The sequence below is a fragment of the Jaculus jaculus genome, chromosome 1, assembly GCF_020740685.1.
Source record: "Jaculus jaculus isolate mJacJac1 chromosome 1, mJacJac1.mat.Y.cur, whole genome shotgun sequence".
Lineage (NCBI taxonomy): Eukaryota > Metazoa > Chordata > Mammalia > Rodentia > Dipodidae > Jaculus > Jaculus jaculus.
The window spans coordinates 181,791,953-181,864,041 of record NC_059102.1 but is presented as its reverse complement, the minus strand read 5'-3'; positions in this window follow the sequence as shown (position 1 = coordinate 181,864,041).

The window sequence follows — 72,089 nt, the reverse complement described above, 5'->3', positions numbered from 1 at the left end:
AAGGCTCTCTTCCTGACTTGGCGAGGTCTGCCTTCTCACTGTGCTCCCATGATGCAGTGGGAAGCCAGCTCTCTGGCTCTCACGGAGCCCTCCCTCCCTCCCGACCTCATGTAACTCTCATCAGCCCTCACAGACCTCACCTCTCTCAGATCACGCTAGGGCTCGGGCTCTCCATGTGACTGGGAGTGTCCATAGTAGCTGGTGAGGGTCACCATCAGATTGATTGATTGTTCAGCGGACTGCCTTGAGAAGACAGGGGCGGGGCAAGCAGAGCACAGGGCAGACGGCACTTGGCAGCCGGCGAGGGAGGACCAGAAAGGCCAGGGCAATACCCGGGCAGGTGAATCTAGACCAGGGAGAGAATATTTCGAGGAGGAGGGACCCTAAGTGCGGCTTCCCTCTGAGGTGTCCCTTGGTAAATGCCCATGGCTCATGGCACCCTGGGAAACCACCCTGGGTTTTCAGCTTTAGCTTCAGCTTTAGGTGAGGAACTGGAGGCCAGTGTAGTGACTTGTGCAGATAGCAGCACGTTTGGGGCGGACATGCCTTTTGGCACCATCATCCCCAGGTCCCTTGGAAGCTGTTCTTTTGGGTTCTGCTTGTGAGATGCCAAAAAAAAAAAAAAAAAAAAAAGATAGGTAGACAGTCGGAAGTGACTCCCGACCCCAAGTCAGTGGTTTGACTGCTGTAGAGGACACTTCCTCTGGGACACGAGAGTATCCATGCCTAAAAAGACATGCTGCTTCGGAGGTCCTGCTGGTTCTCCTTTGGGGGCTGCTGGCCAGAGTCCCCATGCCCACCCTGGATAAAAGCCCTGTGTTGCTGCAATTCTGGCCTCCATGAAGAGATTTCCACGAGGCAAACCACTAATGAGGCAGTCCCAATAAAGGCAGCCCTCCCCCAGACACCCTCCTGGTCTCAGCTTTGAAATCCCATCCAGCTCTAGTGAGGACTGTGGCCCTGGCTGGCTGGGAGCCCCCTCCCCACTATCCAGTCTAGGACCAACCCAGGGTGGGAGGCCCCTGCTTTGGCTGCCCCTTCCCGGCATCTAGATTTTGGTCTGGGCACATAGAAACTCACGTTCTTGGTGGGATTCGGCTGTTCAAAGGTCAGATCCCCCATGGTTAGGGCTGTCTTGCCACACTGCACAGCATTAAGCACATGCAGGCTGGCTGGTGGGGGTAGAGGGCAATGGGGTCCTGTCACCCCAGAAGGAACCAAGAAGAAGGGAAGTGATCATTCTAAGGGGTCTGGGCCTAGCAGGGGATGGAGGTGAAACCTCAGGAACTCCTCCTGGCCTTCCTGGTCCACCAGCCTTTTGGAGCTGCCAGATTGCTAGCTAGGCATGGTCTGAATTGGCACAAACGCCCCATCTCTGGGACACTAAGGGCTAACAGGGTGGGGTCTCCCTGGTGCACTTAAGCAAAAACAGCTACTGAAATTCTGCATGCACACTACAGCCTGGCAGCCTCTTGGTTCCTGAGGATCTGGGTCAGGAGAGGGTCAGAAGGAAAACAGGTAGGAAGGCCCTTGTGTCGCTGGGGAGCCTGTGTCGATGACTCATCACTTTCGTGGATGACACTGAAGAGCGCTCCTTGATTACCAGCCCTCTGGGAACCCATGTTCATATCACAGAGGAAGTACATCCCCTCATACCACCCAGCCCGTAGGGCAGAAGTCCGAAACTGAGGCACTGAGGTGTTCATGAAGAGCCTCGAGGAAGGTCCACTGTCTGTGCCCAGCTGGCCTGGTGCTCAGGCTGTCTGCCTTGCCTGAAGGGCCAGTGCTTGGCTGCCTCTCCCTGCTTCTCCATGAGTACCACTGATGACCATGTGTTCTAAGGAGCTCTGGTCTTCCTGTCTGCCATGCACTACATGAAGGCAAAGAAGGGTCCTTGTGAGAAAGAGGCAGAGGCCCCACTTCCCGGTCCTGCCGGTTCTGAAAGTGGCCCACTGCAGTGATGCTGGGGAATCCACTGATGTTGATGAAGACCCTGTACTGCCCTTGACTGTCTTGGCTCTCAGTGTGTTGAGCTCCCTGCCTTCTCCTGGGATCTGTTCTCAGGTCGGTTCACAAGGGGCTCTCTGTTTCTGATTAGCAGGATTGAAGCTTTTGTTTTGGGAGGTATTGATCCATAAAATTCAAGTTGACCTGAATGTGCCTGATTTCCCCAAGTGGAACCTGAGACAACCAAGGAGAGAGAAAAAGAGGGTGAAAGAAGGGGAGAGAGAGAAGAGAGATCATGGTGACTGAGGAGCACAGAGGACTATAGCCCAGGTTTCCTCCCCCTCTCCCCAGGCTACTTGAGAGATGAGGGACCAGCCAAGTCCACAATTGCCATCCACACCAGAGCATCTCCAAACATCCCAAACCTCCATTCCTGCGTGTTTAAAATGGGTCCGCAGTGACCCAGGGGAAGGCTTATACATGCTCACAGTGGACAGACACTCTACATGGACCTTTCCAAAAGGAAGCTGCACACCATGCGTCCAGGGCCTCTCGGGCAACTGTAGCAGCTCATGGTGTCTGCACTGTAGACTCTGCGTGTGCGTGTGCGTGTCTGCACTGGAGACTGTGTGTGTGTCTGCACTGGAGACTCAGTGTGTGTGTGTGTGTGTGTGTGTGTGTGTGTGTGTGTGTGTTCCGTGTTGCCACAGCAACAGCACCTTCCCTGCCTGTGGTTTGTTAGTATGTTTTGCATGAAGCATACCTACCATGCAGTGTCTTTGTTTCTTTAAAGCAAAGGGAGAATCGACAGATACTTCGTAATAATCTAAAGCAATCTAGGGCAAGACCCAGGATCTTTAGAACTTATACCTCCAACTTTTCTTCTTTGAACTCTTTCTAAATATTCACTGAAGCTATCATGAAAATGTTAACTCTGTCTCTCTCTCTCTCTCTCTCTGTGTGGTGTGTGTGTGTGTGTGTGTGTGTGTGTGTGTGTGTGTGTGTGTAGGGGCTCTCACTGGCCTGGAACTCACCAAGTAGGCTAAACTGACTGGCTAGTGAGTCCCAGGGAGATGCCTATGATTTCCCAGTTCTGAGATCAAAGTGTGCATTAATACTCCAACTTTTTTTTTTAACATGGGTACCAGGGATTGAACTCAAGTCCTCATGCTTACAAGGCCAGCACTTTGCCAATTAAGCCATCCTCCCAGCCCGCAAACGCTCACGTTCATTGTATCCTAGTGCTACATGATTTTGTCAGTACCCAATTCAAATTCATGACAGGCAGCCTGGAGCTCATAAGGCTGTCGCTCAACCATGCAGCAGAAGTTCAGCTGGTCCCAGCTGCTCGCTTTTAACTGACCCCTTCACTCCCAGCGTGTCCCCAGCCTGGCCGAGTCTATGCTGGTAACTCCCCAAGTCTCTCTTGTTTCCAACAGAGGAACTGAGGCACTTTCCCTGTTACCACAGTTTAAACATTACAGAACTCGCTGTGTCTCTATCCTTATTTAGCGGTTTTTCTTTCTATAAAGATGTCCATCACGCTGCGATGTAATATCTTGGAACGTATATTTTCACCTCGCGTTTCACGACAAGCATCGATGTTGCTGTGCTGCCGCTGGGGCTCACTGTTTGGACATCTGTATAGTCGTGCTCTCTGAACGCACCCTCATCCAGGGCAGTCGTTGTCTGTGGTCTTCGCACGCTTGATTAGTGCTACTGGGAGATGGTTTGAACCCAGGTCCAGTTGTGCAGGTGCCAAGAGGTTCTCTCTGGGACCCGAATATGAGTCCATGGGTTTTGGTTCCAAACTCCAGGACATGATGGCAGACTGAAGCAGAGGACTTACAAGTTCCCCGCCTCCACTGATCTAGCGAACATGGTCCTCCATTACTGTTCACTATTGCCAGACTTCCTTGTGTGAGTGTTGGGGGGGCTGCACGTATGGGAGTGTGCCTGCCACAGAGTACACGTGGGTGCCACAGGACAGCCCCAGGGTGTCCGGCTTTACCTTCCATCTTATTTGAGATGGATTCTTTCTCTCTCTTTTTTTTAAAATTATTTATTTATTTATTTGAGAGCGACAGACACAGAGAGAAAGACAGATAGAGGGAGAGGGAGAGAATGGGCGTGCCAGGGCTTCCAGCCTCTGCAAACAAGCTCCAGACGCGTGCGCCCCCTTGTATATCTGGCTAACGTGGGGCCTGGGGAACCGAGCCTCGAACCGGGGTCCTTAGGGTTCACAGGCAAGTGCTTAACTGCTAAGCCATCTTTCCAGCCCGGATTCTCTCTCTTATTTACACCAGAATATCTGGCTCCTGAACTTTGGGGTGTTCCTTAACTTTGCCTCCATTGCTATAGGCATGTTGGGATTACAGATGTGTGTGTCATTTGCATCTGGCTTTTCATGGATTCTGAGGATCTGAAGTCCAATGTTAGGCTTGTGCATTGTTGCAGTCAGGTTTGCATTGCTGGTAGAAATCACCAGACCAAGAGCAGCTTGTGGGGGTTTACAGATTTTACAGGGAAGCTCCATGATGGCAGGGGGAAATGATGGCATGAGCAAAATGTGGACATCACCTCCTAGCCCACATCAGGTGGACAGCAGGAACAGGAGAGTGTGTCAAACATTAGCATGGGGGAGCTGGTTATAACACCCATGAGCCCATCCCCAACAATACACTCTCTCCAGGAGGTGTTAATTCGCAGATCTCCATCAGCTGGGAGCCTAACATTCAGAACACCTAAGCTTATGGGAGACTCCTGAGTCAAACCACCACATGCATCAAGTTCTTTTATCCACTGAGCCATCTCCCCAGCACCTTGCCTAGACTTCATTTTTTATTTATTTATTTTTTTTTTGGTTTTGTTTTTCAGATAGGGTCTCACTCTATTCCATGCTGACCTGGAACACACTCTACAGCCCCAGGCTGGCCTTGAACTCATAGAGATCATTTTACCTCTGCCTCCCAAGTGTTGGGATTAAAGATGTGTGCCAGCACACCTGGCCTCAGCTTGTTTAAAACACATGAAGGGACTTCATGATTTGATTTCCCTTGGTCCTTCAAACACACCAGTGCTGTTCAGAATCTAGGGGAAAACTGCCTCCCATGGGGTCGTTGCTCCCTTTTAGTCTCTGCTCTGCCATCTCCTGTTCCTGGGGTATTGGAAAGCCTTCCTCCCTGCTCCCATAGGCCATGTTCTACTCCTCTCTTGCCTTTCTCTCTGGCCAATGCCAGGTCCATGCGAGCTGTGGCCACAGTGGCCTGTCCCTGCTCCCCAGATGGCTACAGTGCCCAGCTCCCAGGAGATGCTCAGCACACATCTGGTAAACGAATGCCTGAGTGGATAGGGTTGGCTTGCCCAGGATACTTCCCACAGCAAATCCCCTGGCCCCACTGCCGCCAGGAAAAGTAAAAACCTCATCTGGTTTCCAAACCTCTGCCTGCTGTTTTCACCAGCTCTAATTCACTGCAACCCCACCAGTGAAGGGCAGAGCATTTGGGATGCATAACAGAAAATGGACCCATGTGTAAGTTCTTTGGGGTGGGCTGTGCTGCTGGGCTGGCCTTTGGGCAGAGAAGATGAGAGCTGGCCACAGGAGAGGCTAGCTTGATGAGAGAAGGGCACTGAGCTGGAAGGGTGGTTACCTATGTGGTCATCTGTCTCCATATGAGAAATGTGGAGTGAGGAATGAAAAGGGTGAGGGGCCCTGCAGGTGTCCCAGAAGCCCTCCTTTCCAGTGAGAGCTTCAGAGGATGGAATGGACAGCCGTGGCCCCTGGCTTCTCCTAACTGGGAGGCTGTTGGGGGCTCTGGGCGAATGGGAAATTGGTTAGGACTCTGTGGACTTTTACTTAGACATGCTGTTGTACCATTTGTTTTGGCCTATCGACGATCAGATACAGGTGCAATGCAGAGATGATGGAAGCAGTAAGGTGGACAGGAAGGAAGATCATTAAGTCTCCCTCCACCCTCCGGAGTACCCTGGTTCCATGCCACCCCACCTATTTCCTGCCTAACTCTCCTTTCTGTTCCTGGATGAGAGGCTGGAAAAGTGGTTTAGAATCTGGGCTTTGGCACTGGGGATATGGCTCAGTGGGTCTCTTAAGCACGAGGGTCTGAGACAGCCCAATTCACCCTGAGTTCAACTCCCCAGCACCTACTAAAACAGCTTAGCATGGCGACGCACACCTGTAACCCCCGCCCTGTAGAGAACCTGGACTGAAGAGTCATTGGGACTCATTGGTCAGCTGATCTGCTCTGGGTTCAATGAGAGACTCCCTCTCAAGGAAACACACATGAGTGATGTTGGGGGACACCTGAAAGTCTCCTCTGGCTTCTACACATGGATAACACACACACACACAAACACATACACCACACTGACTACACACATTCCACCACCACACATACTGCACACACATAGACACCACACCACACCTACTACACACACACCACTACCATCACCACCATCACTCATCCTATACACATACACCATCACCACCATACATACTAACACACACACACACACCACCGCCACCATGACCACACATTCTATACACACAAACACACCACCAGGACACATATACTATAAACACACATGCAAACAATCAAACAAAAAGCATCTGGGTTTTGTAGCCAGGCAGTCACAATTTCAAACCCTATCGTCATTTTGTGGTGAGCCTCATAACCATGTGAAAGTTATGTTAAGAAGATAAAGTGTGGGGCCTGAGGAGATGGCTCAGTAGGGAAAGAGCTTGGCACATAAGCATGAGGACCTGAGTTCAAATCTCCAGCACACATGTTAATCCAGGGAGGAATAAAGCAGACTTTGAAGAACAGGACACTCCTGGAGCAGTCAAGCCCCTTAAAATGTCAGGCATGTGGTGTGCCTGTAATCACAGTGCTAGGGAGGTAGAGACTGGAGGATCTTTGGGGCTGGCTGGCTAGCTTGTTGGTGAGTTCTGAGTTCAGTGAGAGATCCTATCTCAAAAAATAAGATGGACAGAAACTGGGAAGGCTGCGCTGGTCTTCACATGCATGCATGCACATGTGCACCCATATCTGTACAAACATGCATATACACTACATTGATTTGAGTGAAATGTCCCAGTGGTGGTTTGATTCAGGTGTCCCCATAAACGTAGATGTTCTGAATGCTAGGTTCCCAGCTGATGGAGACTTGGGAATTAATGTCTTCTGAAGGCAGTATATTATTGGGGGCAGGCTAATGGGTGTTATAGCCAGTTTCCTCATGCCAGTGTTTGGCACACTCTCCTGTTGCTATTGTCCACCTTATGTTGGCCAGGGGGTGATGTCCATCCTCTGCTTATACCATCATTTCCCCCTGCCATCATGGAGCTTCCCCTTGAGTCTGTAAGCCAAAATAAACCCTTCTCCCCCCCAAAAAACCTGCTCTTGGTTGGGTGATTTTTACCAGCAATGTGAACCTGACTGCAACAGAAAAGTTGAACTGAGGAGTGGGATTGCTGCTGGACATCTGACTGTGTGACTTTGGCCTTTTGGAGCTTATTTTCAAGAAGAATGTGAAAGAACATGAAACCACAGCCTAAGAGGTGCCTTACAGTGCTGTAAGTACAGCTTGATGGACGATTCTGGTCAGAATTAAAAGACCTGAATATAGTAAGAATTATGGACTGTGAGATTTGGCTTATGAGGGTGAGAAAGAGCTTTGCTTGGACTGAGCTAGAAGCAGTTTGTGTGAGAGGCTTGCTGTTATGGCTGTGTCCTGAGAAGTTGTGCAGGGTTGCTTTGCATAGAAACAGACTGGTGTGAGCAGAGGGATATAGCCTAGAAAAATGAAATCTTTGGGCCTAAACTGCTGCCTGTTTGCCTGCAATTATTTGAGAGATTACAACCATTGAGATTGGGCCAGCTGGCTTACACTGGGGCAACAGGAAGAATATAGACTCTTTTGAAGGGGCTTGACTGCTCAAGGAGTGTCCTGTTCTTCAAAGTCTGCTTTATTCCTCCCTGGATTAATAAATTGGCACCCTACCTGGTATTGTGGAGCATAAGAAATTAAGGAAAGAGAGGGTCATTGAGTTTGCAATGTGGTCTTGTGTTTTGGAAATGGCCACTGGCAGTGTGTAGCAGGTTTTCTGGATGCCTGCATGGAAACCTGATGGAGCCATGAGGATGAACTGCAGTGGAGACCCAGTGGAGATGCCGGGACCACAAGATGGCTGCCAAGGAAAGCTACCGGCTCCAGATGAAGTTTTCCAGGACTGTAAGTAGCCTAGCTGGAGAGGCAGAATTGGAACTCCAGAGACTTGTTGCTGGTTAGAATTATTGTACTTGGAGATTTGTCACTGGCTAGAGTTGTTGGACTTGAAGCTACAGAGTTTGATGTTTGCCCTGGTTGTTTTAAATCTTGTATTGGTTGAATATTTCTTTGCTATGCCCAGTGCCATCTTTGCAGTATAAGTGTTTATTCTGTGCCATTATAGGTTTTGGGGGGATTTTTTAAGCATTATGGCTCTGTTAAAAGACCTTAGATTATGGGGATGTTTGAACATCATTAGGATTGATAATGTGGGGACTTTGAAAGTTGGACTGAATGCATTGTATTTTAATTCATGTATGGATATCAGTTTATGGGGACCAGGGGCAGAATGTGGTGGTTTGATTCAGGTGTCCCCCATAAACTTAGGTGTTCTGAATGCTAGGTTCCCAGCTGATGGAGATTTTGGAATTAACGCCTCTTGGAGGCAGGCTTAAGGATATTATATCCAGTTTCTTCTTGCCAGTGTTTGGCACACTCTCCTGTTGCTGTGGTCCACCTTATGTTGGCCAGGGAGTGATGTCCACCCTCTGTTCATTGCCATCATTTCCTCTGCCATCATGGAGCTTCCCCTTGAGTCTGTAAGCCAAAATAAACCCTTTTTTCACAAAACCTACTCTTGGTTGGGTGATTTCTGCCACATTGCGAACCTGACTGCAACAGTCCCCCATAGGCTTGTGTGTTTTACATAGCTGATCTCCATAAAGTCGGGGTGTAGGAGGGGGAGGTCTCAGGAAGTGGGATGACCAGGCTCAAGGGGAACATAATTGCTGACAGGGGCCTTTGTGGCTGGATAGAGTGAGGCCAGGGCATAGGTGAAATAGGGCTGGAGGAACAGCAGGTTAAGAGTTTTCTGGGCTGGCCAGTTTACTTGAAGATTCCTCAATACAACTCACATGTAACTGAATATTAATTCTAAACAAATGTGTCCCAAGTGATACGTGCCTAACCTTCCTGCCCTGTTCTCATCCACTTAGCATTCGTGCATAGCACGTCTGCAAAGAGTTTGTGAGTATTATGTGAAATAAGTGTGCTCCATCGCGTAACTCGGGCAGCCCTCCATTGCTGGGGTTGGGGTTGTTCACCACTTCTGGAACATAACCAGTGACTGTTTCTCTGTGTTCCTGGTGAGTGTCCCCCAGGATGTGCCCCTCAGTTCATCCTCTCATAGTCTGGAGAACCCTGGAGTGTGGAGTATCTCCCTGACCCCCACAGGCTGACCCAACTGGCCTCTGATGTAATGGAAAGTTGGCTGGCTGCTGCTGGCTCTCACCGGAGCAAGCTGTCCCCAGTTGGCACCCGCCCCTTGACCACAGCTAGGAGGCCAAACCCAGTGCCAGGACATCAAGGCTGGGTCAGAGCCTTCTGGGACCTCATTGCTCCATCCTGTGCCTTCTAGTTCCATCCCTTTGTTCTGTCCCCACAGCCCCACCCCCAGTCCTAGCCCCATGGGTTGGGTGAGCTGGGGAGGGGTCTCTGGGCTGTGACTAATTATTTCCAAAGCCTTCTGTGACCAGGCAGGTCAGGAACAGACATCAGTTCTCCCACTGTCCCATAGCTCACACGCAGAAAGCACATGGGGGTGGGAGCAATCACAGTGAGAAAGGGAAGGAGGTCTGGGGGTCTGGGGACACAGTTCCTGGGAGTGTGAGCCCTTAGGGAAGTCACCAGAATTACTGATGAGGTCTCATGTGGATGAGATCTCATTGTCAGAAGAAACACGTGGGGACCTCACATTCATGTTCTTGCTCTGTCTACCCCAGATGGGCCAGCCTGGCTTCAGGGTTCCAGTGGACGCTTACCAAGCACGTGCTTGGTAAGCTCTGGGTGAGTGAACAACTGAAACAACCTTTGGGCTCAGACTCCGTGACCCTGGTCCCGAGTGCACAGGACATTTGAGGTCTTCCAGCTGCCTGCACTGAGCCTCTCTGGGGTCTGGTACCTCCAGGAGACTCTGATACCTGACATGGTCCTTTTTTCCCCAAACTCATCCCTAACGGACACTCAAAGATTTGTGTATGATGTGTGTCAGAGGGTCTGAGCCCTTGGGTCTTTCTGTGGGCTGTGATTGTAACACTTATTTTGCAGATAGCTCCAGGGTCCTGCACAGACCCCTAGGCAATGGTATCTTCATCTTCATCTTCATCTTCATCTTCATCTTCATCTTCATCTTCATCTTCCTCCTTGTTCCTCTTCTTTCTCCTCTTCAGTCCTCCTCCCCCTTTTCCTTCTATTCCCCCATCCCTCTTTTCCCTCTGTTCTCTCCTCTTTTTCCTTCTCCCTTCTTGTCCTTCTTTCTCCTCTCCCTCTTTCCTTTCCTCCTCCCTACTTTTCTCCCTCCTTCCTCCTCCTTTCACTCCTTTTCCTTCTTTTACCTTTTCTTCCCCTGTCACCTCTTCCTCCTCCTTTTTCTTCTGCTCAGAGTCCTGCATAGTTGCACTCCTGAGGCTGGGATCTTGTCAGATTCCCATGCTTTCTGGACGTGAGTTGCTTTGCCTACCCCCATGCCTGTACTCAGCAAATGCAACTGTCAAGTACACACCAGCCCCGCCTGTTGCTGCCCCGACATGAATACAAGCTCAGGGTCCCAAGCTGGAGAAGGTGGTGTAGGAAGAGTCCTCCTGAGCCTACATGCAAGTCTCCACATTGCTGCATGTGCCCTTGGTACTGACTACCTCCATGATGTCAGAGAAGCTGCCGGCTGGTTCCAGATGTCCCTGGCAGGCTGTGGGGCAGGGAGGCAGGTACTGAATTCCCACCTTCGGACTTGTCACACTGAATAAACACCAGGTCAAAGTTCTCTTCCAAGACTAAAGTTTATGACTAAATTCTTTTCCTGCATGACACTTTCTTATGACCCGTGGGAGTCATTCAGCTCCAGACCCCCAGTCATAGGCAGAGAGAGCAGAGAGAGCGATCTGACAACCCTGTGACGTTCAGGTGGGTGGGATTAGCCAGAGAAGGATCATGGCCAAAGGTCTGCTGTAGCCCCAGACAAACAGCATGTAGCCTTGGGTGTGAACGGCAGCTCCAGGGAGGTTGGGAGACCTGCGTCGTTGATGGTGAGGCAGCTGGGGAAGCTGGGAAGATTCAGAGTAGAATCAAAGTCTAGACTGTGAGGTTTCATACACCTCCACATCTTATCTTCTGCCTTCTTAAAAATGATTTCAGGAGCTGGACATGCTGGTGCACACCTTTAATCCCAGCACTCAGGAGGCAGGGGTAGGAGGATCACCATCAGTTCGAGGCCACACTGAGACTACATCATGAATTCCAGGTCAGCCTGGGCTAGAGTGAAACCCTACCTTCGAAAACCAAAATGAAAGATTTCAGGGACTAGGGAAAAGATTGCTCAGGGCGTATAGCACTTGCCCTGCAAGCATGAGGATCTGAGGTCAGAGCCCAGCAGCATGTCACTGCCAGGCGGGCATGGCAGCTGCCTAAAATCTCAGTACATAGAGACAGAGACAAGGGATGCCAGGCTAAGCTGGCTAGCTAGACTAGATGAATCACTGAGCCCTGGGTTCAAGGAAGACATCATCCTGCCTTGATAAATCATGTGGAGAGCATTCAAGGGAGAAACTTGATGTCCACCTCTGGCCTCCACGTTCATGCTCACATATGCATGCACCCCCACACAATTGATAACACACATGTGCATGCATGCACAACACACAGACACAGACACACTCAAAAATGATTTCTGAGCCAGGTGTGGTGGCGCATGCCTTTAGTCCCAGCACTTGCAGAGGTAGGAGGATCACCAGGAGTTTGAGGTCACCCTGAGACTACATAATGAATTCCAGGTCAGCCTGTGAGACTCTGCCTAGGAAAAAAAAGAAAGATTTCTGGTTCAACCACAACCTTCATGGGAACAGTAATTGTGTCTGATCTGTCCACTGGACCCACACAAAGTCCAGCCTAGAGTAGGTGCTCAGGAAGTTTTTGTTGAGTGCATGACCTGTCTGGGCAGCATCACATACCCTGTCAGCCCAGGTCCAGCCCAGGAGGACAGTAGCAGCCCCAGACCCTGGTAGCACCTGTGGACACTCATACAGATACAACCAAAATCCCTGGACGAGCTCATTGGCTCTTGGCATGCCCAAGGCATCCGCTGGGCCACTTTCCCATGTGCAAGGCTCCACAGAGGCCACCAGGGAGTTAGGCATTGTCCTGCCCAGAAAGCTTCCACTTGGGTCATTAATAACAGTGCATTTTATTAAAGGAAAGCAGCCTTCAAAGAGCTGTGGGTTTATGGGAAGAGACTTGGACGGGAGTCATTATTCTTGCCGCCCCATCTCACCCCTCATTCTGTCTCCTCCGTCTTCTACTGAGCCCATGTTTGATCTACTGCCTGGGCTTTCTTCTGACGGCTCAGGGTCCATGGGGAATGGGCTATTGTGTCTGTGGTGGGAAAGATGGAGCAATCCTTTGAACTGGCCTCTGCTCTCAGAAGCTGCAGGCACAGCAGGGTGGGGTGGGAGAACTCTGAGAGGTGTCTTAGGGGAGGTGAGGACTCGGTGGCTGAGGTCAGGTGAGAAAGGGGACTTTGTTTTGCAAAAAGGTGAGAAAAGGCCAGGGCTGTGTTTGTTCAACCATCTCAAACATATACAACCACAAAGATGAACATCATAGAGGGCTGGCAATTTAGGAGCGTGCCTGTAAAGCTTAATGGCCTGATTTGATTTGCCAGTATCCACAGAAAGCCAAATGCATCAAGTGGCGCATGTATCTGAAGTTCGTTTGTAGAGGCTGGAAGCCCTGGTGCGCCCATTCTCTCTGTCTCTCCTCTCTATAGCTTTCTGCCTGCAAATGAACAAATGAATCTTTTCAAAAGGATCATCATACATACTTATGGGTTCCCATCCACACTGGGTATGGCAGGCTTCAACGGCTGTCCCAGATGAAGAACAGAGACACAGACACTGCCACTTCTGCAGCCTCCATGTTGACCTGTGTGGTGATGACCCGCCTCTCTAAACTTGTTTTCTCCTCTGTAAAATGGGAAGTTGAACTAATAATATGTTTTTTGTTTGCACGATGTGTGTGCATGTGATGTATGCATGCGTGTATGCAGAAGTATGCGCTCCCATGCAGATGTATGTGGAGGCCAGAGGATTGTGTCCAGCATCATATGAACGCAGATACATGCGCCCCATGCGATGTGTGTGGAGGCCCGAAGAGTATGTCCTTGCCTTATTTCCCTGAGACAAGAGTCTCCCCCAGAACCTGGAGTTCACCATGCTTTGGTTAGACTGGCTGACAAGGAAGTCCTGTTGTCCTGCCCCTCAGTACTGGGCATACAGCCACTCAGACACCCTCAGTTCTGAATCTGAATTCAGGGCCTCGTGCTTTGCAGCAAGTTCTTTTACCCACTGGGACCCCTGAAATAATCATATTTCACTGTCAGTATGAGTGGCGTGAACTTGCCGTGAGTCCTCTTTGGTGATTCAGGGAAGATAACTGGGTGGGGTCACAGCTAGCTGGAGCCAGGGGATTTCATGGAAAAGAACCCTCCACATAACTGTGAACTTGGTGCTCAGGTGTAGCCCTTGCTAATCATAATTGAATGTGACTACTTAGGAACGCTGCCTAAAAAGGTAATGGCTTGGACCCCCCAGAAGAGGGTGGAGCCTCATGTGGAAGCTTGTAGACTTTTGAAAGATTAAAGGAGACAGATAGGGGTACCTGAAAGAGCCTGGGAGAAGCAATAAAGAGAAATAGAAAGAGAACGCCAGAGGCAGGCGGCCGTGCAGAAACGTGTATGAGATAGTGAGAGAGACATAATGAGAGCCAAGAGTAACTGAGACAGGAGAAATGAGGTCAAAGAAAGACAAGCGAAGAGACCCGGAGCACAGGACAGGGCTTGGTCAACTTAGAAGAAAAGAGAAACAGTGATTAGAGACAGAATAAAGGGGGAAGAGAAGAGCAGAGGAGAGAGAGAGCAGGACCTAAGTATGGAGAGAAAATGAGGAGGGAGGAAATGGAAACTGCTCGGCAAGTCCCTGTCTGAGCCTGGGCAGTGACGTCTGCCAGGCAGCTTGGCTGCTCCCAGACTGGAAACAGACCTCAGCACCCCTTCAGGGGCTGCCTAGAGCAAGGCCTAGAAGCAATCCTGGGCTGTGAGGCCCTGAAGGTGTCAGATATTGGGAGTGAGAAACCTGTGGCTCTTTTGGTTAAACCAAAATTACGAATGTCCAGCTCAATTTCAGGAGCGAGCAGGATCCCGCGGGTGTAGGCCTTCTGCGTTTTATGGGCGCTGGAACGTTGTGAGTGTTAAGCAAACACACTCTCAAGTTCAATCAAGAGGAGGGGCTGGGGCTGGATGCTATTAAGTGGAGCGGCTCTCACAGCTGGGAAAATAAGTCAAAGACTGTGGTATCACCGGGCCTATGCACCAGGCCCTAATCCAAGAGGGCAGAGGAGATGGGGCCCTGGGGCCAGAGAGATGGCTTAGCAATTAAGGCACTTCCCTGTAAAGCCAAAGGACCCTGGTTTGACTCCCCAGGACCCACATAAGTCAGATTCACAAGGGGGCATATGCTTTTGGAGATCATTTGCAGTGGCTGGAGGCCCTGGCATACCCATTCTCTCTCTCCCTCTCTGCCTCTTTCTTCCTCTCAAGTAAATAAATAAATTATGTGTGTGTGTGTATACACACATACACATATGATGGGGCCCTGGGTGGCCATGACATGCAGGTCTCTACTTCAGATCTCCAGGTCATGGGAGGTCAGACCCAGCCTAGCTCTTGGCAATGAGTAGTAAAAGTAGTTGTCCTTGACAGAGCACTGACTAGATCCTCATACATATTCTCTTTACTCCTTAGGATGATGCAGTGAGGAACGGCCTGGTATTTAACCCATTTGCTACCATGATGAACCTGCTATTTGATGGAGACAGCCTATTTCAAAGATGGAAAGACAGTTCTTCCAATTTGACCAAGATCACAGCCAGCTAGCACACAGCAAGGCCAAGGCTCGAACCCCAGGTCCTGGTCCAGGGTTAAACAGCAGGTGCTTCCAACAGGGCAGGTCCAGGCTGTGCTCACAGCAGTCCACGCCATGGCTGGGGAGAAGACTGAAGCCTTCTAGAGGGCAGTCTTCCTTAGCCAACCCCAGGACATGCAGCCTGCCTTTCTCTACAGGCAGCCTCTTCCACAGCAGGAGACCTGTTCCCCAAGAAGCACCTCTGGGGGAGATGAGCCTTGAAAGGCAGTTGTCACCCATGCATGTGTGGATTCTAGGAGTGTGAAGCCTTGCTGTGAGAACCCTGGGTATGTGAGTGGGGTGTGTAACTCTTGGTATGTGAACCGGGGCATGACAATGTTGGACTAACCATTTCATCTTTTCCAGCTTCCCTTGCCCTCGATGTTAAGGGGTGGCTGAGGTCTCCCCTCCTAAGTGCTGGCATTTTCTTCCTCCCCGAGGCTGGGGGTTGCTTGCCTCTTTAAGACATGACCAGTCATAGATGAAATGGTTAGTCCAAAGAGCAAGCTTGGGACAGCAGCCGGGTCTCCTGCATCCTGCCTGCCTGTGCTTCACACTTGGAGATTTTATAAAGAGAATTCACACACCCAGGTTCACACACAGGGGCTTCACACTCAGGCTGCACAAACCCAGGGTTGTCACATCCAACCTTGTCATACCCCGATTCACATACCAAGAGTTATTACACCCCAGCTCACATACCCAGGGTTCTCACAGCAAGGCTTCACACTCCTAGAATCCACACATGCAGGTGCTCACACCCAGACATCATGCATCCAGGGTTTTCACACCCAGGTTCACACACTCAGGTTTACACACCCAGACTCCACACATCCAAGGTCACAAACCCAAACTCCATACATCCAGGCTCACACCTCCAAGGTTTTCACACCAGCTTCACACCCCCAGGCTTCACGAGCAGAGGCTTGGCAGATGAGCACTCTGCCTTCTTGGCTGACAGGGTGAGGCTGAAGGTGGCTCAGCTCTCCCTGTGGCTGCCACTTTGTCCTTAGGAAAGAACAAGGCCAGCACTGCCTGGGACAGGACAGAAGATGGAAAGAGAGGGAGGGAAGATGTTGAAGAAGGCAGAAGAAACTAATGTCTTATATCCCACCCAGGGATCCCAGTTATGGAATGCTGTCTTTGAGACTTTCTCTGCTTTGCTAAAATGCAAGCTAGCTTTTATTGCTTAAAACAGAAAGCCTCCTGATTATTGCCCAGCCCAGGAGACCTTTTGTCTCCCTCCAAGCACTGCCATTTTCTTCCTCCTGGAGGTTGGGGGACATGAACAGGAACAGAATCTTGCACAGTTCTCTGTCCTTTTATATCCCAAAGAGGGATCTGGATTGATGGCTTGAAGCTGAAGACCCCACCCCCCAAATCCAAACATAGGAGCTGCTGATGGGGTTCTACTGGCTGTCCCAGGAAGATGTCTTCTTGCAGCAGGATGGATGTCAGTTACCAAAGCCTAGGACAGTTTCAGAGGTGAGGCTGGTCCACATTCTGAGGGTGAGACTAAAGTGGACACTTGGAGCTAGTTCGTGTTCATGAACTTCCTTATTTTAGCTGCTCTAACAGGAAGGTGCTGGGTTAGCAATGAGGAAACAACAGCCTAGACAGGATTAGGGAAAACACACCTACAAGGTTCTCAAGTCTTCAAGTTCTATCTTTTTCTCTAAGCACTTAGAGTGCGCACATGAACTGTGTCTATGCTATACACAGTAATATTACACATATGCCTATGTCAATATTCCTGAGCAACTTTAATCTGTTACCCATCATGTTTATCTATCATCTGCCATCTTTTTATCATCTTTCTTCTATCTGCCTGTCATCTATCACCTGTCTGTCATTTATCAATCATTTATCTTCTACCTATATGTCATCTATCCATTCATCCTAAACTAAGGCACAAACTGGTGCACAGGTCAACACATAAGACAGGTACTGATTGAGATTTGGGCCAAGTGAGAATCAAACAAAGTGTAGCCACTGTGATGATAGGCAGGACTTACTTTGGCTAGATCCCACAGCATCTCTGAACAGGATAGTTAAACTGCTTCTCTTCAGAAGGAAGAGAAGCCAAGTATCCCGTTGAGGAAAGAGGGAGAGGAGAGCTTCAATGAGGTGCCAGTAAGGCTGGTTTCCAGACCCATGGACTTGAGACCATGGGCAGATGGGAGGAGTGGGATGTCAGTTTTTAGTGGGCTCCAAACTGGGGTAGGAGAGACCAGAGTCCATGGCAGCTGGTCAGCACACACCTTCCCAGTGGTTGGAGGAAGCTGGGCATGAGCAGGCAGCTGTGACAATTCTATGATGGAGTTGCCACCATTGTTGTTATGGGGAAAGTGGTCATTCCTGTGTCCAGTTACTGAGTGTTTTTTCTGATCACCTTTCTGTCCCTCACCTGCTGCTTTGGTTTTCTTCTGTGGTCCCCAGAGTCCGTGGAGAGCTGGAGAAGATAGGATGCAACAATCACGAGGACACCCCACAGGAGCAAGGCGCTTTCTAGTTTGCAGAGTGATTTCGTGGGTCTTCCACGCCATAAGTCCACGCTTCTCTCCACAGGGGAGAGCGAGCCTCTGGTCCTCTCTCCTCATACCGCTTGAAACAACACTCCAGAGAACGGGACAAGGAGGCTAAGTGCCCCGACATGGAGGCTACGCTCACCAAAGAGCCAAGAAATGCTTAGTCAAGCCCTGCTCTCTGAGAATCCCGGTGCCAACCCACCCGCCCATCAGAAAAAGAGGCCAGGGACCTCTGCAGGCTGACAGAGACATCTTCCCCAGGGGTTACACCAGCCTCGTGGTAGGAAACGAAGCCAGTTCACAAGCTGACTCTATGAGAGTCTCAGCTCATAAGGCTGCTGTCTCGGTGCCCTGGCAGGCTGTGTTAGACATGGCGTCTCTCCTCACTTTTCCTCATTCAGCTCCTGGCCACAGAGCTACTGGTTTTTCCTAGATCTTCAGGCTCCTCTGTCACTTCCTGCCCTTTCTCTCCTTCGCAGCAGTTTAAGTGGGACAGGAAATTCACTCATTCATTTCTTTCTTCCTTCTTATATACACATATCTACTTATCCATTACTCATTTATCCATCAATCATTTATCTAATGACTAGTCTATCCATCCATCCTTCAGCTATCTCATCACTTCCATCCTTTTACCTGTCACCTATCCATTCATCTGTCCATCCATCCACTAATCTGCCCATGTATCATCCATCCATCTATCCATCCATCCATCCACCCACCCAGTCAATCCACTAGCCATCCTCAGAGCCATTAGTGTGTCCCAGAGGTCATGAAGATGGACAGGGTGGGCCCTGATCTAAACACTGTGATATGTGAAGCTTCCTGCAGAGAAGAGAGACCACGAGGGAGGGGTAAGCAGGCACTGGGACAATAATGAATGAAGAAGTTTGGGGCACTCTCCTCAGGTTTGGTTCCAGGAGGTGGTGCTGAAAATTTCTTGGTGACCATGGGGAGGCAGATGCCCAAAGATCTCTGGCTTTTTTAAAAAATATTTTTTGGTTCATTTTTATTTATTTACTTGAGAGTGACAGAGAGAGAGAGGGTGGGGGGCAGATCGAGAGAGAATGGGCGCGCCAGGGCTTCCAGCCACTGCAAACAAACTCCAGACGCATGCGTCCCCTTGTGCATCTGGCTAACGTGGGTCCTGGGGCATCGAGCCTCTAACCAGAGTCCTTAGCCTTCACAGGCAAGTGCTTAACCACTAAGCCATCTCTCCAGCTCAGATCTCTGGCTTTGATGCGATACCATGGACTTCTCTCATGAGCTTACAACCTTTCTCTTGGGGAGAAGTTGGATTTATAAAAGCCCCAATGTCTTAGGAAAGGTTGGACTTTGAATAGGTCTCCTAATTCCTTCTTTCTTCTTTAAAACATCCTCAGAGTAATCTCTCTGAAGCACAAATCTGATTGTGTTTCTCCTCTGCTCAACAGCCGTCTATGGCTCCCTGGTGCTCTTAGGAAACTATTTAAGCTTCTTTGCATGGGCGTCTTTGTCAATCCCCCTTCCACTGTGTTCTTCCCAGAGCCTGTGGTCTAACCCGTGCCACAAGCTCATCCAGACCCAATTCCTGTAACTTCTGTGCTGTCAGTAGTGTGCTGGCAAGCTGGCTTTCTGCCAGGTCATTACACACACACACACACACACACACACACACACACACACACACACACAAATTTATTTGCAAGAAGTAAGAGAGAGAAGAGAGACAGAGATGATGGGTGTACCAGGGCCTCCAGCCACTGCAAACAGACTCCAGATGCATGTGCCACGTTGTGCATCTGGCTTTATGTGAGTCCTGGCTAATCAAACTTGGATAGTTAGGTTCTGCATGCAAGTGCCTTGACTGCTGAACCATCTCTCCAGCTCAAAAGACACAATTAAAAGGCCTTGATGTATAGCTTATGTCAATTACTTTGGGATAAGCCCGTCAGGTCCATTTCAAGTGACCAATGTGGCAGAGCTGGTCTGGGAAGAAATGCAAGTCATGGGTTTCACAAACACTTCGTCATTTTCCCAACTGAGCATTCCAGTGTGTGGACTGAGTGGCCCTCCACACAGCCCTTGGAGCTGGGTGGCATAGGGAAGCTCTCAGCTTCAGTGTGAAGAATGCTTTCTCATCCCAAGACTGTTAGGAGGATGCCAGTGGGTCCTGGCACCATGCCTGGCACCCAGTAAGTGTTTAGTCATTATCCTTTGCCTCCAAGCCCCTCCCCAGAGTCTTCTGTGACCTCTGAACTCAGTCCTTCAAATCGTGCTCCAAAGCACATTACTCAGCATACTGCAGCCATCTTTCTTCAGAACGTGACTGTTGAAGCTCCAGGCTGTGGTTAGCCTGTGCCTGCATCCCAGCGGCTTCTTGATGGTTTGGGCATATGACATGATGGACATGCAAATAGTTCTTTTATAACTTTTTTGGTTTATTTTTATTTATTTATTTGAGAGCAACAGAGAGAGAAAGAGGCAGAGAGAGAGAGAGAATGGGTGTGCCAGGGCTTCCAGCCACTGCAAACGAACATGGACGCCCCCTCGTGCATCTGGCTTATGTGGGCCCTGGGGAATCGAGCCTCGAACCATCTCTCCAGCCCTAGTTCTTTTTTAAAAAAAATTATTTTAGAGGGTTGGAGAGATGGCTTAGCAGTTAAGCACTTGCCTGTGAAGCCTAAGGACCGCGGTTCAAGGCTCGATTCCCCAAGGCCCACATAAGCCAGATGCACAAGGGGGCGCATAAGTCTGGAGTTCGTTTGCAGTGGCTGGAGGCCCTGGCGCACCCATTCTCTCTCTGTCACTCTCAAATAAATAAATAAAAATAAACAAAAAAAATTAAAAAAAAAGAAGACTGGAACCTTTAAAAAACTTATTTTAGAGAGAGCCAGTGGGAGAGAGAGCATGCCAGGACCTCAGCCACTGTAATTTAACTCCAGACACTTGTGCCCTTAGTGGGCATGTGCAACCTTACACTTGCCTCACTGCATCTGTTTTAGGTGGGATCTGGAGAGGTGAAGGCAAGCGCCTTAATCGCTAAGTCATCTTCCCAGCCCTTGATATTTTTTGCTCATGTGTGGTGTGTGCACATGTATGTCTGTTTGTATATTCATGTGTGTGCACGTATGTATGCACATGTATGGGCAGATGCAAGTATACTTGAATGGAGACCCCACCTTATTTTTTTTTTTTTTTTTTGAGACAGGATCTCACGCTGAAATGGAGCTCACTGCTCTGGCTAGACTAGCTAGCCAGCAAGCCCTGGGGCTCTCCCTGTCTCCATCCCTGAGGACAGGAGTCCGGGGTGTACTGCCATGCCCAGCTTTATGTGCATTCTAAGGATCCGAACTCGAATCCTCACACTTCACTGCAAACACTTTACTGACTGAACCATCTCTCCAGCCCCAACCCATCTTTAGGGGAGACTGGCGAGCTTATACACAGGGCAGGTGTATGCATGGGGGTGTTGAGAACAGGGGAGGCAGAGGTCTGAAGGTGTGTGCCAAGGCAGGCTGGGATACCTGGCCAGAAGTAACCACCTGGAAATCCAAGTGTTTCAGTTAATGTCATGTTGCTGGGATGAACCTCCAGACAAGACACAGTTTATAGGAGGAAGGGCGTTTATTTGGAGCTTACAGATGCAGGGGAAGTTCCACAATGGCAGAAGGAGCTGGCCTGCCTTCACAGGTCCACACACACAGATTAACACCACCAACGGCACCACAAGCGAGCATACTCCAGGAACCTCAGGCAGAGCTCCAGCACTCTGCGTGCCTCTAGCCTGGAATTCCAGATCTGCCCCCACACCTTAGGGCTGGACCCTAGGATCCACCCAGTGACACCTCCTCCAGCCAGGTATCTGGAAATCCAAGGAGCTTTAATAAACTGTACCTCCTGGGGGACACCCATCCAAACTACCACACCAAGTGACCCTCCTTCCTTAGAGCCAAGAAGGCTGCAGCCGTTCCAACTCAAATAAGGCCCCGGCAGCCAGCACCCAGGGGTGGACTCGTTCCCACAACAATGCTAGTAGGCTGGATCCCGAAGGAACTGATGACCAATGGAAAAGTAAGTCACGCCATGCTGGGCATGCTTGATTCCAGGCTGGGGGAGTCATAAAGTGACTCGGAGTTAGTTTGGAACTACTGTGAAGGGGCCAAGGAGGAATTTTCTCATTTCTCATAAAATCTTAATCACTGTTAGTCACTTTAAGTGATTATGGGGCTTAAAATAGCCATGGGCAGTGAGCTTTAATGACACATCTGAGGCCATTCTGTTTTGCTTCTATAGGGAGCTGAGCCTGGCTTGTCACTGACCTACAGCCGTCTTTTCTAGCCACCGGGAGCTCGCTGAGGGCGGAGGCAGAGAAAGTGCTGTTTTGCATCCGTATGACCGTGCGGGCCTGTGGACACGGGAGGGCTGCTACAGACCTGTGTTGACGTTACTCACTGGCCAAGGGGCCTGAACTCAGACCCTGGGCCCTGGTTTAGCGCAGGCGCACTGCTCACACTTCATGCCCCTGTGTTTGTTTTCTGACTCTTTCTGGATGTCTGCTCACTGCTGTATTCTTCCAGGCTGGTAGATCCCAAGCCAGGGCAGATTCCCCCTCCCGCAGCACCTCCTGGGGACATGTGGCAACATCTGGAGATGTTTTGATTTTCATTGCTGGGCTGGGGCTGGGTGACAGCCCTAGCGTGAGCAGGCGGAGGCATGAGAGGCTGTGGACACCATTCAGGGTCCAGGACAAGCCCACAATCAAGCCATGTTCAGGCCAAGTGCACCTGGGCTGAGAGACCCTGCTGGACGTCATGCCGCGCTGTCAGCGTGCAGGACGACGTTCTTTTTTTTTTTTTTAAATTTTTATTTATTTATTTATTTGAGAGCGACAGACACAGAGAGAAAGACAGATAGAGGCAGAGAGAGAGAATGGGCGCGCCAGGGCTTCCAGCCTCTGCAAACGAACTCCAGACGCATGCGCCCCCTTGTGCATCTGGCTAACGTGGGACCTGGGGAACCGAGCCTCGAACCGGGGTCCTTAGGCTTCACAGGCAAGCGCTTAACCGCTAAGCCACCTCTCCAGCCCTAGGACGACGTTCTTGAAGATTGTTATTTTCAGAAGCCACAAGAACGGCTGGAGTCCTTCTCCACAAGCTTAGCCTCTGCCTCCTCGTGTTCTGCACCGCTCAGCCTCCTGGGCTTCAATGGGGAGACCGCTGGCTGGCAGGCAGGGCTATACTTGAGAGAATTTGGGTGACCTGTAAGATGTGATCTGGCATCCCATCAGCCCATTGGGATCTTGTCAGACTTCCTTTTCCAGCAAGTGGTTCCTGCCCCTATTCTTGCTGATTGGCGTCTGGGTGAGCAGGGGTCAGCAGGGGCGCTCTTGTGGTCAGGACACAGGCCTCTGGGATGCTTCATCCAGACCACGTAGGTGCGAAACACAGCTCAGCAGCCAAACACCTATGAGAGCCTCGGCAAGCCACCTAACCTCTCCGTGCCTCGGTTTCCCTTTTCGGAACATGCATACTTGGCAGGGCTGTTGTAAGGACGACATGAGGTGAAGATGGTAGTGGTGAAGGACCGGGCCACTGTGTCACATTGACCCGGCTGGAGTTCCACCTTTGCCACATACTCACAGGGACACTGGGCTTGCTGGGCTTCCTCAGCGGGAAGTCACGGGATACACCAACATGTCAGAAAGAGCCCAGCCCCAGCCTGGCACACAGAAGCACACTGCAGATGTTCCCCGGCACTGCTTAGTTGTCAACCAGAGAGCATTCTTAGGAGGCTTGGCCCTAGCTGGAGACCCCAGATATAGTAGGGACAAGGAATGGGTGACTATTAATTATGTCCACCTTTGTCTAGTCAGCCACACCTCCCCCAAGGACCTCCTGGCCCTTACTCGGATCTCTCTGTTTATGCAGTGGGCCTTGCCCCCCCTTCTGCCTGGGTTTCTAGTATGAGGCCAACCAGCTTAGGTCAGCACAGGGCCCGGAGCAAGACAGACAGGCCTTCAGCTTTCAACTTCAGCAGCTCCCCCTTCCCTTCCTGGTCCGGCTCTGTCCTGACCCCCTTCCTGGCTGCCACCGCTCTTCCCGCTCCCTTGTGAAGCTGCAGCCACTGTCCCAGGCTCCTCTGTGCCCTGCACAAAGGCCTCTCGGATTCCAGACGACGCCTGGGGCCGGCTCTCTAATTCAATTATGGTGAGGGGCTTTCTCCTTTTTTTTTCTCCCTCCCCCTCTTCCTCTCTTTTCCTTTTTTTTTTTTCTTTTCTTTTTCTTTTTTAGATCAAAAAAGAGAAGACAGACACCATGACCCTTAGAAGACGACGCTGCAACTGAAAATTCCCTTCTTGGCTCCAGCCCTGTCTAATGAAATACAAGAATTTTCTCCCCCAGAACACGTGTGTAGCATTTGATGTGTTCCCTTTTGGTGCCTCTTGTCGGGTTCTGTGGTCCCAGACAAGCTTCTTACCTGAGACACATGGCGTCCCTGCTGTCTGTCCAGTCTGCCCTGAGCAGCCTTTAGTTCCACCCAGGAAGGGAGTCTGTCTCCCGTGAGGCCTTGTTCCGTTTCTGAACTTAGCATTCATCTTTTGCTGTTGCCTGGAAGAGAACAAGCCAGATGGAATGATAAGGCAGTGGCTGAGGGACTACAGTTTGGGTGACATCCGGGCTGGCACTTCTGTGCTGTGTGCCAGTGGCAGGTCGGTGGCCCTGCGAGGTCTGGCTAGTGCAGTGATTACAGTTCTTAGTGGGCTGTGTCCGCAGGTGCCTGTCCCCAACACTAGAGCCCCCGGATAGAAAGACTCGTAGTGTCGTTTGGCCCCCACGAGTCTGGAGACGCTATTGTGAAGGGTCTTTCTGCTGTGACATGCTAAAGGTCAGGAAGGACAGCACAAAGGACGATAAGCAGATTTGGCCAGGGGCTAACCGGAAGCCAGGTGGTGCCTGCAAGTGTTCCGTTACTTCTTGTTTTTATTAGCACAGTCTCTCTCTCTTTTTTTTTTTTTTTTGGTTTTATGCGGTAGAGTCTCACTTTAGCTCACGCTGACCTGGAATTCTCTATGGAGTCTCAGGGTGGCCTCGAACTCACAGTGATCCTCCTACCTCTGCCTCCCAAGTGCTGGGATTAAAGGCGTGCGCCACCACGCCCAGCTATATTAGGACAGTCTTTGAAGCAAGACTTGGCTCTCCCAAAATCCCTGTCCAAGGTAAGAAGTGCTCACAAACCCCTGAGGCTAACTGCAATTTGTCCTGGCCTGGGAGATGACTGTGCCCAGGGGGCCACTGCGCCTCTCCATGAGCTCCTCCTCACATAGCTTCCACCCTTCAAACCCAGAATGCCAGCACTCAGGAGGCAGAGGTAGGAGGATTGCTGTGAGTTCGAGGCCACCCTGAGACTACATAGTGAATTCCTGAGCTAGAGTGAGACTCTGCCTCAAAAAACCCAAACCAAAAACAAACAAACAAAAAACACCCAAAACACAGAAAGCCCCATTCCTGTGCTCATGACAACCACGGGAGTGTGGGGGCTCTGTGTCCTCAAGTTTTCTTTTTCCCCATGTTAGACCTCCTGTGACCTCAGCCTTACACTCAACTTCTGCTCAGTGATGCTAGGAAGAAGAAAACAAAATGACAGGTAAGGGAGCAGGCTGCGATGTTGGTGGGCTCCTGGGAAGGGAGCCATTGGGCAGTTCAAAGATCCGGGAGGGTACCCATGACCTAGGCCTCAGGAGAATGGACAGCGTAGGGGACGATGGCTTTCTGTCCAAATGTCGTGGGGGCTCTGCCTCCCCCACCTATGTGCTGTGTCACATCCTCTCTTCCTCCCCAGCCCCCTCCTGGGGCTCTGCACACCCACACTTCATCTGCCAGCTGCCTCGCTCACATGGCACCTCTCCGTGAAGCCTGCTTGATCTCCCAGCTGGGAGCACCTCCCCCTCCTTGTGTGTGAGTCCATGCGTGTGCAAATTCATGTGTGTGGGCATTCACGTGGAAGCCAGAGGACATCCTCAGGTATAGTTCCTCAGGTCTGCCATCCACCTTTTTCTTTTTCAAATAATAATTAATTAATTAATTAAGACAGAGAGAGCGTGAGAATGGGCACACCAAGACCTCCAGCCGCTGCAAATGAACTCCAGACTTATGCATTGCTTTGTGCATTATCTCTGTGGGTACTGGGAATTAAATCTGAGTCCTTAGGCTTCATAGGCAAGTGCCTTAATCACTAAGCCATCTCTGTGTATAGCAGTGTTTTCTTTGCCCCTTCTATGGGGGCTGTTGCTCAGTTCTTGTCCTTTTTTTAAAAAAATTTCATCCAGAATCCCAGTTTAGGGAACACAGCAAGGGTGGGTCTCCCCACCTCAATTAACATAATCTAGAAAATCCCTCACCAACACACCCAGAGATTTGTTTCCATGGTGATTCTAAATCCTTCCAAATTGACAACCATCATCATACACCACCAAGCTACACATCTTCATATGGATTCTGGGGATCAAAGCCAGATTCTCATGCTTAGGAGGTAAGCACTTGACAGACTGAATTCCATTCCCAACTCCAAACCCCAGTGCAGCTTGCCTAGATAGCTCCTGAGTCATGCAAGACCACTGATGGTACTCCCCGTTCTGGGCATGTTTGTACAGACACTGGGTTCTAAGTGACTGGGTCACAGAGTGCCTTGTCCACTCATGAGTTTTCCATAACACACTGACCCAAGGCATAAGCACCGTGCACGAAAAGCATAAGACAGATACCTAATGACAGCCAGGCTCTGCGATGGGCTCTCTAGGCACCAGCTCTTTTCAGCCTCACACAACCAGGAAAGGTATAGATCTGATCCTAGTGCAGAGGAGGAGCCCGAAGCCTCCCATGCTGCAAGGCTCACTGGGTGCAGAGAGCTCTGTCTACTCTTCCTCCCGAGCAGCTGTGCAGTGCACTGGCCAAAACAGTGGTTTTAAAATAACTGTTACCCATCCCATTGGAATTTTTTTTTTCAATTGCTGGGATGGAACCCACAACCTCCGGCATGTTGAGCAGGCACTCTACCACTGAGCTACACCCTATTGGGGAATGACTTTAACAACTGTAATCCTTACTGGTTTACTTTAATGTGTAGCAAAAAAAAAACAAAAACAAAAACAAAAAACAAAACAAACAAAAAAAAACACAGTAACTGTCATTTCATCAATGCCATTGCATAACCCAAAGTCATTTGAGTTTCATTTTTATTATTTATTTATCGCAAGTATATGATGCACATGTATGCATGTCTCTGCATGTGTGTGCAGTTGTATGTGCACATGTGCATGCATATGTATGGAGGCCACAGGTTGACACTGGGTGCTTTCCTCTGTCACTGTCTACCTTGTTTTCTTGAGATGGGGTCTCTCACTGACCCCAGAGCTCAGTGATTCTGTTTAGATGAGCTGGCCAGCAAGCCTTGAGGATTCTCCTGTCCCCACTTCCCCCGATGCGGGTGGGGGGGAGATTTCAAGCAGTAGCCACCATGCCCAGCTTTTACATGGGGCTGGGCATCCAAACTCAAGTCCTCATGCTTACATGGAAGGACTTTACCACTCAGCTGTCTCCCCACCCCTAGCTCTGTATTTTAAATCAGAGGGCTTGTAGGAGATGAATTTAAAACAAATACTAATTCAATAATAGCGTGTATTCAAAATGTTGTGAATGTGGTTTTTGAGATGACGAGGATGTCTGGGCAACTCAGCTGGAGCCTTGACCTCAGTCTGTCTGCCTCTGTAGCCATTGCTGTCTGCCATTCCTACAGTACCTGTGACTATGTGGCTCTGGATCTGTTTGTCTTTTTGGTGTTTGTTTATTTTTTTTAATGTGGTGTGAAGGATGCATGCCAGGCAAGGGCTTTGCCACTGAGCCACACCTCAGCCCTGTGGCTGTTTTGAGAGTACATGGGATGTCACTTAGGGAGATCTTAGATGTAGAAAACATCTTTCCAGAAGGTGTAAGTCTGCTCGATCTGCAGTGTGTCTACGCAAACTCACTGCAGTGCTGGATCAACAGTAACATAGGAGCCATAATAATGACAGCCACTATGGGGGGCACTGACTGTCCACCAGAGAGCCGAGAACACTCTGCATAATCACAACCAACCTCAGCGGCTGGCCCCGGGCATTTCCCTCCCTCCAGGAACGAGGGGGACTGAGTGGTGCAGGGATTTGTCCAAGCTGATACACTACTGCATCACGGAAGGGCTTCCTAACAATCTAGGCAACAATGGCAAACAAAAGGTTACACAAGTCGTGATCTACTGAAAGGAAGTATCTTGACATTTAGGGTTGGAAAAGAAGTCAGACTTCCCAAGGGGTGGGGGGAGCTGTTCTGTGGATTTTGTAATGAAGACCATAGTGTGGAAGTCTTTTCATTTTGAAATAACCTCAAAGTTGTAGAAGAGTTGTAAGACTAGAGCGAAGAATGCCCACACAGACTGCATTTAGCAGCTCCCCATGTTAGCCCGGGCCCTGCTTTCTCATTAGTCTGTACATGGTGGCTGTTGATTTTCTGAACTGCTCAGTAAGTTGCAGATATTATTGCCCATTCAAATTTCGATCAAGACACATACTAAATTATAGTTGCAGTGTCATTTAGGCCTCCTTTAGTCTGGAACATTTTTCTTAGCTTTTCATTAGTATTTTTCTATTTATTTATTAGAACAGAGAGAGGGAGAGAGAGATAGAAAGTGAGTGAGAATGAGCACACCAGGGCCTCCTGCCACTGCAAATGAACTCCAGATGCCTGCGCCACCATGTAACTCGGGCTTACGTGGGACCTGGAGAACCGAACCTGGGTCCTTAGGCTTTGCAGGCATGCACCTTACCTCTGAGCCATCTCTCCAGCCCCATCAATAATTTTCTAAAGTAGACTACTCGCCTGTAGAATAGTCCTCAGCTTATTTTTCCTGGAGTTCCTTCATGTATAGCTTTGAGTCATGCGTGCTTAGGCACAATGTTGCCCACGTGATGTCATGTCGGTCTTAGTGCACTGTGTCACCCCCCCTGCATCCCATGCCTGTGGGGTCCACTGTCACAAGTGTTACTTTCATTCTTGGGAGTCCGGGGATGCCTGCCAGGTTTCTTCAGTGCAAAGCGACTGTATTTTCCTTTGTGCTTCATGACTGTGTACATGCTTAGAGATCATGGAGGTACCTGATGACTCCCCAGGCTAACCACACACTAGGTCACTGCCATCTGTGAGAATAGCATTAATATATAGGTATGAATGTTAGGTAAAGTGCTTATAGAGCAGTTTTGTGAGCAGAATATATGCATTTAGCCAGACAAGAGCTGGCTTTAAACCTCTAAGTCTCATGACCACCCCTGCCATAGGCTTTTGATTAGATTTTCAGTACCAAGCATGTATTTCCTCCTATAGAGTGGGTCTCCATTCCAATTAGAGAGCAGTTGGTTTCCCCCATAACAGGCACTATTACACCTGTTTGGTCTTTTGGCCTGGCTGGCCAAACATGAGGCTTAAACATGAGGCTTGCAGTGTCCACTGGTTTCAGCACTGATGGCTGCTGTCTCCCATAGGTCTGCATGCAGTGCAGCTTTTTCCAGCTTTCTGTCAGCTGGTCTACAGGAAGGAGGTTTTAAGCTCAGACACAGTTTGATTTCTCAGTGACCTTGCAGCCCAGGCATGTGGAGTCTTTAGCAATAGGGTCTTACCATTTATTCATGGTGGGAAACCAAGAGCCTTGGTAATAGCCTGTACTGTTTTGGGGGGTAACAGGGACCTCCCTGTCCAACAACTCATTGGAAGGTATCCCATCCTTGGCACTGAAATTTTTCTAGTAACAGTCTATGGCATTTGGGTGTGCCATTATCCAAGAAAGTAAGTTTTCATGTGGCTTATTCACAATACCTTGAATTTTGATTGACCCTCCCCTCCCTCCCCTTCTTTTACTCAATCTCTTCCCCTGGCCTCACTTAGGACATTCAACTCCCAGTAATCTGTCCTTCTACTTACATATATGCAATACTATCTCCTTAAATCCTCCCATCTCCTCCTGCCCTTTTCTATCTTACTGGCCTCACCTACCAATTTTTTATTCCAACTCACACACATATAAACATTTGTAGATAGGATCCACATATGAGAGGTGACATTTGGCTTTCTGGGCCTGGATTACCTCACTTAATATAATCTTTTCCAGATCCATCCATTTCCCTGCAAATTTCATAATTTCATTTTTCTTTACCACTGCATAGAACTCCATTGTGTAAACGTACCACATCTTCATTATCCACTCAACAGTTGAGGGACATCTAGGCTGGTTCCATTTCCTAGCTACTGTGAATATAGTGGCAATAAACATGGATATGCACGTATCTCTAAGGTAGTGAGACAAGTTCTTAGAATATATGCCTAGGAGTGCTATATAGCTGATATGGTAAATCTATTTTTAACTGTCTCTAGAACCTCCACACTGATTTCTACAATGGCTGTCCCAGACTACATTCCCACCAGCAATGTAGAAGGGTTCTTCTTTTTCTGCATCCTTACCATTTATTGTCATTTTTTTGTTTTATTTTTTATTTAATTTATTTATTATTATTATTTTTATTTTGGCTTTCCAAGGTAGGGTCTCACGCTAGCTCAGGCTGACCTTGAATTCACTATGTAGTCTACGGGTGGCCTTGAACTCTCAGCAATTCTCTTATTTCTGCCTCCCGAATGCTGGGATAAAAGGCATGTGTCATTTGTTTTCTTGATGATAGCCATTCTGACAGGAGTGAGATGGAATCTCAAAGTAGTTTTAATTTGCATTTTCCTTATGGCTAAGGATATAGAACAATTTTTAAGATGTTTATAGGCCATCTGTGTTTCTTTTTTTGAGAACTCTCTATTTAGTTCCATAGCCCATTTTTAAATTGGGTTGTTTGATTTCTTATTATTTAGCTTTTTTAGTTATTTGCATGTCCTGGATATTAATCTTCTATTAGATGTACAGCTGGCAAAGATTTTCTCCCATTCTGTAGGTTACATTCTTGCTCTATTCACAGTATATTTTTCTGTACAAAAGCTTTGTAATTTCATGAGGTTCTAGTGGTTGATTAGTGGTTTTATTTCCTGAGCAACTGGGGTTATATTGAGAAAGTCATTTCCTGTACCAGAATGTTGAAGAGTTTTCCCTACTTTTTCTTCTAGAAGTTTCAGATCTGATACTAAGTTTCCTGATCCGTCTAGGTTTGATTCATGTGCATGGAGAGAGACAAGGATCTATTTTCATCCTTTTACATATAGATACCCAGTTTTCCCAGCACCATTTATTGAAGAGGCCATCTTTTCGCCGTTGAAGATTTTTGGCATTTTTATCAAAAATCAGATGGCTATAGCTGGCTAGATTTCCATCTAGGTTGTTGATTCTGTTCCATTGATTTACATGTCTTTGTGCCAGTACCATGCTGTTTTTGTTACTATGGCTTGGTAACATAGCTTAAAATCAGGTGTGGTGATACCAACAGCCTTATTTTCATTGCTCAAAATTGCTTTGGCTATTCAAGGTTTTTTGTGATTCCAAATGAAGCTTAGGGTTGTTTTATTTATTTACATGAAGAGTGCCATTGGAATTTTAAAGGGGATTGCATTAAATGTGTAGATTGATTTTGTTAAGATTGATATTTTCACAAAATTGTTTCTTCCAATGCAAACACATGGGATGTCTTTCCATTTCCTAGTGTCTTCTGCAATTTCTTGCTTGAGTGTTTTAAAGTTTTCATTTAAAGACCCTTCACTTCATTGGTTAGGTTTATTCCAAAGTACTTTATTTATTTATTTATTTATTTGCAATTGTGAATGGAAGTGATTCCCTGATTTCATCCTTTGCATGTTTGTTGTTAGTATATAGGAGAGCTATTGATTTCTGTTTATTTATTTTGTATTCTGCTACATGGCTATAGGTTCTTATCAGCTCTAACAGTTTGCTGGTAGAGTTTTTAGGGTCCTTTATGTAAAGAATCATGTCACCTACAAATAGTGATAATTTGATCTCTTCTTTTCAATTTGTATCCCTTTTGTAAGTATCTCTTTCCTTATTACTAGAGCCAAGACTTCTAGTACTATACTAAATAAAAGTGGGGACAGTGGACACCCTTGTCTTGTTCCTGAATTTAGTGGAAAAGCTTCAAGTTTTTCTCCAATTCGTATTATGTTGGCTGTAGGTTTGTCATAAATAGCCTTTATTATGTTGAGATATGTTCCTTCTATTCCCAGTCTATATAGGACTTTCACCATAAAGGGATGTTGGATTTTGTCAAATGCCTTTTCTGCATCTATTGAGATGATCATGTGTTTTTTGTCCTTCAGTCCATTTATATAATGTGTTACATTTATTAATTTGCATATGTTGAACCATCCCTCTATCTCTGGGATAAAGACTACTTGGTTGGGGTGAATAATCTTTCTGATATATTCTTATATTCTGTTTGCCAATATTTTGAAGAGAATTTTTGCCTCTGTGTTGATGAAAGAGATTGGTCTGTAATTTTCTCTTTTTGTTCTGTCTTTGTCTGGTTTTGGTATGAGGGTGATGCTGGCTTCATAGGAGTTCAGTAGTATTCCTTCCTTTTCTATTTTATGGAAAAGTTTGAGAAGCAGTGATGTTAGTTCTTCCATGAAGGTCTGGTAAAATTCACTAGTGAATCCATCTAGGCCTGGACTTATTTTAGTTGAGAGAATTTTTTTTTTATAACTGCCTAGATCTCTGTACTTGTTATAGGTCTATTAAAATGGTTTATTTCATTTTATTTAATTTTGGCAGGTCATATAAATCTAGGAAATTATCTATAGAGTGCAAGGAATTATTTCAGTTTTTCTATATTTATTCAGATTTGGGTTTTGCTCTAATATATGGTCTATTTTATAGAATGTTCCATGTGGTGCTAAGGAAAATGTTAGGTCCATGTGATCTATGACATCATTTAATCCAGATGTCTCTTTGTTTATTTTCTGCTAGGATGACCTGTCAATTGATAAGAGTAGGGTATTGAAGTCACCCACTACAATGGTGCTTGGTGTTATCTGTGATCTTAAGTCTAATAGTGTTTGTTTGATGAAATTGAGAGCACCCAGGTTAGGTGCATATATATTTAGGACTGTAATGTCCTCCTGCTGGAGTGTTCCTTTAATTAGTATAAAATGACCTTATTTATCTTTCCTCACTAATGTTGGTCTGAAGTCTAGCCTGTCAGATGTTAGGATAGCAAGGCCTGCCTTGTTTCCTAGGCCCATTTTCTTGAAGTACCATTTTCCATCCTTTCACCCTATGATAGTGTCTGTCTTTTATGGAGAGATGAGTTTCTTGGAGACAACAAACAGAAGGCTCCTGCCTTTTAAACCCATCTCAAGCCTGTGTCTTTTGGTTGGGGCATTGAGGCCATTGATATTAAGAGTTATTATTGAAGGGTATGTTTTTATTCTCATCATTCTTCTTGTTTTGTAGTGCTCTTTGTTTTCCCTTTTCTTTTCCACATTAACTGTTATTTGAATATGGGTTATTTTTTCCTATTTCCTCATATGTGTGCTTTGCTTTCTCTTTACCATGAAGGATCCCTTCAAGCATTATCTGTAGAGCTGGCTCAATTGTAATATATTCCTTTAGCCTGTTTTTGTTATGGAATGTCCATATTTCTCCATCAGTTTGGGTGGGTAGCTTTGCTGGATAAAGTATTCTTGGTTGACAGTTGTTATCTTTCAGAACTTGGAATACATCATTCCAGGCCCTTCTTGCTTTTAAAGTTTGCTTTGAGTAATCTGCTGTGCTCCTGGTGGGCTCGCCTTTGTATGATGCTTCATTTTTCTCTCTGACTGCTCTCAATATATTTTCTTTGGTTTGTATGTTTGGTAGTTTAGTTATTATATGGTGAGGAGAGGTTATTTTCAGGTTTTTCTATTTGGTGTTCTAAAAGCTTCCTGTATCTACATTGGCATATTGTTCCCAAACTAGGGGACATTTCTTTGATTCTATTGAAAACATCTACTATGTCTTTGGAGTGAAATTCTTCTTGTTACCATACCCTGAAAAGTCTCCTGAATATCTTGAAATTCCCATTCACCCTTTCCTATTAGTTTGTCTTTCTCTTTGTTGGACTGTATTAGATCTGCCACCTGGTCTTCTAGTTTAGATATTCTGTTCTCTCCTTCATCCATTCTATTAGAGACTTTCTACAAAGTCTTTTTTTTTTTATTTGACTTGCTATATTTTTCATTTCTAGTATTTCTGACTGGTTTTTCTTCAGTGTTTCTATTTCCTTACTCATGTCTTACATTGACCTCCTTATTTCATTAAATTGGTTTCCTGTGTCTTCTTTGATTCCTTTGATTTCCTCTTTGATTTCTTTGAACATAGTTATAATCATTCTTTTAAAGTCTTTCTCAGGCATTTCATATAAATCAATCTCACTGAAGATCATTTCTGATGGATTTATAATTTTGGGTGGAATTATATTATCTTGATTTTTGTGTTTCTTATATTATAATCTAGAGGTTTTTGCATCTTGGATTACTCTGAGGCTTGGGTTTTCTAATTGTCTATAGTATTCTTAGATGTATAAATCTGACACTATATACCTTCAGGGTAGGAGCTTAAGGTGCTAGGTGTGGGTCTTATAAGACTCTCAGAGTAGTAGCAAAAGTGACCCTAGGTATTGGGTTTGCCTGCTATGCCAGTATTCAAGTAGGCTGGGTAAAGCAAAATATAGGCAGATTCTAAAAGTCAACGGAACAGTACACACATTCAACCAAAAGCAGCATGGAGTATTTACATAAGAGTGGGTATTAAGACAAGCAGATCCTCTAATAAAGTCAAAGTCCCTATGGATGTGTGTTGCCCCACACCCTTAATCCTGTCAACTGGGAGGCTGAGATTTCTGGTCTGTAAAGAGTTCCCCCACGAATGACAGAAGGAGAGAGAAAGGCATTATAAGTCAGAAAGCAACAAATGACAACCCCAAAATATAACCTGGTATGGAAGGTGCACTTAGCACTTCCAATACAGGTCTCTCTACCAGGTTTTGGGGTGGGTACTGACCTGGTGTAAGTATGTCCTGTTACCTTTTGGGATGGCTTTGGTCTCAGCTATGCTGCATGCCCGCTTGGGTCCCTCTGGGCTGGGCTGTGGGCTCAGGTAGGCTGGCTGGGTCCGTGGGTGGCTGCTCTGATCGCCTGGGCTGGGTGCTGTGTAGGTGAGCTCCCTTCCCCAGGTCTCTGGTGGTTGCTGAGCTTGTGCTGGCAGTGGGTGGAGGGGAGGATGTGGATGGTGCCTGAAATACTGCTGGTCCCAGTGATCCTCTTCCTCTGCTGGTTTCTGCTCCCTCCAGGTTTCTGGAGTTTGCGAGGAGGCTGGTGTGAGCGGAAAATCCCTTTACCTGGCTTTTCCTGCTGCTCAGGCCAAGCCTGGTGGCTGCAGCCGCACGGACCTGGTGCCGCCGCTGCTGGAGCTGCTTTTGCCTGCTTCTGTGGTCTCTAGATGCTCTGGAGCTCTCCTGCTTCTCAGCTGTGGTTGATAATTTTTTATACACCTTCACTTGTCACTGAAGTCCACATGGACTTTTTTTTCTGGTTTTTGTGAGGTGGGTTCTCTCTCTAACTCAGGCTGACCTGGAATTCACTATGTATTCTCAGGGTGGCCTTGAACTCATGGCGATCCTCCTACCTCTGCCTACTGAGTGCTAGGATTAAAGGCGTAGGCCAACACGCCCAGCTACATGGACTTAAAAAAAAAACTTTTTATTGATAACTTCCATAGATATAGATAATATGTCATGGCCATATTCCCCTCCTACCACCTTCCCTTTTCCCCCTCCCAAATCTCTCCTTCTAGCTAGTCTCCTATTTTGATGTCATTTTTTCTCTCTAATAGTGCAGGTCTTGTGTAGGTCGCATTAGCTGCTCTGAGGTCATGAATATCTTGGCATATTTCTGGCTTGAAGAGAGTATTATAAGCATTGGCTCATGTATTCTTTCTTCCACCCCTTCTGCAATGGACCCTGATCCTAGGAGGGTGTGATAGAGATGTCTCACTTAGTGCTAAGCACTCAACTGTCACTTCTTGGTACTTTGATGGATTTTAGGTCACTCTAGTGACCACTGACATTTGTAAAGAGAAGTTTCTCTAATCAAAAGTGAGAGTAGCATTAATATATTTGCATAAACCTAAGTATTTAGAGAGCAGTTTGGTGGGCATAGTATATCCATTTAGCCAGACCACAGTAGCAGTTTCTCCCCTAGGGTTTATGACTTCCCCAGCCATTGGCTTTTGATTACATTTTTGGTACCTGGCAGGAATTCTCTTCTGTGGAATGGGCCTCAAATATAATCAGAGAGAAGTTTGTTTCCCCCATAGCAGACATGCCACCATTGTACCAGCTGGTATATTGGGCTTGGCTGGCCAGCCATAGAGCTTGCACAGCCCACTACTGGTTAAGATGGTTGATGACTTCTCTTCCCCAACAGCCTGCATACTCTTTCCAGCATCCTGACAGCTGGTCAACAGGGAGGAGGCTTCCAGCTCGGCTTCAGCTTGATTTCTCAGTAATCTGCAGCCCATGCGTGTAGGGTTTTCAGCATTAGGACTTTACCATGTGGTTCTTGTGGGGAACCAAGAGCCTTGGCAATCACCTACACTGTGACCTCATTTAACCTTAATTCTCTTTAAAAGACTCTCTATGTAAGTGTTGTCACATGAGGGGTTAGGGCTTCTGCACAGGAATTCGGAGGGGAATGCTATTCAATTTATACCCGTTGTACAGGGGAAAAGTAAGGAAATTAAAAAGTGACTAAGATGCACATGTCCCCATCCTTCTGTCCAGGCACTCAGTGGGTCTGTTTATTTCCACCATGAAAACACAGCCCTCACCAGGACAGAACTTCTCATCCCACTCTCCAAGTGGTGTGTCTGGCAATCTGATGTCTCCTGCCTCATAAAAAAAAGTACTTTTATTTATATATTTGCAAGCATAAAGAGATAGAGAGAAGAGAGAGAGAATGAGAATGGGCACGCCAAGGCCTCCAGCCACTGCAAACGAACTCCAGATGTGTGCACCACTGTGCATCTGGCTTTATATGGGTACAGGGGAATCAAACACAGGTCATATGGCTTTGCAGGCAAATGCCTTAACTGCTGAGCCATCTCTCCAGCCTCCTCAAACTTAAAAAGGAAAAAATTATTTACTTGCCGGGCATGGTAGTGCACACCTTTAATCCCAGTACTTGGGAGGCAGAAGTAAGAGGATCACCATGAGTTCGAGGCCACCCTGAGACTACATAGTGAATTCCAGATTGGCCTCAGCTAGAGTGAGACCCTACCTTGCAAAACCAAAAAATTTTTTTTATTTACTTATTTATTTGCAAGCAGAGAGAGACAGAGAAAGAGAGAGAGAATGGGCACACCAGGGCCTCTAGCCACTGCAAATGAACCCCAGTCCCATGCACCACTGTTCATCTAGTTTTATGTGAGTATTGGGGGAATCAAACCCTAATGACTTTGCAGGCAAATGCCTTAATCACTGAGCCATCTCTCCAGCCCCGCCTCCTGTCTCTTAATGCTGCTTGCCTGAAAGTTTGTCCATGCCATTCTAAATTTGGAACAAGGTGTCTCCTGAGAAAGCAATGCATCAGCTAAGATCTGTGCCACATATGGCCTCCATGCCAGTATGCACCGGTGTGCCCAGCAGCCAACTCATGACTATAGCAATACTGAACCTACAGGACTCAGTCCTTCAGGTTGGTTTTCTGCACACCTCGTCTATAACTTCCTTGCAACAATGATCCCGCTGCTACTGTCCCCAGGCTTAGTCACAAAGCCTTCTTCCTCTGTTTGCTGGAAAGAAAGTTTTCCCTTCTCCAAGTTTCATGCTCAGAAAGCTCACATGGGAAACACGCTGGTGAGACTCTGTCTTGTATCCTTTGCCTTTAAGTCTAAAGAGTTCCTCAGCTCCTTCATCCTTCTGTCGTGAACTTTCATTTTGTTCCCCGATGACGTGAGCTGCAGTCTCCTCTGGCCATTTCCCCCTGCTTCCAAATTCTGAGGTTCTTCCCATCATCTTCACTGAGCGTGATGCATGAAGCCCAAAACTCATTTGGGAACAGATTTTTCCTCTCCTCTGGACCCTCTGGGGTGGTGCCAAATGGGAGGAGGTGGGGTGCAATTCTCCGCCTTCCTGCAACTCAGCAAATTGCAATTTATGAGTTTCAATCCACATGAAAGGACCCCCAATTAAGTCTCTCTGGATTTATTTGGAATGTTGAATTAATTTGGAAAACAAGGGGAAAAAACGACTTGGTTTCAGCCCAGTGAGAGATCATGACATTTAACCAAGTTGGGTCACTCAACTTGCATTTTCTTCCCCCTTCCAGACCAACCACAAGCAAATTCAAGATGATGACAAAATTCTGTTCCAGTTATGAGGATAGCACTGCTGTGGGAGGGGGTATCATTCACTCAGAGGACAGGCCTGGACAGGATGAGGAAGAACTGGGTTCTAATCCTGTTTACACTTCTACTTCCCTGAACTTCTGGGTGTTCATGGTCTCTGCCCAATGTTTAAGGCCCTGTGAATTGGTTCACCCACAGGAAGATGGCAGCTACTGACAACCTCCTTTCTCCATGGCCTCCGCTGTGGGGTCTTGTTTCACAGATTTATTTACTGTGTGTCTATGGGGATGACCTGTTGTCACTGTGAGGCTACGGGGATGACCTGTTGTCACTGTGTGTCTATGGGGATGACCTGTTGTCACTGTGAGGCTACGGGGATGACCTGTTGTCACTGTGTGTCTATGGGGATGACCTGTTGTCACTGTGAGGCTACGGGGATGACCTGTTGTCACTGTGTCTATGGAGATGACCTGTTGTCACTGTGTGGCTACGGGGATGACCTGTTGTCGCTGTGAGGCTACGGGGATGCCTGTTGTCGCTGTGTAGCTATGGGGATGACCTGTTGTCACTGTGTGTCTATGGGGATGACCTGTTGTCGCTGTGAGGCTACGGGGATGCCTGTTGTCGCTGTGTAGCTACGGGGATGACCTGTTGTCACTGTGTGTCTATGGGGATGACCTGTTGTTGCTGTGAGGCTACGGGGATGACCTGTTGTCGCTGTGAGGCTACGGTGATGACCTGTTGTCACTGTGTGTCTATGGGGATGACCTGTTGTCACTGTGTCTATGGGGATGACCTGTTGTCACTGTGAGGCTACGGGGATGACCTGTTGTCACTGTGTCTATGGGGATGACCTGTTGTCACTGTGTGTCTATGGGGATGACCTGTTGTCACTGTGAGGCTACGGGGATGACCTGTTGTCACTGTGAGGCTACGGGGATGACCTGTTGTCACTGTGTGTCTATGGGGATGACCTGTTGTCACTGTGTGGCTACGGGGATGACCTGTTGTCGCTGTGAGGCTACGGGGATGACCTGTTGTCACTGTGTGGCTACAGGGATGCCTGTTGTCACTGTGTGGCTACAGGGATGACCTGTTGTCACTGTGAGGCTACGGGGATGACCTGTTGTCACTGTGAGGCTACGGGGATGACCTGTTGTCACTGTGTGTCTATGGGGAGGACCTGTTGTCACTGTGTGGCTACGAGGATGACCTGTTGTCACTGTGTGTCTATGGGGATGACCTGTTGTCACTGTGAGGCTACGGGGATGACCTGTTGTCACTGTGTCTATGGGGATGACCTGTTGTCACTGTGAGGCTACGGGGATGACCTGTTGTCACTGTGAGGCTACGGGGATGCCTGTTGTCGCTGTGAGGCTACGGGGATGACCTGTTGTCACTGTATGGCTATGGGGATGACCTGTTGTCGCTGTGTGGCTACGGGGATGACCTGTTGTCACTGTGAGGCTACGGGGATGACCTGTTGTCACTGTGTAGCTACAAGGATGACCTATTCTCACCTGTGGCTACAGGATGGCCTGTTATCACTGTGTGGCTATAGAGATGGTCTTTTGGACACACAAATTAAATCATCCCGCTTGCTCTGTTTGGAACTGCAATCCTTCTAGCCTGGGGTCCTTATGTGGCCAGGCCTCTGCCCCTCTCTAACTGCTACCTGGGCCACACCCACACCCCTGTACTATCAGGTCTCCCCTTTTCTGCATATTCACTCAGCTCCAGCCAATCCACACTGCTTGTGTCCACACTGTGCCCTTGGCCTGGGCAGTGGATCACAGTCCTTTTTCTGACGTAGTTAACATCTATTCCTTCTTCACTTCCCCACTGACTGAGAAGCCTTCCAGGACTAAGCTAAATGTTCCCTTTACTCACTCCCCTGTCACCCCAGTTGCCACAAGATATGTCGTGTACTTGTGTGTGATTTCTGAAGGCAGAGATTACGTCTTTCTTTCATCGCTGACCCCTCAGTGTCAGATAAGGAGCTAAGCTTGAGGGGGCACTTGAGAATAACTGACCAGTGAATGAATGAATTACAGTGTATGCACACACATTGTTTAAGTCATTTGGATTGTGTACTTCAAGAAAGAGCAGATAAGTCCTTCCCAAGCAAACAGGTATTCTAAATAGGTGGCTGTTGTCATCACTGGGCAGCAGCCAGGCCAACAGATCCTGAGAACACAGTGAGGACCAGGTCCTGCTTGCCTGTCAACAGAGATAATTGGGCTGGAGAGATAGCTTAGTAGTTAAGGTACTTGCCCGTGAAGCCTGCAGACCTAGGTTCTATTCTCCAGGTCCCACGTAAGCCAGATGCACAAGGTGGCGCATGCATCTGGAGTTTTTTTGCGGTGGCTGGGGACCCCCTGGTGTGCCCATTCCCTCTCTCTCTCTTTCTTTCTCTCTCTCTCTCTCACTCTCTGTCCCTCTCTGTCTCAAATAAAAGTAAAAAAGTTAAAATTTAAAGAGAGATAATCATTGTTTCCAAGCATGAGACTGCTGGGGAAATTAAGTGGGAATTGACATATGCAAATTTTTGCAGAATTCCTGGGGCAGCACAGGTGTTCAGTGCATAAGCATACCTATTCTTTAAGAATCTTCCCCTCATCATGACTGCTGGTGTGCCCCTACCTGTAATTGGAGTCAAGACTATGGCCCTGAATCTTGTGCAGCCCTTTCTGCTGTCCGCAGGCTGTGTACGTGGGACCTATCATGCACCCAGTAATGATGACTTGTGGAGGCCATTGCTGTCTGCTCTGTAGCTTAGTGTTCAGGGAACTGGGACCCCTACTCTGGGTAAACAGGTAAGATGTGAAAGTGAGGGGCTCTGCAGAGAGCATTTCTGGAGACAACAGTACACACAGACTAGGAGTTTGGCATTCTCATATTTGTGCAGGGAGCTGGGGAGGCAAAGGGCAGTACATGTCATAATGAGGGCATTTCCAGCACCTGGGAAGCAGAAGCCTTGAGTCTGGAAATAGGCAAATGTAATTCCAAGCTCTGACTCTCGGAAGAAAATATATGTCGGTAGTATTATTCTTCTGATGGCCTTGAGGATTGGGGTTGGAGGTATGGGACAGAAGGTCCTACCTCTGTGGGCTCATGGTCCCTTTTCTATGCTCTCAACATTTTCCATATTCCCTCTTCCTGCAGAATCTGCTCTCACCCTCCTGCCTCCTTCATCCCCACCCTCCTCCCTGCCCTCAAATCAATTCTCCATGGAGCAGCAGAATAATGGCTTTAAGATGTAAGTGGGATCTCATCTCTGAACCTGCCATTGCACACCGCCACACTCAAACAGACCGCCAAACTCCTGACCAGGGCCTGTTGGTTGTAACCCCAGACCTCTGCTTCTCTGTGACTCACCTTTGACACCACTGGCACCTCTTAGTTCCTGCTCCAGCACCTCCTCTTTCTCTGTGCCCCTCAAAACCCAAGGTCCAGGGCTAGAGAGATCATTCAGTGGGAAAGTGCTCACCCCACAAGCATAAGGACCTGAGTTCAAATCCCCAAAACCCATGTAAAATGCTGGGCATGGTGGTGGTATACACTAAGAATCTCAGTGCTGAAGAACTGGGCACAGGAAATCCTAGGGCTCACTGCCCAGCTCGTCTAGTCAAATGGGCAAGCTCCAGGTTTAGGGGAGAGACCCCATCTCAAAAAATAAGGTGTATGGTGACTGAAGAAGACCCCAGACATCAACCAGTAGCTCATATACCACACACGAACACACATGCATGCACACCCACACACAGTGTGTCCAAAACATATCAGCTTGCACACACACATACCACACATATGTACACAAAATGAAAAAAGCAATGACAGCAGCAACAACAGAAAACCAGGCTAACTTGCCATTTGCTGTTCCATCTGCCTAGTGGCTTCCCCTAGGTGCCCACTCAAATGTCCCCTTTTCAGAAAGAGTCTCATTGGCCCTGCCCCCAGACAGTTTTGATCACAGTTATTATCCCTCAGATGAACCTCTCATATTTTGACATTGTCTTTGCACAGTTTAGCCAGTGGACTGGCAGATTACAAACACACGCATGCACTATTCTCTTCTTGCCCACTCCCGGGTCATTGGTGGACAGGAAGGTCTATAGTCACTGCGTGAGGGTTGTCAATTAAATGACTCGCCAAGGGTGTAGTTCAGCTACTGGGTCAAAGAGGTGCTCAGGACATAGCATCTTTTTTTTTTTTTTAAATATTTTTGGTTCATTTTAATTATTTATTTGAGAGTGACAGAGAGAGAGAGAGAGAGAGAGAGAGGCAGATAGAGAGAGAATGGGCACGCCAGGGCTTCCAGCCACTGCAAACGAACTCCAGATGTGTGCGGCCCTTGCGCATCTGGCTAACGTGGGTCCTGGGGAACCGAGCCTCGAACTGGAGTCCTTAGGCTTCACAGGCAAGCGCTTAACCGCTAAGCCATCTCTCCAGCCCAAGACATAGCATCTTGGGTATGTGCATTTCCATGCTTCTCATATAAGAGCCCAGGGATGCTGGCATAGCTTCACTGCAACATATGATCCCCAGATACTACTCCAAGGATCTGCTCCTAATCTAGCCACCTCCAGAGGGAAGGCAGGGAGCATGAGTATAGGCTTAGGGACTCAGACCCTTTCTTGCGCTTTTCCTTGCATGCTGCTGGCCGGAGCTCAGTGACATGGTAAGCTTTAGTTGCCATGCAGGTTGGGGAAAAGATAACCATGTGTTCTGTTGCTTCTTCACTGAGAGAAAAGGAAAGAATAGATATGAGGGGATAACTTAGTCTGCCCTCCAGGCCAAGTCACCTCTTGCTCCACCACCGTCCCATGAATGTTAGGACAGAATGAGTCCAGTGGTAGTCCTGACCAAAGTCATTGTGGAAACAGAAGCTCACGTTAAATTCCAGTTGTGTGGTCCTGGGCAAGTTGCTTAAATTTTCTGTGTCTCAGTGACTTCCTCTTTAACTTGGGGATAACTAACTCTACCTTGGCCATAGATTATTGAGGGATAGACTACTGTAAGGTGCTTATAGTTCCACATAGTTTGCACTTGACAAGTGATAGCAAGTTCTATGTTTTTTTTTTCATTTTCATTTTTAACTTTTTTATTATTGACTACTTCCATAACTACAGACAATAAGCTATGACAATTCCCTCCTTCCCCTTAACTTTTTCTTCACAACCCCACTCTCCATCATATCCTCTCCCCCTCTCAATTAATCTCTCCTTTATTTTGATGTTATCATCTTTTCCTCCTATTATGATAATATTGAGTAGGTAGTGCCAGGCACTGTGAGGTCATGGCTATCCAGGCCATTTTGTACCTGGAAGAGTGCATGGTAAGGAGTCCTACCCTTCCTTGGCTCTTACATTCTTTCCACCACCTTTTCTGCACTGGACCCTGAGTTTTGGAAGGTGTGATAGAGATGTTTCACTGCTGAGCACTCTTCTGTCACTTCTCAGCACTATGGTGCCTTTTGAGTCATCCCAAGGTCATTGCCATCTGAAGAGAGAAGCTTCTCTAATAAAAAGTGAGAGTAGCATTAATATATGGCTATGAACATTAAGAAACGTGCTTACCAGGCAGTTTGGTGAGCATAATATATGCATTTAGCCAGATACCAGCAGGCATTACATCCCTATGACTCATGGCTTACCCCATCATAGGTTTTCAGTATCAGGCATGTATTCCTTCCTCTGGGGCAGGCCTCAAGTCCAATTAGAGACAGGTTGGTTTCCCCCATAACAGACATGCCACTATTGTACCCATTGGCTCATTTGGCCTGGCTGGTGCAACTTAAGGCTTGTAGTGTCCACTGTTATTTATCTCCACTGATAATTTCTCTCTCCCATGGAGCTGCATGCAGCCTAGCTTTTTCCAGATTTCTGTCAGCTTGTCTACACAGAAGAGGTTTTCAGCTTGGTTCCAGCTTGATTTCTCAGTGGCCTTGCAGCCTAAGCATGTGAAGTCTTCAGCAATAGGGTCTTACCAGAAACCAAAAGCCTTGCCAATGGCCTGAATGCTCTGGGGGCATTAGGGACCTCCCTGGTTAACAACTCACCAAAAGGTACCCCATCCCTGGCACTGAAATTTTTCTAGTAACAGTCTATGCCTTCTGGGTATGCCATTGTCCAAAAAAGTAGGTTTGCATGTGACTTATTCATGCCTTCTTAGATTTTGATTAACCCTTCACCCACCATTCCTTTTATGTTTATTTTTAATAGTATTATCATTGTACTGTTGGGGATTCAACTCAGGGCCTTGCACATGCTAGGCTGGTGCTCCACCACTGAGCTACATCCCCAGTCCACATTATTCCTTCAGTATTATTGCAATTAGTGATAGGAAGATGTTTCCTGACTCTCAGAAAACGTCACCTCTCAGAGGTGCCATGTTATCATGGGTGTTTCCCTATACAAGAAATGTCCCTAAGCACCTATGGTGGCAGGAGGCTCCATTTCATCCCCGCCCCCTTGAGAAGCCTAGTGGATGGTTGGGGAAAACATGAGCCTTTGGTCAAATTCAGTGAATACTCATCCTGACGGCAATGTAATTATTGTGGGAGTTTCAACAAGAAACAAAGCATTTCTTTCTTTTTTTTTTTTTTTTAATTTATTTGAGAGCAACAGACACAGAGAGAAAGACAGATAGAGGGAGAGAGAGAGAATGGGCGCACCAGGGCTTCTAGCCTTTGCAAACGAATTCCAGACGCGTGCACCCCCTTGTGCATCTGGCTAACGTGGGACCTGGGGAACCGAGCCTCGAACCGAGGTCCTTAGGCTTCAAAGGCAAGCGCTTAACTGCTAAGCCATCTCTCTAGCCCAAGAAACAAAGCATTTCTGAGAATCATCTCTACAGTGAAGATGTCAGTCACTTTCAACTGTGCTGGGCTAGTGAGACATGGAAGTTCTTCAGCACAGGTCTCAGGACAGCCCACCTCTGTCCCAAAAGACACAACAAAGGGTATATCCACCTGAGATTGCAACCCACCTGGTCCTGCCTCACTCTTAGTGCTCATCTCCCAGGAACTTGCGTTCTGGTCTTTTGGTTGTCTGAGGTAGGGTCTCACTCTAGCCCAGGCTGACCTGGAATTCACTCTGTAGTCTCAGGGTGGCCTCGAACTCACAGTGTTCCTCTGTCTCCCGAGTGCTGGGATTAAAGGCGTGTGCCACCACGCCTGCTGGCATTCTGAAGAAACTCCACATCCAAGGGAAAACCACCCTAGCCACTGTGCCAGTGCCCAACATCCACAGGATTTGACAGCACCTCCCCAGTTCCCAAGTGGAGCTGACTTTCCCCCTGCTGTTCCCAGTGCTCGCAGGCAGGAAGTGGAACCACATGACAAATACTTGCAAACAGCTACGTGCCCTTGGCCAGAACAGAGACCCAGTACACCAGCCACTGTGGACACCAGTGGCTATGAGCTGGCCCTGTCTGAGTCAGGCATCTGTGACTAAACCCTAATGGTACCATTTAACTGCCCAGCTCCAGAGAGCTCCAGTCACCATGAATTCCATGTACGTGGACTCTACAAGCAAGGACACTGAGATGGCAGGGGCTCTGCCTGGGCCATGCCGCCAAGCTTCAGTTTCCTCATCTGTCAAATTGCTGAGGAGAGATGAAATAGAAGGCTGAATGCAACGAGCCAAGCGAGCGGGAGCGAGAGAACCAGCAACGCTTCCTGTGCTTTTCCTCTCTGACACCCCCAGCCCACTTACCCTGTGTTGAAGCATGAGCTCACCATTGTGTCTGCCCCAAACATAGGACACTGCAGCTCGGGTGCTGAGTGAACTCCCCCCTTTTTTTAAGTTTAGCGAGAGAAAGAGAGACAGAGAGAATTGGCAGGCCAGGGCCTCAGCCACTGCAATCAAACTCGAGACACTTGTGCCACCTAGTGGGCATGTGTGACCTTGCGCTTGCCTCACCTTTGTGCGCCTGGCTTACATGGGATCTGGAGAGTTGAGCCTGGGTCCTTAGGTTTCACAGGCAAGTGCCTTAACTGCTAAGGCATCTCTCCAGCCCTGCAACCTTTTCCTTTATCTTCCCTGGGGACTACACTGGATGGCTGCTGGTTTTTTCTCTAAAGCTTCCCTCCTGCAACTCTAAGTGTGTTGGGAAGCCTCTCTTTGGAGACTGGGGCAGAGGGTAGCCATGAGCAACAAGTCTGTGAAGAAGCAGGGGAAGTTGGGTGCCGTAAGAGTTATAATCCGTAATAGGTTAGGGGATAAGCCTGTAACTGTCTGAGTCCCAAGCCTCTTGTTGGTTACTACCTTGGGCCTATATGGAAAGCGACCAGAGAAGAGGCCCTCTTGTGACAGACTAGTCAGGGTGTGGATGTCTGGGAGCAGCCTTGTGAGGTAGAGAGGCCAGCCCCATTTGCTGGAAATGAACCCATGGAAAATCTTGGAGCAGCGTTCCGCCTCCCGAGCCACCAGGATGCCGCAGACAGGAGTCCGGAGGGCGGGCACTGTCTGTGGGAACACATAGAGCTGACAGGATCAAACTGACTTTTAACACATTTCTGTGGGAAGGCATCCCTGTGTGGGAAGCCCAGCGCCCAGAGCAGTGTGAGACATTTCATGTGGTACAGAGTTGATGCTGGCCCCCTTCATAGGATGCCTGGGTTGGGTGGCGGAGTGTGGGATGAGGGGAGATGCTGCAAGGAAAAGCTGAGTCCTCTATTTCCTCCTGCTCTGTGAAGGAAGACTCCACTCCGCCTAGCTGTCTCCAGCCACCAGGCCTCATGCTCACCTGAGTCGGGGAAGTCTGGGCCCTGCCTTCAAACCTTGGTCCTGCCGTTCATCAACGGCATGACCTAGGTGAACCCTTTAATTTTCTGAGTTTCAGTTGCTTCACTGTGCAAAGTAAGAATGGTCAAAGAGGGCTGGAGGGGTGGCCTAGCAGTTAAGCACTTGCCTGTGGAGCCTAAGGACCCCAGTTTCGAGGCTCGATTCCCCAGGACTCACGTACACCAGAGGCACAAGGGAGCACACACATCTGGAGTTCATTTGCAGTGGCTGGAGGCCCTGGCATGCCCATTCTCTCTCTCTCTGTCTCTCTCTCTCTCTCTCTCTCTCTCTCTCTCTCTCTCTCAGATAAATAAATAAAAATATACAAAATTTTAAAACAAAGAGAAGGCATCGGCTAGACAGGTGGAGCGTCAATGTTCCAGACAACTTTCAGAGATGCTATTTCATTGAAATATATTTCATTCAAAAAGATGATTATTTCATCAAATCAGAACAATCCTGTGAAAGAGGAATTATTAAGCCCATTTTGCAGATGGGAAACTGAGGCTGAAGCTTAGGAAACACAGAGGAAGTAAAGGGCGTGCAGGATTCATTCTCTGGGCCACAGGAAACCTCTGCACTTAATAATGGTAATGGGAATAGTGCTTGCTTTGGTTAGTGGAGCTGACCAGGAATGCCACGAGCGCCTGGCATGGTGTACTTGGACAGGCCCTGCCACTGGAGCTGTAAGATTCCCCACAGGTGAAGACAAATGCTCTCTTCAGTAAGAGGAGACTGGCGCACGTTACACCTGGCTGGAGGAAGCACCGTGAGGAGAAGGTGGAGGCAGCCAGCCTCCCTGGATAGTGTACCGTGCAGCTTTTTCTTCCCTCCCAGGAGAGTCCCCGCCCCAGAGCTCGGAAAGGCTTTGGCCAATCCCACCTGAAGCTTGAGGCAGGCTCTGCCCCAGGCTTGTTGCAAGTGGCCCGGGCCATGAGAGTAAGCACAGCACTGGGCTGGGGGTGGCTTTCCTAGTTGCTCCTAGCTCTACGGGGCCCACCTGGACAGCACATGGGTTTAGAGAGGCGATGAACATCACTGTTCACTCAGCGCGCCATAGAAGAGTCCAGGCCTGCATATCAGAGGCAGGGAAGTGGGGTGGCTAGAGCACCTCAGACCAGGACAGACAGTGTGGCTATCATTGTGCCACCAGCCCTGGGTTCCCCAGGGCTCCAGATTCCGAGGAAGGATGAATGGACCAAGCTTCAGGGTTGTCCAGTAAGCCAGGACACTGCCCTGAGGAAACATGCGAAATTGTCAGTTGGAAAGATGGGAGTGAGTGACCTTGAGTTCCAGTTTTGTCATTTCCTAGCTATGTGACCTTGGTGAGCTTACTTACCCTTAATGATCAAGAAAATGGGTATCCATGTGTCTCCCACAGAGGTGTGGGGGAACCCAGAAGTGGCAGTGCTCCTGGGGAGAGACAGGGCTCAGTGTGTGGGAGACTTTCACATGGCTGGCTATTGTGGTTCTTGACGCTGTTATCATCCCAATGTCCAGAACCTCCCACCAGTTCAAAAACACACACCAGCCGGGCGGGGTGGCGCACGCCTTTAATCCCAGCACTCGGGAGGCAGAGGTAGGAGGATCACCATGAGTTCAAGGCCACCCTGAGATGACAGAGTTGATTCCAGGTCAGCCTGGACCAGAGTGAGACCCTACCTCGAAAAACCAAAAAAAAAAAAAAAAACAAAAACCAAAAAACAACAACAAAAAAAACCACCAGAGAGTGGTACCTAGGGCTGGTGTGATGAGTCAATGGGGACTATAACCAACCCCTCACTGGAGAGTCGCTCATGCTTGGTTCCACCAACATCAGCCGGATCTGGAGACATGAAAGTCTTCAGTCTTTGGAGCATCTCCAGTGGAGGTGTCTGGGTCTGGCTGAGGCGAATTGTCCAACTTGACTAGTGAAGTTTCCCTGGGATGACCCAGGGCTTCTGTCAGAGGCAGCTGGGATGGCGGTGCTAGCCAATGCACCCCGTATCCTGTCCTCCTCATCGGAGTCTGGTCAGAACCTGCGAGGCCTGGTGTCCTCTGAGTAGAAGCCTACGGGTGGTATCTTGGGTTTCAAAGATTCCAAACTGTGTGGCCTCTCCTTGGTGGATCCACTGACGGCCACTCAGAAGCTGTGGCCATTCTTGCTATCATGGTGTATGGTGTTCCCATGTGCTTAGGACTGTGGGATTGGCTCCCAGTGGTCACTGCCCTTGAAGGGGAACCCTATCAGGATTCGGGGTTCCTCTCTGAGACTTAGGTAGAGGCTCCCTGATTCCCTGGGGAAGTTGTGGAGGACCTAAATCTGGCCTTGGCTAAAGATGGCCCTGGAAGAGCTTGGGTTTGACTGGGAGCCATATAGACCCCAAGGCTTCCTGCAACCTCACCTTCCCCACACAGGGAGCAATGCTCCCCACATGCGAGGTCTTACCCGAGCTCAGGCCAGCTGTCCCTAGACCCCTGCTCCCCAGAAAAGAAGGGAGGTTTAATTATAGCTGTCAGGCCTAAATAAAATCACGCATGTCAATTTCCTCCCTCTGGTTCTTGTTGTCAAAAGAAATTGGAAAGTCATTACCAAATACTCAGCCTACTTTCCTAATATTTTATTTATGCTGAGGGGCCAAGGGGAAACAAAGAAGGTGAGCTTCCTTTCAAGCCAGGGGAGAGGGGTCCTGAATGGCCAAGGCTATCCCAGCAGAGTGGCACTGTTCCTGGGTCCCACTTGGGGCTGTAGCATCATGGGGGAGGAGCTCAGAGAGTCCTCAGGGTCAGCCCTGGCTCTATCAACTTAGTCACTGTTTTTACCCAGAGAAGGTGCCTGAAGCATGTGCAGCGACGTAGGAGAATCTGCAGGCTCTCTGCACCTCCCAACCAACTGACAATCATGCCCATGGACAACAATCCTTGTTTCCACACAGCCTCAGTTTCTCAATCTGAAAAATGGGGAGGAATATATGTATCATCTATCTATCCAGCTAGCCACATCTAATCACACATATACTCATACATGTGTCTGTAGTAGTTGATGGGAAGGGCCAGGAGAGAACCTTGTGGGGTGCATTAACTATGCCATTTCTTCACCTGGAATGGCCATCTATCAATAGACACTTCCCAAAACTCACTGCCTGAACTGCCCACATAAGACTCGTAGGCATTACTTTCTGACTGTGACATCTTGCCAGCCGAGTGAGTGACGTGGCAGTCGGAGCTTGTGTCTCAGCTTGTTTGTCTGTAAGATGGGGTGCTGAGGCTTTGGGTCCTGCCTGTCTTGAGCCTCTTCTCCAGAGGACACACTTCTTCATACCAGGGCTCTTGGTGACACCTATCTACTTCCCAGGGCCCAGGATACAGCAGAGAGCAGGGACTTCATGAGGAGCTGTTGAATTAAGATAAGGCCTCAGGCTGGGTGTGGTGGCACACGCCTTTAATCCCAGCACTCAGGAGGCAGAGGTAGGAGGATTGCCGTGAGTTCAAGGCCACCCTGAGACTCCAGAGTGAATTCCAGGTCAGCCTGGGCTAGAGTGAGACTCTACCTTGAAAAACCAAAAAAACCCCCAGTATATATATAATATATATAATATATATATATAAGGCCTGGAGTGCTATACTCTGGGACTCTGAGACGGGCTACATTGGACGTTGTAGGCTCATATCTGTATTGCTGGAGTCTGAAAGATGAAACTTGGGGTTCTCTCAGCTCAGGGTGTTTGTGGTATGTTTCAGGCAGGAGGGACAGCACAGTACAAAAGTCCACTTGGGCAAGAAAACAGCCTGTGGGGATGGAAGTTGGCAGGTTTCTTTTTTCTTTTCTAGTGTGTGGCTATGGAGCAGACACCTGGTCCCCAGAGTCCACCAGCCAGGGGGCCCAGCCTTGGTGTAGACAAAGGCACACCCCATGGCTGCATCTGGGAGGCCTACTTGGCTCTTCTTACTGAAGGTCCCAATGTTCCCAGGGCTTCACAGTGTTGCTTAATCTCCACCCTGAACACAAGTAGCCTTTAATTTATGGGGACACAGTGGTGGCCCCAGGGTCTGAACTAGGAATCAAAGCAAACGGGCATCATTTACCATAAACAAGGCTTTCCCCAGTGGATTCTGAGGCCCAGGCCTGAGGAAGCCTCGAGATCCTTGGGTACTCACAATAGAAGCCACCAGCCCATGGGCAGCTCTCCAAGGCTCTGACCTCAGCATCCTGGCTCCTCTGACTTGGAAGAGCCTCTGAGGAGCAGGAGGGGAGTGGACAATGGAGGGCGGAGCCCACTACCAGCCTGGAAGGAGAACAGTGGGTGTTGGATCCATTCAGAAGGCTTCTCAGCTGTTCTCGAATAGGTCCTGGAGGTCTGAGGAAGAAATGAATCCCACTGGGAAACAGTAACTGGAGCCCCTCTGTTAGGGTGGGCTCTGCCTCCCTGAATCCCCATCCTGGTCTGGCAGATAGTGGTAAGCTTGGAGTAGGTACCAACCTGTTCTTAAAGGAGCCAGAGCCGCAGCACATCTGATTCACCGATGAGAACACTGCTTCCTCCCCCCCCCCCCCTCTCGGGGCCAAATGCCAGCCTCTGGGGATGGCATTCCTGAGTCAGGGTTGGGAGAGGTACGTAGATGCAGAGTCATTGCCGTCCAGGACCTCCTTGACAGACACAGTAGGCATGAACAGCCTCACGGACAGAAAGAATGGCCAGCAGGGAAAAAATTCCTTAGGCAATGAAGAGCTTTAACTGTTGCCTTCATTTCTAATATAATTTACTTGACTGTGTATCCATATAATTTCATATTTCAACCATGGCTCTGTCTAACAAGTGGCTCATGAAATCCTAAAAATATAACATACCAGGTCTCTTGGTGAGTCAGAAGTTGGTACAAGCTGGTTCCTAGGACAGCACTGAGGAAAAGACCTGGGCCAAGACTGTCACAGCTTCCTCTTGAATCTCTGACCAACCTCGGCCGGCGCTCCGCTCAGCTTCCTAGGAACCACAGTGGCACCTGGGGACAAGGGCTGCCCTGAGCTGAGCTGTATCCAAGTGAGATCTGAACACGGATGAAGGAAGACGAATGCAGGAGGAAGTTCTTATCTTGAACCCTGTGAGCTAGGCATCCTGCTTTCCGAGGTTCTGAGTGGCACGCTGCCTTGTTATGCACAAGGGCGTTCGATCCCAGTCCCCTAATACTAGGAAACGAGGAAGGTCTCGTGGAAGAAAGACTCTGGAGCTGTAGTTTTTGTGGGACCTTTCTCTTGTGTCCCACACAAGCCTCCGGTGCCTCAGTTTACCCACACTGTACTCCTTTGCACGCGTCCCACTGGGTGTGAGCACTCACTGAGCACTCTCAAGTGCCAAGGCAGCGAGCGAGCAGGAGGTGAGCGAGGGGGCAGCGGCCGAGCGGATTCCCTTCTTGCCGAGGAAACCACGAGCCATCAGCGAGGTGAAGGCCTTTGCTATACGCACCCAAAACCCTGTGCTTCCTGCAAAATCATGCTCTTTACGTCTCTTCTTTGTTGCTTGTTTTTCTTCCTTCCCTTCCTCCCACTTCTTCATCCTTTCTTTCTCTTTTCTCTCTTCTCTTCTGTTTTCTTTTCGCTAATACAGAGGATGGAAGTCAGAGCCTCACACATGGTCAGCAAGTAAGTACTCTACTACTGAGCTACGTACCCTTGGCCCTTTTTAAATTTTTTCATTTTTCAATATTTTATTTATTTATTTGACAGAGAAAGAGGGGGAGAGAGAATGGGTGCGTCAGAGCCTCCAATTACTGTAAACGAACTCCAAATGCATGTGCCCCCTTGTGCAGCTGGCTTACGTGGGTCCTGGGGAATCAAACCTGGGTCCTTTGGCTTTGCAGACAAATGCCTTAACCGCTAAGCCATCTCTCCAGCCCTTTTTTTTTTTTTTTTTCATTTTTACACAGGGTTTCATTAAGTTGGCCTTGAATTTGCTGTGTTGTTCATCTTGGCTTCAAACTTGTGATCCCCTCGAGTAGCTAAGATTACAGGCCTGAGCTACCCTGTCTGTCCAAAGGCTGCTCTTGGAGGTATTTTAGTTCCTAAAGCAATTAATTACTTCCTATATACTTTTTAAAATGTGCACATGATTTCTCTTTCTCAGGTTGTCTATGGGAGTCCTGAGTGAGGAGGGTCAGGGAGAAACTTCTGAAACTGAACTGGTAGGAGACATACATCTAAGAAACAGAAACTAGCATGCAGGGGAAAAACGTAAGGAAAGGGTTTCAGCTTCCCTCCTGTCTTGAGACATTTTCCTGAAAATTTGAGGTATTTTTCCTGAAAAAAATTCTTGGTGCTAGGTTTGAGTTCTGGCTCCCCCACTTCCTAGCTGTTCACCCTTGGCAGATAAACGAGCCCATCTTAGCCTCATTTGCTGCCTCTGGAGCAAGGGAAGAGAGAGAAGCCCTGTGGTAGGGAGGGGAGTGCAGCAAAGTGCTAAGCACCCTCCTGGCACTGTGCCCTTCTGTAGACCCCTCCCATTCATTTGGGGAGCCTGGTGATTGGACCCCAGTCACCATAGTTCTGCCGATGCCTCTGGTCCTAGGCCCTCATCCTTGTTGTCACTGTGTCGCTGTCGCTGGGACACCACAAAGAAGACTGCTTCTTTGATCTGTTGCCAACGAGGTCAATCCCCTCTCCCCCTATTCCACATGAACACAAGCAGGGACATATGGGAGGCAGAGGCTCCTTCCCTGCCCCTCCTAGGGCTTGTGGGGGTAACCTACAGCAAATGCTCCTGAGAAATACCCCAGCTACGGACTGGAGAGATAGCTGAGCAGTTAAAGCACTTGCCTGAGAAGCCTAAGGACCTGGGTTCGATTCCCCACTACCCATGTAAAGCCAGATACACAAGGTGGCACATGTGTCTGGAGGTCCTTTGCAATGGCTAGTAGCCCTGGAATGCCCATTCTCACTCTCTGTCTCTCTCTCTCTCTCTTTCTCTGTGCCTGTCTCTCAAATAAATAAATAATTAAAATATTTTTTTAAAAAAGAAAAGAAAAGAAATACCACAGCTAGCTTCACATTTCCCAGGCTCTCCTGGCTCTGGGGGCTGTGTTTGATCACTTCCGAAGGGCCTGACATAGACAATCCAGGTCTGGAAGTTGACAGGGCAAAGACCCCTGAAGATCAAGTATCAGAAGGAGGTGGTGGGGGCCCAGCTTGGTGCAGGGAGCAGGACCAGCAGCCCATGCTAGTCAGGAGCTTCTTGCCAGACACAAACCAGGCTTGAAGTGGGTGAGGGTGTCCAGGAAGCCATTCTGGCCAGGTGCCAAAGAGGCCTGGGGACCGATCACAGCCAGCCCTGGACCTCTGTGTTTCTCTGGTGCATGATGTCTGTGAGGCCACGTCCTTGAGCTGGGGGTGCAGGGCTACTAGTGGGGACCAGAGCACCTCACTCCCCCTACTGGGTAGAGGAATCACCCCTGTGAGTAGAGACCCCCTCCTCTCCTGAAGTCCCTTCACTGATGGGACCCATTGGCAATTTCCCAGTGCTGAAGGTTGAGCTCGGGTTACCCACACAGCCTCCTTCTGGAGGTGAGCCGAAGAAGGCCTCGTGCCTGCCGGGAGGCTCACATGGGGCCTCAGCTAGGACCTGCTGTCTCCCAACTTAATCCAGGCCTTCAGACTCACAGTCCAGTGCTTTTCCATCCATCCAACAAAGGCTCCCACAGATGTGATGGGTGTGTGGCTTTGGGCAGAGGGAAAAATTCCTTTTGTCCTTTTTCTAGAGGGTCTGTGGCCACCCCAAGTCTGGCAGCTTTACAAGAACAGGCTTGTAAACTCAGCAACACCCCATAATCCTTTTTATGGGGACTGCTGTGGTAATGGACACTCATCAGCTCTCAGGCTAAGCCCAGTGGATGCTGGGGTTGAGCAACTATGGGGAGACAGGGCCTCATTTGCCTCCCAGGTAAATGGCTCCAAGGAAGAAGCTGGGGCTCCATGGGTATCTGAGCAATGTCAGGATTCTCAGCCAGGGGTCGCTGTGAAGCCGGGGTGGGAGAGGAAGCCACAGCTGTCAGCCACGGATCACAACACCCTGGCTGGACATCTGCAATGGCATCCGTCACCTCTTGGTATTTCTAAGAGCATGGTTGGGCCAGTAGGAGGGGATTTGGAATTTCTGGAGGAAGGCTCTTGGCAAAAGCTAACACAATTTACTTCAAAGGATTGTTGGGAGAAGTAAGAAAAACAGCATAGACAAAACCCATAAACCTGCCTGGGGCTTCATGGGCCTCCGTGCACCCTGTTATTTGGGAGGCACTGTCAAGACCTTTGTCATACTTGAGAATTATCTCTGTCATTATTTAAGGTGCAAATTTGTTTCTACTTAACTTAAGGAAATGTATTTAAAGGGGAAATATTGTATTGTTTGGGTTTTGAGTGAGAGTTTCGCTGGAACCCAGCTGACCTGGAATTCACTATGTAGTCTCAGGGTGGCCTCAAACTCATGGTGATCCTCCTATCTCAGCCTCCTGAATGTGGGGGATCAAAGGCGTGCGCCACCACGCCCAACTTTGTATTGTTATTTTAAGTGGAAAAGAGGTTTGAATTGCATGAAGAGTACATAATAGTAAAAACAATACAAGGGGAGTGCAATGTTGTTATTAAAACCTAGGCAGCTGGGTGCAGTGGTACACACCTTTAATCCCAGCACTCGGGAGGCAGAGGTAGGAGGATGGCTGTGAGTTCAAGGCCACCCTGAGACTACATAGTGAATTCCACACCTTGGGCCAATGTCACCTGCCCAGCATCAACATTACACTGTGTTTATGTGTCACCAATAGGGAAAACTGGATGATGGACACATACAAGAGACCTACCTGGACTATATTTGAAACTGTCAGTGAAAGCATACTTATTTTTTAAAGGAAAAACCAGTAAGAGCGCTTGCTCCACAAGCATGAGGACCCAAGCCTGAGACCACCTGAGTCAGATCCCCAGCATCGACATCAAAAGCTGGCAGTGACCACACACGCCTGTAACCCCAGCCCTGCAGGGAGGGGCAGGGAGGGACCAGAGAATCACGGGGGCTTGCTGCTCTGCCACTGTGACCGCAAACAGCGGCTCCAGGTTCGGAGAGAGACTCCATGTGGGGGAACAAGCAGAGGGGTGATAGTACACGTGACGTTTCCTCTCTGTCTTTGGGTCTCTGCAGACATGTACATGGGGTGCACACATCTGTGCACATACACGTGTATACACTCCATATAGATAAATCACCACCACACCTATTAAACATACATACTTTTTAAAAAGGCCTCAGGCTGGAGAGATGGCACAACAGTTAAAGCATTTGCCTGCAAGGCCTAAGGACCCAGGTTCAACTCCCCAGTGCCCATGTGAGGCCAGATGCACAAGGTGGCGCATGCAGCGGTAGTTCGTTTATAGTGGTTAGAGGTGCTGGCATGCTCTCTCTCTCTCCCTCTTTCTCTCTCTCTCAAATGAGTAAACAAATAAAATACTTTTTTAAAAATCCTAAGATTGTCCACTCCTAGCTCAAGGTGAAATTTCTCTCTTAAAAAAAAAAATTGCTGGTAAGGGTTTCAGGCATCCTAACCTATACCAAGACTTTCTCTTTGACTAATCAGAGTTCGGAAAAGGATACAACTTTCAGATATGAGGATCTGGCGGTGACATCTGTCACCCCATGGATCACCAGGGTTGATTTGGCTAATCTTGCTGGCTAGGTAGGTGTCCCCTTCCTCCTGCACTGCTCCATGGGCATCTCTCCTGAATCTGCATGCTTGGTCAAAGTGGACAACCTTCCCCATGTAGAGGATGACTGGTCTTCACTCAAAGGCATATGAGGGGCTGTGCTCCCCTGACAGAACCTCTAACAAGCTCTCAAGAACACAACTTTATCCCTACAGAGTCCAAGACACAGGCACGGAACCGTGAATGGTGAGTGTTCACTGCAGCCAACAGCGGTCCTATCGGCCACTTCCTCTTACACAGGACGGACAGCCCAAGACCCTGTTGTGTGGCAGGAAGCACGCCTGCTCACGCTAGGGCTGGGTTCTGGTAACAGCTGTGTATGGCCCTCAGTAAGTCCTTCTGAGTCATGCTTTCTCCAATAAAAGGGAGCCTGCAACATTGGGTATGAGGTTTCTCAGACAAGAATCATGACAGAGGAGGGGACTTCTGGTCAAGGTGGTGGAATAAGATCTGTGCCAAAACAACAGGCAAAAATAGAGACAACAGCTGGGCGTGGTGGCACACGCCTTTAATCCCAGCATTCAGTAGGTAGAGGTAGGAGGATTGCCAAGAGTTTGAAGCTACCCTGAGATTACAGAGTGAATTCCAGGTCAGCCTGGGCTAGAGGGAGACCCTATCTCCAAAGACCAAAAAAAAAAAAAAAAAAACAAAAAACCCAGAGACTACATTCTGCACAATAATCCCATCTCCCAAAGCATGAAGATGGCAGAGAAAACTCAGGAGATCCAAGATCCATCAACATGACAAGAAAAGATAACCAACTGCCTATCATAAGACCTCTATCACATCTACCAGGGCCATGAGAAATTGCAGAAGTGTTGAATATAGTTTCTGCTGCTAGCCTGACAGCCAAGAGAAAGGTGTGGTCAATCAAAACACATCAAACCAGAAGTTCAGAGGCTACAGAGAACTGATCACTAAACCAGACTGTTAACAGACCCACTAAAGTTCAGGGACCATCGCAGAAGAGGAGGTAGAAAGATTGTAAAAGCTAGCTGTAGGGTGAGTAGAAGTATCGTGAGGTACAGCACACCCCCACCCACTTTCTCAACAGAGAGTGACTGAGACCTTAATTACCTAACTGTGAACACCAACAAACCCACTGAGGAGAGCCCTCAGGGAAAATGGGACTGGGGTAGAGGAGACATAAGACCATAACCTTTGTAATAAATAACTAGATGAATAAATCTTAAAAATAAAAAATTACAGCTGGGAGTGATGGCTCATGCCTTTAATTCCAGCACTTGGGAGGCAGAGGTAGGAGAATTGTCATGAGTTCGAGGCCACCCTGAGACTAGAGAGTAAATTCCATGTCAGCCTGGCCTAGAGTGAGACCCTACCTTGAAAAACCAAATAACTAAATAAATATAAACAAAAAATTGCAACAAGCAAAAGAATCATGATGGAAACCTGTATCAGCTACTTTCTCATTGCTGAAGCAGCTGGTGCAAGGAAAGGGCTTATGTCAGCACGTAGTTTGGAGGGGAGTTTTATCATGTGGGAAAAGCATAGCAGGAGCAGACAGCTGCCATCCCATCTTCACATCAGCATCAAGGAAGTAGTCCAGCAAGCTGGCCTAGGGCTGTTACACCTCAAAGCCCACTCCCAGTGACACACTTCCTCCAGCAAGGCTCCAGCTCCTAAAGGGTCCAAACATTCCTGAATGGTGCAGTTAATGGGGGATTGAATATTCAAATACATGAGTCTATGGGGGACAGTTTACATTGAAACCACCACCAATCTTCCCACAAGTTCAATGTTATCTGCATTGTCCTGGCAAGAAGCCCTAGAGCCATGCTCTCCAGTCCACAGCAACTTTCTCTCCCAGTTTACCTGGGACCGAGGAGCTTCCTAGGGTATAGGTCTGTTAGTCGTGGGCAAACCAAAGCAGCTGGTCACAGACCATGGCAGTCAGTGATACCATGTGTCTAAAGGACACTTGAGACTATGGTTAGTCCAGATGAGTTGGGCAATGGATGTGAAATATACAGCAGATGTTTAAAACTATGTGTGACAAAGAGAATGTAAGCTAGCTCATGAATAATTTTCATGTTAACTATATGAATGATAATACTTAGGATATCTTGGGTAAACAGAGTTTTGTTAAATTTAATTTCATCATTAAAACATTTATTTCCTTAAAATAATTTAATAGAGCTATGTGAAAACTTAAAAATAATTGGGGCTGGGCTCAAGCATGAGGACCTGAGTATGGTCCCTCAGCACACATGTAAAAGTGTGTGCCTATATCTCACTGCTGGGGAGGCAGTTGGTGAGCTCTGGCTTCAGTCAACACCCTGTTTCTCAAAAAAAAAATAAATAAATAAAATAAGGTGGTAAACAACTGAGGAAGATACCTGATACCTACTTTTGGCCTACACACACACATACACACATGCATGCAAGCACACACATGTGCACATATATTCCCCTCACACATGCTCATACACATATAAACATGCATCCACATATGTGTATACACCACACACATACACAAGTTAAAAATTACATGTGTGGCTCACTTTGTATTTCTGGGGGCGTGCTGTCCTCCTGAGTCCCAAAGGAATCTGGCCTGTGGTCCCTGAAAGGCTGCAGCCCTTGTTGACAGACAAGCCCTAAATCCCTTCCAAGTTCACAACATCTGGGTGCAGCCCAGGCAGATGGCGGGACCTTTCTTCATGAGAAGAACTATGTGAGCAGATCCACTCCACCCCTACCACTGTCCTTCTCCATTGTCATTAGCTGCCTTGACCCCAATCCTTTTTCTGAAAGGCACTGCTGAAAACCCAGGGCTGCTTGCCCTCGACTCCCTGGGATTTCCATCTGGCTGGCCAGCGCTAACTTGATAAAGAAAAGAAGTATATAGATATAGAATCTCCAATGAATACAGGTCACCACAGCCATGCAAAGAGGTGCCGTTGTCTCCCAGTCTCCGTCAGTGGCCAGCTGGGGGGGGGGGGTCACTCTGGGGAGTGGGCAGAGGAACCAACGCCAAGGAGAGGGCTCTTCTGAGACAAACTGGACTCTGGCAATCATTTACAAATGGTAAGAAAGAGACCAAAGGAAGATGTGAGAAACAAGAGTACAGCCACAGGAGCACTGCCTTGGGAAGTCACCAGAGAGCTAATGACAGAGCAGAGTCCTCCCTCCTTCTTTTCCTGCGCAGGAGACAGGCAGCCTTACAGCCACTGCTCCCACACAAGACAAGGGCTCAACATAGCTGACATTTGGGTGTTCCCAGGGCTTTAGGGTGTACCCAAATGTACCCCTACAGCCAATTGTCAGAAAGACTTATTCTTCAGGGGCTCAGACCCTTTAAACATTTATTAAAATTTATTTGCAAGCAGAGAGAGATAGAGAGAAGAGAGACAGGTAGACAGGATGGATGTGCCAGGGCCTCTAGCTGCTGCAAAAGAACCCCAGATGCATGTGCACTTTGTGCATCTGGCTGCACATGGGTACTGGGGAACCGAATCTGGGTCATTAGGTTTTGCAGGCAGGTAGGTGCCTTAACCTCTGACCCATCCATCCAGCCCCTCAGACCCTTTGATACAGCTCCTTTGACTATGCAGGGAACTGTGACTTTGCCTGTCCCTTTGCTTACTCAGAATACCCAGAGTTCCGAGGTGAGCTGGGCAAGGTCTGGAATACATGTGAGTTTTTCTGTTTGCTTTAACCCTTCAGTCTTTGGTTTAAAATTCCCTTCTTCATCATTGTCATCTTGTCTTTTGCTTCTTCTTATTCTTTTTGCTTTTTAAATTTGTTTTGTTAAATATATTTGTTTATTTGAGAGAGATTGAGACAGAGAGACAGAGAGAGAGAGAGAATGGGCACACCAGGGCCCTCCAGCCACTGCAAGGGAACTCTAGATGCATGTGCCCCCTTGTGCATCTGGTTTACATGGGGCCTGGGGAATCCAACTTGGGTCCTTTTGCTTTACAGGCAAATGTCTTTAACTGCTAAGCCATCTCTCCAGTCCTTATTTTTTTTGAGGTAGAGTCTTGCTATAGCCCAGGCTGACCTGGAATTCACTATGTAGTCTCAGGGTGGCCTCAAACTCACAGCAATCTCCCTACTACTGCCTCCCAAGTGCTGGGATTAAAGGCATGCCCAACCACACCTGGCCCTGCTTCTGTGAAAAGTAAGTTATTTATTTATGAAAAAGAGAGAATGAGAAAGAGAGAAAGGGAAAATGGGCACGCCAGGGCCTCTTGCCACAAATGAACCCCAGATGCATGGGCCAGCAGGCTTTGCAAGCAAATGTCTTTAACTTCTGAGTGCTCTCCCCAGTTCCCTGATGGAGGCAGTAGTTCAGTGGGAAAAGACTCTTCCATTTCATGAAATAATATGTGACTTGCTCTCTGCTGGGAATTGTAAAGGATGCAAGAGAAGAAAACAGGTTCCCAGGCCTCCAGGAGGCTAAACTCTCACTGAGGAGGCTGAGCTGAGAACCATGTTAGGCATGGTCGTGCACATTTACAGTGCCAACACTTAGTAGGCTGAGGCAGGAGAATTACCACTTTGAGGCCAGCCTGGGATTCATAGAAAGACTCCATTTCAAAAGTTAGATGGCTTAGTGGCCAAGGCACTTGCCTGCAAAGCCTAAGGACTCATGTTCAACTCTCCAGGTCCCATATAAGCCAGTTGCACAGGGACACAGCACATAGTGTCCCATATGCACACAAGGGGCATATGTGTCTGGAGTTTGATTGCAGTGGCTGAAGGCCCTGGCATGCCAATTCTTTCTTTCTCTCTCCTTCTCTCTTTCTCTCTCTTGCATAAAAAAGGCCAGTTTGAGCTGGGTGTGGTGGCGCACGCCTTTAATCCCAGCGCTCAGGAGGCAGAGGTAGGAGAATCACCATGAGTTCAAGGCCACCCTGGGACTACATAGTGAATTCCAGGTCAGCCTGGGCCAGAGTAAGACCCTACCTCAAAAAAAACAAAACAAAACAAAAAGTTAAGCAAAGAAACAAAAGAAAAAGCACTAAAATAAGTTATGCTTGCTCAATTGCCACACTGAGTAAGGCACAGTCTCTGAGAGATAAGATGTCAGGGCAGACATTTTGGGGCAAGGGGGTTTGGCCAGCTTCACGAAATGAGGGTAATGCTGATAGAAGGGTTATGACTGTGGTCGAGGAAAACTGGGTTCCTGTTCCAACTTCGTGAGCTAGGGCAGCTCAGTGCCCTGCCTGGGCCTTGCCTCCCTCAGATGTTGAGTGAGGCACCGAGATGGAAGAAAGCAAAATGGAGGAAGGCACCTAGAACATTTATCTAGAATCCACATCTCGCGCCTCCCTTGTGTTCCTTGCACAGTCAGCCTGGAGCTGGGGTCCTGCTTGCCTTAGGAATATAAGGCCAAGAAGTGATCCAAAGTCTGTTAGCAAAGAACAGTAGAGGAACAGAAGAGAAATAGAATGAGGGTGGTGACTGGGTCGGTGTCTCCTTGGCCAGGGAGTTCCAGGAGCTGAGTCCCCAGAGAGGAGAGGGGATGGAGGTGAGGGGGAGGGTTCCAAGTAGAAGGGTATGTTGGAGTGCTTCCCAAAGGCCTGAGGAAGCTGTCGGTCAGTGGAAGGGCTATGGTCAGCCTTGCTGGAAATGGCTTCCCCCACAGCCAGGGAAATTGACCCACCTCCTTTGCTCATTTCAGCCCAAACCAGGGCAAGGAAGGCCTGTGAGCTTACTGAGCTCTCAAACAAGTGGCTGTATTGTGTGTGCCCAGCTGGGGTATGGGCCAGAGGTGAGTGTCATGGGAACTGCCCCTCTCCTTCTGAGGACAGAAGCCAGATCTAGCCTCAAAGGTCTCCCTGGCGCCACTGTTCTTTGCTAACAGCCTTGGGGCCACTTCCTGACCTTATCTAGCATCTTCTTAAGGCCAGCAGAACCCCAGATCCATGCTGACTATGAAGGGAACATGAGGAAGGGGTGAAATATGGAGTCTAGATAAATGTTCAAGATATCATCCACCATTTTGTTTTCTTCCATTTTGACACTTGACCAGCTATTGTGTGGATTCAACTTCTGGAAGCCTTTCAGAAGTTCTCCCGTGGAGAAGACTGTGAGTTGTCTGTCTTACTTTGGTCTTTCAGAAGACTCATTTGTAAGAGGTTGTGAAAAGCTGCTGTACGCCCCATGCGTGCACGTGGTGTTTAAGAGCAGCTCCCTCAATGGTGGTAGAGACTGCATACTTATTTCCTCCCAGTCAGCCTCCAGTGAGAGGTTGCTGAGAGAATGTGTCCTCCTCTATCCTGTGGCCCCGACTGATGTTCCCCACAGACTTATGGCTATCTGAAATGATGGTTTACTGGTTGACGATCTGTCCCTGTGATATCTTCACACACACACACACACACACACACACACACACACACACACACACACCCCAGCATGTAGCTCTTGAAGAAATGGACCCTGGGTCTCTCCTGCTGATTGCTTCATCTGTGACTGCTAGGATGAGGAGGAACACCCGGGATCCACAGGCGGGGAGTCCATGTTTATTGGATGTGCAGCTTCCAAAGGCAAGTGTCGAATGATGAGATGTCGAATGGGGTTGGGCAGAACCACATCGGTGATGACATCATCACGCACTCAACCAGGGTCCGCCACGGCAAACAGAGCACACGCAGGGGAACAGAGGAGAGTTAACCAAGAGCTGTCTACAAAGGCATGATGGCACCAAGGGAGATGGAAAGGCTAGAAAAGTCTGGAGGGCATGTCGTCTACCTGGATCTGCAGTGTAGCGGGTGGGGATAGCTACTGGCACCTGGGCACACAGAGGCAATCTAGCAGAAGTTGAAGCCTTTAGCAGAGGGGCTCAGCTGAGGCTGGGTGGTACAGCAGGGATGAAGTCAGGGGAGAAACTGTCCCTCTCCTATTTTTTCCATCCTTCTAGCGCCCCCTATTGGTAAACACAGCCAGAAGCCAAAGAAAAGGACGCGTTTTAAATTTATTCACACATCCCGAAGGGCATAGAGAGAAACTCCAGCATAAGTTGTGTAGGGCCCATGTGGCACTCGTTGGTGTTTTGCCGTATAGAGAACCTCTCTAACATCCGGCGCTCCTAACGCCTTCGGTGGGATCTGCATCTTTCATTTCTATGGGTGGGGAATCCGGGAGGTGCTTCCAGCTTGGGAACTCTGTGCAATGTCAAATAGTAGCTGGCACTGGGGCACTGACATTGCAAAGATCTAGGCAGGAGTTAGCCAGGGACCCTGCTTCTTCTTGATGGGCTGGGTGTGTCCACATGGTCTTTGGATGCGTTGCCTTGGGACTCTTGGCGGCATGCAGCCTTGCTGTGGTCAAATGTCACACGGTGTTTGGCGTTGGCGCTGGGCAGTGAATGTCTGGTGGCCAGCAGGGAAAGTTTCACCTTCTCTGGCCCCCAGAAGTCATACAATGTCACTGCTTCTCTGGCCTAGTAGTCAGACAGTCACCAAGCCCAGTTTCAAGTAGAGGGACCACAATCTCCGCCTCTCAATGGAAGGAACATCAAAGAACTGGAAGACATGTTTTAAAACCTTGGGCATTATTGTGGTGTTAGCCACAAATGGTGCTTGAGAGGAGAACGGGACTAAGTGGATGTCACTGTCAGGAAGGAGGACTTTCTTGGTGTCTCCTCTTCAAAAGCAGAGGCAAGTTTGAAGACATACAGAATAGCTGGGCTGGCGCAACGAAACCCATCTTCAGAGATTCTGTGACCAGTGGTAAACAACGCAGAGTGGAGGGCACAGACGCGCTCCAGTCAGCCCTAGCCCTGCTGGGCTAAGCGCAGAGCTCACAGCTCATTTTCCTCCCACGTTCGTCTTCTAGCCTCTCTCCTTGGAAGTGCAATGTGGAGACCATCAGTGACGGATTTCACTTTCAGGGAGCCGGCCAGGGAGATCCCTTCCAGGTGGCCGCTCCTGGGCCCTGCCAGTCTGCTGAGGCTGCAAGCTGGGCAGCAGGCTGGGTGGATGGAAAAGTCGACCCCTCTGTGAAAGCCTTTATTCAGGGTTTTCAGGGCTGCCTGTTTCTCCCACTAAGCCCAGCTCTAGGGCACCTCCTTCTCAGAGACCGCCTCAGTTCCTTTCCCTGGTATTCCCTGGGTTCCTTCCATAGAGCCAGGTCGTCATGGGCCTGAATTAGAGGACCACTTTGTGCCACCTTTGCTTGCACCCAACTCATGGCACGGGGAGTCAACAGATCAAGGTGAAGTACATATGTAGGAGGGAACACCCTTCATCTAGGGGCTGAGGGCTCCATGGTCCCTGTCCAAGCACACTGAGCCTTGAGCAACTCGAGGCCCAAGAATGACACAGGGTGACTGTTGGGTGGATGTGGTGACATGAGAAGTGTGCTGGGGAGATGGATGGAGGTTTTTTTTTTTTTTTGGGTTTTTCGAAGTAGGATCTCACTCTAGTTCAGGCTGACCTGGAATTCCCTATATAGTCTCAGGGTGGCCTTGAACTCACAGTGATCCTCCTACCTCTGCCTCCCAAGTGCTGGGATTAAAGGTGTGCGCCACCATGCCCGGCTTGGTTGGAGCTTTTACAAGGCCCCTGGGGTACAGGTGGATCAGGGCAGGAGAGCAGAGACATGGGCAGGGACTGTGCTTTGTACTTTCCTGAGCCCCACAGATGCAAACCACTCCGACTCTTCTCAGGTCCCTTCATTTCCTCCTAGAGCTTCCCATTGTCTGGAATTTTCTTCTTGCTCCTTGTCTTGTTTCGGTTTTCCCTCATAACAAAGAAGGAACGCACACAGAGGAGGAGCTGGGACCTCGGGTTGCGTGTCTGCTTCTGAATTGGGGTTCCTTTGCCTCCTAGTGTGACGTAGTCTAAAAAAAAATACAAATAACCCATTTTACAGATGTGCAGACTGAGACATAGAAAGGAGAGGGTAACTGTCCCAGGCGAGAGATGGCATAGTGGTGCAGGTCCAGAGGAAGGCTTTCTACTCATTAACTTTGCTTCTCTTTATGACAGAATGACATACAGGAAGAAGAGCTTGTTTTGACTTACAGTTGGAAGGAATAGTCTATTCTGGCAGGAAAGGAATAACATCAAGAGTTTAAGGCATCTAGTTACACTGTGCCTACAGGCAGAAAGCAGAGCAGAATGGAAGGGGGGCCTGATTATCAAACCTAAGGCGCTCCCTCAGTGACATTCTCCCTCCAGCAAGGCTCCGCCTCCTAAAGCGTTCAAAACACTGCCACCAGCACAAAAGCCTGTGGGGAACATTTCGCTTTCAAAACACAAGTGGGGGGCTGGAGAGATGGCTTAGTGGTTAAGCGCTTGCCTGTGAAGCCTAAGGACCCCGGTTCGAGGCTCGGTTCCCCAGGTCCCACGTTAGCCAGATGCACAAGGGGGCGCACGCGTCTGGAGTTCGTTTGCAGAGGCTGGAAGCCCTGGTGCGCCCATTCTCTCTCCCTCTATCTGTCTTTCTCTCTGTGTCTGTCGCTCTCAAATAAATAAATAAAAAATATAAAAAAAAAAAAACACAAGTGGGGGTGGCTCCTAAACCTGGGATGGTTTTAGTTTTTGCCACTGACTGATTTGGCGATCCTCAGCCCCTACAGGTGAAGGTGAAATAAGCCTTCTGGTCATAGTCTTGAGGGAACTGCATGAGGAATACAGAGGCCAGGTCCCAGCTACCTGTGTGTCCACGTCAGAAATGGTACCAAGGATTCCACATTCCCTGAAAACATCACAGCAAGGCTGCAGTGCCCAGCAATGGAAAGAGGGATGTCACTCAGAGCAGCACTGGATCTCACAGCTTTTGGTGCCAAAAGTCCTTCCAAAGCCCAAGCCCAACCCCCCTGTGTCCCCCACTGCACTGCTATTAGACAGCCCCCACTCTCCAAACCCACCAGTGAGCTAGGTGTCTTTCCTAGCCTGTGGCTCAAAGTAGGCCCGATGCCCTGGGGAAGAAGCAAAGAGACCTGCTGAGGCGGTGACACCTCCCTCCTACCTCCTGTGCATCCTCTCAGTCAGTGAAACCCCCAAGACTGTCCCTTCCTTCTGGGCGCTACTCCTGTGCCCTGAAGACAGCACCAAAAAAAAAAAAAAAAAAGGCATAAGGACAGAAGCCCACATCTTCTATTTAGCTGAAATCCTATAGCCAAGCCTGTGACGTGGGCAGGAAAGGGCTACCTGGGGTTCAGGAGACTTGGGCACCAGCCTTAGCTCTGCTAGGAAACAAGTCATTAAAGTTTCTGTGACGTGAGGCAGGCCCGTAGACATTGTGAGAGGGGAGCTGCGCTCCTAAGGCCTGAAGCATTAAAGAGCAAGAGCCCATGACTTCGCCGTGTTCACTGGTCCCGTGCTTAGATACGGAAGCAGAGGTACAAGGAGGGAAGGGTGGGCTGAAGCAGGATGGGTTCTGAAGAAAAGAGGAGGAGGCATAGTTAGCAAGGCTGTGGGGCTCAGAGAACCCTTGGGGAACTTGCCAGGTGATCGGGAGGATCCATCCTGGCCAGGCCCCACCCTTGAGGCTACGTTTGATTTAACCTCCAGAGCTCCACATTGCAAAAGCAGAAGCAAAGATACAGTTGAATGTGGGGGGGGGGTCTTCACTGGCCTTGGGTCCGTGGCTAGATTTCACTGTGTCTGGGGCAGCGAGGGATCTTCCAGCTGAGGCTCCTTCCTAGCCCGGGTAATGCTCTTTCTGTCACAACACACCTGTGTGTGCACTTCATGCCCCTGGCCCTGGGATTGTGTGGCCATGGTACATGGACAGTCTCTCAGCTGTCTGGGGTGAGGACTAGTGTGGAGACCCACTGTGTGGTGGTTTGATTGGAATACCTGCAGAGATTCACGCATTTTTAAAAAATTGTTTATTTCATTTATTTATTCATTTGAGAGCAACAGACAGAGAAAGAGAGGGAGAGATAATGAGATAATGGGCACACCAGGACCTCCAGCCACTGCAAATGAACTCCAGACGCATGCGCCACCTTGTGCATCTGGCTTATGTGAGTACTGGGAAATCAAGGCTCAAACCGGGTTCCTTAGGCTTCACAGGCAAGTGCTTAACCACTAAGCCATCTCTCCAGCCTGGATTCACATATTTAAATACTTGGTCTGCAGCAAAATGGCACTATTTGGGAAGGTTAAGAAAGTTTTTGGAGGTGGAACTTTTGGGGAGGAAGTATGTCATTGTGAGCAGAGCTTGGGGTGTTCAAGCCCAACCCTGCTTGCTTTCTCTCTCTCTCTCTCCAACCCCCTCCCCCCGCTCCCGTTCTAACTGCTGATGTGAGATGATGCTGGCTTCCCATTCCTGCCATGTTTCCCTACCATAATGAACTCTAGTCTCTACAACTGTAAGCCAAATTGAACTATTTTCATTCTATAAGCTGCTTCTGGTTGGGTATTTTGTCCCAGCATTTAGAAAGTATGGTGTGTGTGTGTGTGTGTGTGTGTGTGTGTGTGTGTGTGCATGTGTGTGTGTGTGTGTGTGTGTGTGTGTGTTTTATGCTGTCTAAGAGGGCATCTCCCTGCTCCGGGCCTGGCCTCTTCCCAGCCTGCTGCTGCTGTGGCCCAGTCCTGCTTCCAGCAAGGTCCCTCCACTCCCCCACCATGACGCCCTTAGTGATCTGTCCTTAAAGGAAAATGGGTAAGGTGGGGTAGGCATGGGGATTTAGCCAAGCGATGTCTCCAGGGTGTTTGCTAATAAGCACATTCCTGCTTCCGAGCTTTCAGAATTCCATGTGGCCATGTCGCTACCTTTTCCCCAGTGTCACTGTGTTTCAGATGACCTTCTCCAACCCTTCCGCGGCATAGGTGATCACTGCCGCTCTTCAGCACCCATGTTACCATGGCACCCAATTCACGCTTTCTCAGTAACCCTCTTTTTCCTGAGACAGGCTGGCCTCAAATGTGCCATGTAGTCTAGAATGACCCTGAACTCATCTTCCTCTTGCTTTTACCTCCTGAGTGTGAGGAGGATTACAGGCATGCACCACCGTGTTCAACGTATGTGGTCTTAGGGATAGAACCAGAGTTCAGTGGATGCTGGGCAAGCATTCCACCAACTGAGTTATATCCTGGTCTTTCGTTTGTTTTTTTAATTTTTATTATGACAAAATGCACATCGTATAAAATTGACAATTTACCATCTGAACTTTTCAGGTCAGTAGTGTCACATCTATCCACGTTGTTGTGAAGTCAACCCCCCAAACTTTCTCATTTTATTCCCTCCTCCCAGCCACAGGCAACCACCACTCTGCCCTCTGAACTTGACTTCTCTGTGTCCCTCATGTAAGAGGAATCACATACTCTGTCATGCTGTGATTGGTTTATTTCACTTAGCAGAATGTACTGACAGTTCCTTCATCTGTGTGAAGCAAGTGTCAGAAAATCTTTCCTTTTCAAAGCTCACATGGCTGGGCATTGGTGGAACATGCCTTTAATCCCAGCATTAGGGAGGTAGAGGTATCAGGATTGCTGTGAGTTCGAGGCCAGCCTGAGACTACATAGTGAATTCCAGGTCAGCCTGGACTAGAGTGAGACTCTACCTCAAAAAAAACCTCACATACTCATATGTGCATATCATATTATGATCATATCCATTCATATGTTGCCTTAATTCTGTTTCTGATTGCTATGGCCAAATATCTGACAAGAAGTCATTTAAGGGGCTGGAGAGATGGCTTAGCAGTTAAGGTGCTTGCCTGCAAAGCCAAAGGATCCAGGTTCAATCCCTTAGAACCCATGTAAGCCAGACACACAAGGTGGCACATGTGTCTGGAGTTCATTTGCAGTGGCTGAAGGCCCTGGCACACCCACTCTCTCTCTGTGTGTGTGTCTCAAATAAATAAATAAATAAAATATTTTAAAAAGAAGTCCTTTAAGGAAGGAAGGGTTTCTTTTGGCTCTCAGTTTTGAGATATGGCGCGTTGAGGCAGGAAGTCACGGCACTGGGACTGTGAGGCAGCTGGTCACCTTGGTCAGAAGCAGAGCTAGAGACGCCGGTGCTCAGATCACTTTTTCCTTTTTCCCTGTTTACTATGTGCAGGACCCCTGCCCACGGGAGGTGCCACCACATGATGGCAGCTCTTCCCTCTTTAGTTAGACCTCCCTGTGAACACCCTCAGACACTCCCACGGGTCTGTTTCCCAGGCAATTCCAAAGCCAGTCAAACTGACAAAAGAACCATCACTCCTGTCCATGTCCCTTAGCTTGCTTTCTCCTCCAGGCTGGGAGAGCTTGGCTTTGTAGATGATCAAGACAATAGTGAGCTACGCATTCATCCTGAACCATGGGCTTGATATGTGTAATGGCCGGGCTGGACGTGGGGAGGCCTGTTGGCCATTTCTAGAAGTCTCCACTTAAGGATAAACACGCTCCCCTACAGTGGCCTTTCCCGCCCTAGCCTGGATGTAAAGATGTCTGAGGAAGTGTCCGTGCCGCCTTGCCTTGCCACTTTGCTCCTTGGTGAGCGTGTCTATCTGTTGCTACTGCGGCCACCACCCTTTGCTGACATCAAAACCCAGCATCTTTGGCTTTTCCGCATGGACTGAAGGCCAGCAGATCCCCAGGAACCCTCCAGATCTTCAGCACCAGATGGGGATGGCGGAGGCATCCAGCTGCATGGGCTGAGCAGCTTCTCCCGTGTGCAGCTATGGTTGAGCTGTCCAGCCGTATCATGTTAGCCAATCTAATCAATCCCTTTTATCATTTATTTATCCTTCATTTGAACTGCTCCATTCCTATGGAGAATCCTGTCTAATACCACATACTTTGGTAAGAGCATTATTCCCATTTTACAATGACAGGAATTAGGGCTCCACCCCAAACAATGAGTGGCAGAGCTGACTTTGAATCTGTATCTACACCAACCCCCTTTCTGATTTGTTTGCTTCTCCTAGTCTGCTGTCAAACTTTATGGTCTGCCTGTGTCCACCTCTGATGCCAGGGACCAGAGCTGGCATGGGATAGGACTGTCTACAGGTTAAGATCAGAGACTCTGAATCTGGACTATCCATATTCAAACGTTGATGCTTCTCATTTATCAGCTGTGTGATCTTTGCCAAATGACTTAACCTCTTGGTGCCATGATTGATTAGTGATGTCTGCAATAGGCTTAGGACAGCACACATATGCTTCAGATATACCTCTCTGGACCAAAAAAAAAAAAAAGAGCTTGCTTAAAGCCATACCCTGGTCTTGGCTCCTTCTAGATAATTGGGCTTGGAAGCAATGATATTTTTGTACAGAGGACAGATCCTTCAGATCCTTCCAGGAGACAGAGGGTTGGGGGGTATTCCCATGTTCCCAGAGTGGGAGCTCTCACATTGGCTCACAACCTGCTTTCCCCAAGGAGGACCACCTCCCAAACTATGCTCACACCATGCTCTTCCCCAGGGGTTCTTTGACCCTAGGTCCTCTCTGCTGACTCTTCTGGCTCTCCCAAAGTGCTTGTTAAAGCAAGTCTTCATTGGAGAGCCTAGGCGACAGAGACACCAGGGGGCAAAATGTTTTGCAGATCTGATTCTCCGAGTGGAAGAAGGACCAAGTGTCCTCCTGCGGGGTTGGATGTGACCCAGGGCATATGGAACGTGGCGTCAGCGTGATTCGGGGATAACAGAAGAGCAGCTCACTGGGGTCTGTGCGTGTGACCAGATGAATGGGGTGGCTGGCAAGGGATGTGGGCGGCTGCTGATGTGCTAAGGCAGAACTGGAGTGGCTACAAGTTGGCAGAGGGCAACAAGGTGGGTGACATTATAAGTGTCCCTGTGTGTGACTGACAGAGTGGGCTGCAGGAATTCTCACATGGCTGACAGAGTGATGGAGGACAAGGACAAGGAGGGTAAAGAGTGGTGGCGATGGGGACGGGGTCGCCAGGGAGCAGTACGTGGGAGACAGCACTCCTTGCAGAGGCTGGGGGCTAGTCAGACAGCCTTGTCTCGGGGACTTGGCACATGCTCGAAACAACCAGAGTGGCTTTTCTCCACCAGCAAAAAGTGATTCGCAGCGAAGGCCTCTCTCTCCCCCTGCCCGCGCGCCGGCTCCTCTGTGTCCCGGGTGAGCTTTCACAGATGCCCAAGACTTAGGAAGCGTAATCACGGGAAATTGCACTCAGGCAAACGAGTACAAGTCCAGGGCTGCCAGGCCCCATTCCTCACCTGAGTCCCTGATTGTGGCCGACAGCCCCACATCTGCATGTGCTTTGCATCCCTGGAGGAGGAGGGATGCAGCCCTAGGCTCTGCTGCCAGCTGCTCCCCTCAGCCAGGGGAGACTGGGGGGCCCCGGGGCGCATTCCTGGGTTCTGGGGCCAGGGGAGGAAGGCACACTCTGGGACGAAGAGATCTACCTAGGCTGTTCAGCTCCCAACTCTCCAGTTTACTGGGAACGGAAGCTGCTGATGGCCCAGAGTCCCCTGTCAGTTCCCGCACAAGGTGACTCTCCCACGTCTGACCAGCCCAGGCTCTGCCCAGCACCCCAG